Raw genomic sequence first — 72089 nt, forward strand, 5'->3', positions numbered from 1 at the left:
AGTAAATAATAGTGACATCTCATGAGTACAGCTATCACATTTACTATCACTAGCTGAGCTGCTGTGATTAAGGGCCATAGTTTCTTCCAGTAAATACACATATCCCTCTCTAAGGGGTGAAGAATGAATAAGAACTAAAAACCTAACAGAGAAAAAGAAAGGGTTATCATGTGAGCTTCATTCTTAGCTCAGAATTTCATGTTTCTGTATATATATAAAAGATAGAGGCTACAGAGCCCTTACCCACACCTCAGAGGGACTTCTCTGGAGACCAGAAGCCAGCTTGCTCCTGTGTTACCCATCAGCCGTAGATCAACCTGCGCCTTCTCCTTTAGGTTGAAAAGCAGCTTAGTTCTGTAATGTTAATAGCATGTTCCGAAGTTGGCACAAGAGATAGTCAGTGCATTATGTCCTAGAGATTTTTAGCAGTTTGAGCAATCCTTCTGCTCTTTTCAAAGCTGCTTTAAAACACCTGTAAAATAAGCTGAGTTACTTAAACCTACCCTGATGCTTGAACTCACAGCTGAATTTTCCAAAATAGATTTTATGGCCCTTCAGAGTCAGGCACTTAACACAGTTGGTTTATGTTTATTCAGCTTCCCCCATTTTTATTCTGGTTCATCAGCAATTTCTGGTCAAGTTTCCACACCAAGTCTGTAAATGTTTACTTTTTTAGTGAACAGGACTAGAAACAATCAAGTTATCACCACTCGCTTAGATAAGATTTCATAAACTCTAGACATGACAAGATGCAAGTAGGTGAAATAGGTCAGTTTTCATCTCATACATTTATTCTTTTTCAAGTTTTGGAAACATAAAATGTTTTTCCAATTTCCTCTGAGGATTTTCTGCACTGGCTTTCCTCTGGTTCTTCCTGAAAAATGTGGTGACAAAACAGAAAGATAAAAAATATTCCCATTCTCTTCTGGCATCTTCTTCTTGGACCCCAGTGCGCTATTTCCAGCAGGATGCATCCAACCTGCTGTGCCCATGTGGAGGCTTGGCAGGGGCTTTCCTCTCCTGCATTTCACTTTTGGGCCTGTTCCCCCTAGCTCAGGGTGAGAAAAGACATCAGCATTTCCTACGAATTAAAATGATATTGCCTGGCCATTGTCTTGGATCTAATTACCTTTGAACCTTGAGAAAACTTTGCTGTTTTCTTATCTTTTCTTCTCAGTATCTGTTTGCACTGCAACATAAAATACACCCTACTTTGAGCCATTTTCACTCTGACCCCATTCAGAGGTGTTCTCTTTTACCAATTTTAAATGTTTCATTGCCATATTCCAGCGTTTCCCATGCAGCTGCCCTCACTCTCATTCAAAGTCTCTCTCCTTGCTAGTGAGCTGGCCCCCTCTTTTCCCATCGATTACTTCCATAGATCTTCTACAGAGGCCAGTAAAACCTCCCAGCAAGTTGTATTGATTTCATTTGGAAAACACACAGTGGTTTTGAAATCTGCATAACAACTAGAACCAGAAGCAGAATCCTTATCTTGAGGTCCACCAAATTCCCTGAGGTCTGGGAAGGTTGAAACTTCAGTGGAAGCTTTCCGCATGCCTGGGGCACCGACAAAGTCCACCTGGGTTCTCCAGCATGGAATGACAATTGGCTCTGCACCATCTTTTCCTCATGTTAGACAGGAGGAGGGCATTCACTGTCCATGTATTGCTGTGAATCTTATAGGAACCATATCTTTGAGTCCCTATCCCTCTATCAAATATTGTTGAAATTGGCTGATGCTGTCAGAAGCTATTAGGAGGGATGAGGAGGGATGAACAGACACACACAGATACTAGGCAGGTAGAGTCCAAATCTGTACTTTGGACCTGAATTCTTGAAAGTCCACTCTGTTTGGGGTACAGAAAGAGGTCTCGTGGGGTTTCACCTCTTTTTCTTTAGGAATCAGCAAGCCTGAGCTGCTTTGTAAAAGTTGTTGTTTACTGTTTGGTCCTCCAAATAAAGTTTTACTTCCTTGCTAAACCATGGTAATCTACTTCTGGCAAATAAAGTGGTTCCTGATGATCTCACTGCAGGGCTACTTCTCGTTGTTGTAACAATCAGTGCAGGAGCAGCAGGAGGGGTGTTCAGACAGCTTGTTCTCAGCACACACAGCTCAGAGGAGGAGACTGAGAATAGAGGCGGAGGGGGCAACAGGGAGAGGCAATAGAGAAAAAAAGAAGAGAAGAAAAAATACGAACAGACTTCTTGTTTCTCCTAGATGTACAGAGTTTCCCAGAAAGGATCGAAGCACGTTATGCCAGCTTCCCTCTGACATATACAACACAGTACAGATGCAGGGATGCTGGGCTCCTCTCCCACTAGAGACAGCAGTGCTAGAGGCCGCAGTTTCTTGAGGGCCCACAAGAAATCACAGGGCTGTTCCTCCTAGTAGCTGCAAAGGAGTCTCAGCGATCAGAAAGGAGACATTTCAAGTCCCATCTCACTTTGATTTTCCATCAATCTCTGAAGCATCCAACATCAGTACACAAAAACTCTTTCCTCGTAGCCAGAGCAGAACAAAAAGCAAACAGACCTTTCAGAGAGGAAGGAGAAAGTTGAGAGGAAGGCAGGCTTGGGAGAAAGTGAAATGGCTGCTTTTCTTGCTGGAGTTTTCTATCCTGTAATTTTACCTACACCAGAACTGTGCAAATTTGCAGTAATGGCTGGGAGACCCATTGTGAGCTACTGAACCTTGTGAATTACAAAGTAATTGGAAAAACACAATGAAAACAAAGATTTGCACCATAAAGCATTCCTACTTCATTTACTGGGATGGCTATAGGTCTGGTTATTTAAAAGAACACTTTGCAATATGCTGCCATACTTATGAGGTATGCTTAGTGAAGAAAACAAACAAATGATGAAGTCCTAATAAAGAGGTTTCATTGTAAGCAAGGGCAAAATTATTACAGCAGTAAAGAAGAACAGCAGTCTAAAAAGAAATATCCAGAGCCAAATGAGTTGTACTGGATCTTATAAGGGGTCAAATTAATGAAATTACGTTTGATGTTAAACAAATCCTCACTTCATCCTCTCTGTCTCAGGGAAGCCACCTCCTCCACGCACAGGTGGCACAAAGCAGAGCTCAAGCCCCTGCCGCAGTTACCTGCACAAGCAAGGAGCCTCCTCTGCAGCTGCTCTTATCCTCCTGCGATCCATTAGCATCCTTTTTCCCTTCCAGTCCTGACAGCCTTTGATCTCTTGTTGTATGGACCTGGACATCTGAGAGGAATCTGGGTCCAGATGATGTATTCTGTCACGGTTCACCCCTCGGCCGCTCTGTTCTCTGCCCCATGCTGGTGGGGGATATGCAGGGTAATGAACATAAAGAGATGCTGGTATTGACTCTGCTTCTGAGATAGATGCTGTTGAGGATGCATGGTACAAAATAATTCAGAGAAGACAAAATCCTCTGCCGTAACACTGGCAGACCTCAAGATGAGTAGAGATCTTGTGAATGCACAGCAACAGGTGGAGTTCAACCCACCGGCTCCCTGGTGGAGCACCATGGGGCTGCGTGGAGTAGGCTGCACCGCCAGACACATCCCAGTTCCCTGGCAAGCCTCAGATCCATTTCAAAAAAGGAAAAGGTTGCCCTTTGCTTTGTCATTTCTCTCTACTTCCCACTGTGATACTGATACTCGCCTTTCACACGCTCAGTAATAAATGAGGAAGAAGTACAAGATGATAAAAATGTTTATCTTCCCTCTCCCTTTTTTTTTTTTTTTCTTTCTGTGGATTTGCTACAGATGTGCTGGTTAGCGATGGATGAATTTAATCCCTGCCCTTTTTCTAGGGTCAGTTGATTATTTACTGGCGTTCTTCTAGTTTGCTGATCTATATCTAGAAAGGGAATTTTGTAATATGTAATGTCTGCATTAATGGGATTTCAGGCCTGTATAAATCATCCGATCCTGCTACTCATTGTTGAATATGTATTTCTGAGGCATGTAAGTGCCCACAGTCAATTTGAAAATCTGACATGGTGCTTTTTAACCCTCTTATTCTTTTAAACCCTCTGTGAGGATCCTCCCTCCTTCTCTCCTCCCCCTAAAAAAAACTGAATGCTTTGGCATTTGAAGAAACCAAACCCTAATAGTCTTGCTGTTGATTTGCTTTGGGCTGTGGTTCAGCTGCCTGAATTTTAATTCTTTAGGTTATTTGTATTTGTGCTACACTGGTCAGAAAAAACAGACTGGCTTTACCCTTACAGATGTCTGACTCCACGAGAGTGGGTTTTTGCTTTGAAATTGTTAAAAACTCACTATATACAGTCTATAACATTGAAGATATGCCATTTTTCCTGCTAAATTTTCCTTTTATTATAGGACTATAAATATAATAGGAGGTTCAATATTTGCAGAAATAGAATACTTTCCCTAGCCTTATTTAATCAGCACTATTAATATTTGGACACATAAATCATCTGAGGCAGACAGTCACTCTCAACCCTGTTGTGCAAATATGGCAGGCTGACCTTTAAAGTAATACTGCAGAAATCACATTTTACATTTATAGATCTCTACCTATCCTGAGGGATCTCACACCACCACAAGATATACCAACTGCCCACTGGGAAGCAAGGATCTCCAGTGTGCAAGCTGATGGGCATGCAGTGCCCTGCATAGCCCAAGGGAGAAGCAAGATCTCAGGCATAGAAACCAGCATGACCCAAAAGATGTCTCTGAACCTTTGATTTAGTCTGAGCAGAAATTAATTTCTCAAGATTTCATTGGGTAAATTCCATTGAACTCAGTTCTGTGAAGCACAAAGGGGACAAAGATAAAAGAGGTGAAAGCCAGAGTTGGGCACACTAGAGGAAAACTGTATTGCTTGAGGTGGAGGCAGGGAAGGAACTGGGGAGATAAGTCTTTGAACATCAGCATAGCCACTAACCTTGTTCACCGAGTTCAGCCCTCCTGAAAACATGCTCAGGCCCTCAGTCACCCTCACAACACAAGGACATCACTGAATGGCTGCAAGGGCAAAAAGGAAATCAGCTTGGCAGGTAGACACAGCTATCCTACAAGTTACATTGTCCCCTGAGAAACACTGTGCACCCAGAAGTTTGCCTATTCTTTCTAAATGTGACAATAAAAGATATTACCTCTTCCCACATATCTTACTCCAAATAGAAATTAACTGAAATTGAGTGATAGGAGATTTGATTTTCTTACATCAGGTTTGCTACCTGACTCGTGAAGTGGCAAAACATCTTGAATAAAAAGTTAGGGGAGGACCAGTTTCTGTCAGGTGAAGAAAATTCTGGCTCAGGAGTCAGAGATGCTTCTGTGGAAACTTTTTTATCATTTAACAAATAATTCACATTCAAAAGTTTGAGTGGCGATGACCTTAGAAATAACAAGAGAAGATCTCTTCTAATTTTCAGTTGTTACCTTCTCAGAAAGTCCACTGAACATTCAGAGACTCCTCATTTACATAGAGAAGACATTCCACTTCACACAGAGGCATAATGGATGCTGTAAGGGTAAGAAAACATCTTTCCCAGTCACCCACAGTGAAAGTTTACTCAAGACACCCACAGAATAGAAAGCAAATGAAGGGTTTCCATGTTTATATTGGTAGTGCATCTGAGGGAAAGCATAATGAAAAGCTATGATACAGGCAGGCTCGGCTGGCTGTCTGAAGTGGCAGAGTGCCATTACAATAAACACTTCCTTAGGAAGCCCCATGCATCATGGGTTTTGTACAAAAGCACAAATTGAATTAACCTTAAAATGTGAATATCAAACCATACAAACAAGTGATGAATGGCACTCTCTCCTTCAGAACTGACGTTTTGATCCATGAGACTGTAAAGCACAGTCTCATCCAACACACTTCACCTGAATGTGCATGTTCCTGATGCTCCAAATGTTCCTGGAGCTCCTGATATTCCAGAGTTCCTTATCTCTCCTGGTGAGCTAGTGCTGATCCAGCCCATCAAAGCCATGCAAAATGCAGTTGACAGCACCATTGCACAAATCGGGCCTTAGCAAGCTCCAAACAGCTTAGAAGTTATCCAAGATGTAGAAAATAAATAAGTAATGCTGCCTGCTGCGTGTGATTTGGGTGGAATATACATCAACATCAAGCATATAGCCATTTGATTTTGTCTGACTGGAAAATGTAGTCTTCAGAATGGAAGATTATAAGAAAAAAGAACCATAGCAAAGCAGGATATGTCATGAAACATCTCCCTAGTGTTAAAAACTGTTTGAGGGTTGTTATTTTCATAGATCTAGACTCTAACACAAAACACAGTGTTTTTCTAGACAGAGAGCAGTGTGGCTGTAAGAGACAGGAATGTCCTTTTCAATTGAACATCAGAAGCAGGAATGTATTGATTTTCACTAAAATAACATTAATAGCACGTATCTTCTCTATCCGATGAATATAAGGAGAAAATAAACATGATTCGGACTTTTCAAGCCACAATGGAAATGTTATTGGTCTTGAAAATCTTTTGAATGTTTATACTTACAGTTTTGTTCATATGAACAGGCAGGAGAACTTCTGGAGTCAGTATCTGTATACACACACACGCACAGGGAAAGCTTTGCAAGATCTGGGTCTATTCTTCCCAGCTCTTATAAATTCATATAGATTAGAAGGAACAGGGTGTTGCTGACCCAACTGCAAGATAAAGTTTCTTAACTTTGACCGAATCAGCATATACGTTTTTGGTGAGAAACAAGCTTCACTGATAACAGAATCACTTCTAAGTTTTTCAGTTCCGATGTTCATCCATGAGACTTGAACTAAAACTTCATCTTTTATGATAACCTACCACAGAAGACACAGAAATGACAATAATTCTTGTTTGTTAAGGTCACACGCACTTTCAAGATGTACAACTGAATAAAAGCTGCCTTCATTTACCACCCAAGATACTTCTGCATTTCAAAGAGGTGATAGCCAAATTCGTATAGATAAGAAAGAAGTGTTCAAGGAAAGATTCTCAGCAATGACTAATATTCAATACTAGCAGCCATGAAATGAAAGCAGTGTTAAGTTTTATTAAATAATTTTCCACTGCCTCCACACTGAAGCATTAGCATGTGCAGCAGAGAGCTTAACTAAATTATCAGTTGAGAAAGTAGTGTCAGGAGCTATCACAAAATGTATCATCAGTAATGAAATTCAAAGACCATGATTTATTTTAGAGAAGTTGTTTTATAGATGGGGGGGGGGGGGGGGGGAGGAGAGAAAGGCAATCCTAGTTAGTAGCCAATGACAACTGTAACTGTCAACCTCCTCCACTTCATCCACCTTTGCAGAGTCGCCTGACCACATACTTACTCCACAAACTGGAGGCTGAAAGCCCAAGAAGATCTAGGCTATGCCTCCCTGTGACCAAACTAGAATCCTTTCAATCCTCCTTGCACTTCAAGACTTCCAGCACAGAAACATAAGGGCTCATTGCTTATTCAGCAGGTAGTGCCTCAGCAGGGGAAGATCTTGCCAGTTGAAAAGTGCTACCCTAACACACCTTAAAGAAGAAAAAATTGTAGCCTAAGTGCATGTATTTCACAGCCAAATTGCTTATTGTAGAAGAGTGAAGGAACCACTGGTGGAACCCACAATACAGGGATGTTGGCACAGCTGGCACATGTCACAGCCCTTCATTCTCAGCTCAGATCACAGAGAACCCAGAGACTCCAGTTCCCCTTTCCAATCAAGAAGGGAACTGTTCCTGAAGCACTCGCTCTAAGTAAAACACCTTGTGGTTTGGCTTCTCCAGATGCCATCAACCACTTTAAAATATTTGGCTATCACGTCCCTGCTAGGTATGGCCCTGTTGTGTTCTTATGACTCATTTGATTTTCAGAACAGTAGTCTAGAAACTGTAGCTTTATTTTCATGACATACTGCTTTGCTGGCAAATTTTCTTAAGGCCTTTTCATCCTTTCTCTTCCTACTTGGATGCTGGCTGCAGGCATCTGAGAAAGCAAAATGCATGAAGATGAGAAGCAATAGTCAATCAGGCCAACACACATTTAAAGATACATGGCATAAATGAGAGGAATGCAGATAAAGAAAATGTTCATAATCATGCACAGAAAAAAGATTCTCCTAAAGTTTAAATTAAAATTTTTAAATTAAAAATATCCTCAACCAAAAATCCATCAGTTGCATTAGGTGATTGGGCTGGAATCCATTTTGTTCTAACAGCTCTCTCCCCCTTTCTGTTGAATTGTGAAGGATTATTAGTTATTGCTGCTGACATGGTATTCATATAATCACAGAATCATAGAATGGTTTGGGTTGGAATGGACCTTAAAGATCATCTAGTCCCAACCCCCTGCCATGGGCAGGGACATCTTCCACTGACCAGGTTGCTCAAAGCCCCGTCCAACCTGGCCTTGAACCCTTCCAGGGAGGGGGCAGCCACAGCTTCTCTGGGCAACCTGTGCCAGTGTCTCACCACCCTCACAGTTCCTCACACCCTCACCACCCATACAGTTCCTGTATAGTGCTGTGCTAAATAAACATGACACACAAAACGTGAACAATACAACATGTTTTATACTCCCACCTGCCTAGATTTCTTCACCTCTTATACATGTCCCTCAGAGTTCCTTGTACAACACCAGTGCTCACTGCAGCAGGATAGGAATATCCATGCACACCTGGTGCACCAGCTGAGTTATGAGAACTGAAGTAAGGTAAGCAGCTGAGAGTCCTCCCAAATCTTTTTTTTTAATAAAAAAGTATATGTTGCAAAAAAAGTTGCCCCCTCATTTTTGTTCCTTCTTGTTGAGGCCAGTACTAATACCTTCTGACATGCTGTAACTCCCACTGTTTAGTCATCTCAGAACTAATAAAACATCTACTCCTTAGTTTCTTTGATCCATTATTTTTATGAGAAACTGAAAGAGTTCAGTCTAGCAAGATATTCAAAGTGAAGACACCTTGTTCATGAGCTATAATTATCAGTCTAGAGAAGAGATATCTGAGACTAGAAAATCTGAGCAAAAAAAGAAAATTAAAAGCAGATGCCATGTCTGAAAAGTGGTCAGCCACATTTCACACTGAAAATAAAATCTAACCTTCATGCAACTAAGCAGGTAGATCATTCATGGGTATCATGGATTTATCAGCAATTGAGTCTCTAAATAAGAAAGCATGGTGTTAAATCAGATGCAATTAGACTTCATGTAGGAAACACCTGCTGGAATGTGTGGTCTATTATTCAGAAGGTCAGACAAGACAGGACTCTGATTTCTGGTTTTAAAATCCTGACAGCATTTGCTGCCCAATGCTCCCATCCTTACTGGAGCCTCAGCAATTAGCCCAATAAAACAATTGCATGAGAATAAATGAATTTACAACCCAAAAAGGTAAATTACAAAGGCTGATAGGTCAGAGACACAAATATAAACAACTTCATATTTTAGCAAAGTATGACTGTATTTGAAATGCCAATTACTTTTTTTAGCTACTCAGCTTAATCGTTAACACCTGCTCTGGAATCACTTTATACTGTAGCAAGTAAAGGAAAGCTGAGAAGTGGACTCCAGACACTGCAGTTGTAGGAAATTAGTCTTTGCATCACTTGGCTTTCTGGCCCTTCCTACTTTCTACCTCCATGGGTCAGAACTCTCAAGTCTCATTCTGATTAAAGTCCACATGCAAATTCCATCAGAAACATCGGTTTACTCATATTTTCTTGGTGAAAGGATGGAAAAAACCCAAACCCATGTGTGTATATGTATAAAAATATTAACATATTTCAGAAATCATAAATCCTCTGAGGCTTATGACTGTGGCAGACCAGATGAGATAGAGGAGCTTACAGATTTGCATTGAACATATCTGCCCAGCTCTTGTGGCTGCAGCCACAGCCCTAGGTGACTCCTGACCTCCACACACAGAAAGAACAGATCATTCTGCAACCTCACTCCTCTCTTGTATGCTTGCCTTATCTGAGCTGTCATGTAAGTCATGACTCTGCTTCGTATAGTTATGGGGCAGATTGTCTCTCCAGTGCTACCCACAGTGACTACAGAGTAATTGGCACACAGCAATGATGAAGTGAAAGCATTAACCAACCTCGTTACCAATAAAGCAAGCAGCAGCTGTGTGTGTTTCTCCACAACAGACCTGGGAATGTCTTCAAGGTGTTAGGAACATTTGTAACCCTTCTTCATAACTAATAATTACTTGGAAGTACAAAAACCTAATCAGCTTACAGAACAGATCTGTCTTGGCCTATTTACGACTTGTTGTTTTGCTGCCAGTTACTGTGCCTGAGCTGTCAAAGCAAATTTTCTTCCCCACTCAAGTATGGATATGCAGTGACGGGCATGTTTGTGCTGGAGAATTACTCATGCAGGCCAGAAGGTCTCTGTGTCCCCTCCACTTCTTTAAGGGCTTCTTCATTTCAGCTATAATTTGTCTGTGCTATAAATACCCAAACCTGGACTCACTTTCCAACCAAGGCACACTGATTGTCGGGGTATGATTAAAACACACAAAGTTATATAATGCACGCAGACTAGAACAGACCTACCAACTTGCAGAATGGCTGCACATCGCTTGAAAAAATGTTTAGTATTATTAGAACTCCAACTCTCATTCCCTTCAACTCCAAAGCATCAGGACTTTGTTTCCAGCATCATGTAGCTGGTACCGTCGTGTTCCCAAACACCATCACCTCTTGACCTGAACTCTTCGCAGATAAAGTGTGCAGTCCTGCTGGGCATTAGCACTGGACTAGCATTGTTCCTTCTGATACTGACTACCTCCTCGTAGCTCCATGTCTCAAAATACAATTTTGGTGGAGGACAAACGCAAGATTTAGAAGACCTCCACAAAAGTCATGGGACTTTGGCTTTTTCTTTGCTCTGGCAGCTCTTAAGTCTACATTTTTCTTGCCTTCTGGTTGTATTGCTATTTTGGTTAATTATTGGGGGGGGCTACAAAGGTCTTTAAAGTACATTAGGCTTATTCAAGCACCTAATTTAGCCAAAGCTTCGCCAAAATTAGGTACTCTGAATTGCCATTGCTGTCCTTTCCCAAGCTACTTCTCTTTTTTGAGCACACAGAGAACTTGCAGTGCCTAAATTAAGTATTTAAAACAGTGGCATGAAATACTTCCTACCACTCCATGTCCAGCAGTTGTGTAGGCTCAGTATGAATCAGGACCTCTCAGCACAACCATCATACAAATAACAACTTCATCCTTATTTCCACAGAACCTGTTTTTCCTTTCACAGGAAAGATGCATGCACATAAATTTGTAACAACACGGACACAGTTATGAGAATCAAGGAAGAGGTGTTTCCTCCTCTCACTTTGTTATACTTACTCTTTCCAAGGGATTAATCTCCATTTGGCTTTACGGTATGGTGCCTTGCATGGCTAGCTCATTCACACATTCATTTCAACAGCCACCAGATTGCCTCCCAGCATTAGTTTCAGATTCTCAGTCTCTTCACTTTATGACTCTCACTCTGGACTTGGCTGCTTTGTGCCATATGAAAACAATATCTAATTCCCTCAAATCTATGTCCCAATTCTATCTAAATTAATCAGCAGTTTTATTCTGTTTGTTTTTCCCTCTTGGAGAACAGCCTCATCATACCCTTTATTTATGAAACAGGTATCATCTCCAGTCCCAGAATGTCTTTACTTACAGCAATATATTTTACCTCCTGAAAAACTCAAATCACCATTCTCGCTGAGGTCTTAGACCAGGGCTGCATCATAACCCCTGACTCTCATTGCACTCTTCCAGCTGCACTGCATTATTATACCATTACCCTCCTCTACATCGTGCTGAGTACACACTGATCCAGTCATTCATGTGAACGCTATTTGATGGCACATCTGTAAACTCATCTCCAGAGAGCTATTAGAGGCAGAAGACACCACCACTGAGCAAGGGGGGAGATGAAAGGCTGGCAATGGTTAAACCCGTTTCAAAAGTGATCCAGAGAATCTGTGCGTTATGTGAGTGTACTGACCATGCAGCTACCAGTTTCACCTACACAACCTGGACTCAAACTTCTGAGAGCCAGTAATAGCAGATGTCTGATTTTCATAGGATGTTTGAAAACACTACCTAAACCCAATCTAAAGCTTTGTGAACTGAAGTATTGATGGCATATTTTGAAGTATTTGGAGAAAACCTGCCATCTTCTAACTCTTCTATCTTTTGGCTAGAAGAGGGCAGCTGATACCATGTATCTTGTCTCAATATGCAAATGTTTGCAGCATCTTTTTGTTGGATTCCACAAGAAGAGAGCAGCCACAATAGTCTGAGCCTATTTACATGCTTTAGCTGCTCTTACAAACTGCTCACAATGTTCTAGGTCTTCCCACACCCCAGCTACGAGAAAAGTTCCCCCAAAAATAAACAGCACATCTGAGAGATCAAAAGACCCTCACTTCTAAATGTTACTGGAGGTTGGTACATCCTGTGGTTGGGAGTTGTTACATGAATTAAAGTATCTGAACTCTACTCCTGGGTTTACAGCAGACCTTCATGACCTTGGGTAAGTCATTTTGTTTTTCCTGGTTTTGCTCTGTTTTGTTTTTCCGGTGAAAGATCCCTGGGGAATGGATCTGTCTTGCACAGTGTGTCAAGATACCACTGCCCTAAGGTATAGGATCACAGGCTTGACTGGGCAGTGCACCTTATTAACAAAGAAAAACAGTGCAAGTAAATGTTTCCTATCAGGACTTACTTAACAATTAAAATTTTATGACACATGGTTTTTGCATGAGAATTATCTTTTTCACTTGAAATGGAGCAAAAGAAAAAACATCCTAAAGCTCAAGAGATCTGGATTGATTTGTCATTAACATCCACAGGGACATATTGCAAGGCCTGGTTCATATGTTACCTGTCATCTTCCTGACGGCTGCACATTTACAGCAGATGGGCTGGACTCTCTTGAGACTCACAGCTATGTTGCATGCCCTGATATAGCTATGACAATTGTTCTTAATCCTCTAGGATACCTTTGCCTCTTGTTTTCTAATATCTTCTGAGAGAACATCAACATCTGCATATCTGTTTTCTGCAGTGATCTGACAATGCAGAGTCACAGTCCGTGTCCTACCTTCTGTTTTCAGAGATTTTGCTCTGAGGCCGACATTGTCTATTAATTTGTTTCCATCAATGCTCTTTTGTTTACTGCTGAGGAAAAGTGTCTGTGGTAAAGCCATGCTATTTCATTAAAATCTGGGGAGTGCTAGTCAGAAAAGGGCACAGTCATTAAGCAAAAATCAGTGGAAATATGTGCATCTCTCCCAAATGCACAGTAATTTTTTCTTACTGTGACTTATTCATCATGAACATTGCAACAGTTGCTCATGGAACAGGTTCTCACATATATTACGGCATACCTTATCCCAGCTCACTACAGGTAACTCCTAAGGGAGAAGGGAAGTAGATTTCAAGCACATTTTGGGAAGATATCCTGAATAACCTAACAGTCTTTTCCTCCTGTGGATTACCATCCTGACACCAGAAACTGCAGGTTCCTGGCTTAATGCTCTCTATGAAGACAGGTAAATTGCAGACTGAACAGAAGCAAGAAAAACTTCATAATTAAATAGAGGAATCAATGGAAAGGAACAATCAATATATAGGAATGAAACTATGGTTGAAACAAGATCCTTAATTTTGTGGGTAAAGTGTTTGTGCTGTAAAGGACTTTCTACTGTATATCACTTCCAAGAGCCCTGGCAGTGAGCAGCTTCCAATACTTGTTCCCAGGATGTAACCTTCACCAGTGACTTTGGAGATGTTCTGCTCTTTCTTCTTGAAGATCCCAATGACCTTGAGAATTTTAACATAAAAATTACATCTTTGTTCATGCTGTAGTCTATAAAAGTCGTTTTTGTATTGACAAGGAACTTTTAAACAAAGCTAAAATAATTGACACATTGATGGGACTTAAAAAAAACATCAGTTAAACACACATAAGCTCTACAGCTCATCTGCAGCAGCAGATGGTGGTAGCTCATTGAGTTGGTCCCTTATAGACATGCACAAATATCACCTAAAGCATGTACTATCTTGAAACAAAGGAAGAGCAAAAAACATTTTTGGTTATTTGTTTTGGTTATTTTTATTATTGCACCTTCTCCGAAGAGCATGGAGTGTAAGCAAGTACGTTGAGTAGTTACCTTTATGTGGGCCAGTAGAGCAGCAGCCTTGATGAAACTCTGAACACATGATCTGAAATCACACCTCTGTGAAAGACTCTTTGATCGTATGCAAGCAAAAGAATAACCATTTAATGTCTTTTCTGAAGGTGATAAATGAGGAAAACCCTTGCTTGCATCCTCAGGGACTTTATTAACTAAAAATAGAAAGGCTGCAACAGCAGCAGCAAAATCACTACGTGGTGTGTGTAATCTCTGTACAGGGATTGTCTCCAGTTCCAAAAAATTGCTCTTGACATAACTTACTGATATTTTAGAGATTGGTGCCAATGTTCTTGAAAAGATTATAAACTACTGCTGCCTACAGCTTGGCATTTACCCCAGCCACATGGGGAATCTCTTTAACGGCCTGAAGGTGATTAGAAAAAATCAAGAGCAACTCAACTGACACATTCAAAGCTCATGGAAACTAGAGTCAGGTAAATCCAGGACAGCAAGGTGAGCTCACAGTACAGTTATAACACACTGCTGTGCTTACAGGGCACTTACCCTAAAGTAGCTCCCTTCCAGTATGATTCAACAGCATGAAAGTTAGTGCAGGCTCTCTACCCTCCCCTGCACCTTTCTTAGACATGGCAAAGTGTCTACTGAGTCCAGCAGACTTATGTCTCATGCTACCAGTATGCCTCACTTACCTGGGGTCCCTCTGCCTGAGCTGCAGCCACAGCCATGACCTTTACATCAGTTCAGCAAGTCGGTGAATATCCAGGACTGGTTTACCACACCACTTGTTAGGAGACAAAAACATACACAAGTGACTCAGAGATACTTCACCTTTGAGTCTGGAGTCCCTATTCTCTTACCGAATCCCCTCTGAAGACATCTTCTGTCATCCAGCATCAAAAGCAGCAGTACAGCAAAGTTTTGTGTACTGCTCACTGCAGTTGAAGGTATCCAGCATGGGGTTTTCCCTTTGTCTTCTCTAACTTAAACTGAAAGGCTGGATTTCCCCAGCACCTTGGGACAAGTCAGAAACTATTACCTTGATACCAGTGCAATTACATCTGCATGAAATGAGAGCTTAAGAGCTGAGAATGAAGTCTTTCTATTCCAGGGAACAGCCTTCGGTAGCTCTTCTGTGCAGGGATGTTCTGCACAGAAAATTGCCCAGTGGTCCTATGGCCACAGAGTTTGGCTGTAGAAAAATCACATTTTTTGCCTTGCTGGATAGACAAGACCAGGTTCATAAGCCTGAACTATAAAAATAAGCAAAACTCTAAATTCTTTAATTCACATGAAGCAATCAAGGTGAGAGTCCTCTGTGAGAATACGCTCAAAACAGCTTAAGTTCATAGCAAGCATACAAAAGAATGAAGATATATAACTTGTTTAGGGAAAAAACAAGCACATTATTTTTCCAGAGTACATGAAAAGAATTTTTCCTCAGGTGCCAGAGCTAAATACAATACATAGAATTGTTTGGTTCAGTCTTTTTTAACAATTCTGGGTATTATGAGACATAGTACTTATATTTTGGGGAAAAACAGGTTTTGCCCACAGTTCAGATCTCCTGGAATCATGCTTTTTAAAATACCACCTGAATTTCAGACATTTGCAAAGTTGATTAAAATTACACAGGTGCACTTTTAGGCTATTATCCACATAAAAGCTCAGTTATTAACAGAAACGCTGCATCAAAATTTACTTAATGTCTTTTCTCATAAAGCTATTTTTAATGTAATAAACAGCGATATCTTATGTGTCAGTGTTGAGGACCGGAGATGAACTGTGCTGAGAAGGGTTAACCTGAGATGATACAAAATTCCCAGACTTCTACAAAAAGTAATGAATATCATCATTTACTCTACAGAAATACACAAGAATTCCAAGTATGAAAGCATTTAATATCTGTGATCTGCTTCCATATTCTTTACCAGTTTTTAAGGTGGAATGATAAGACAGTATCTTACTTGCAACATTCTCAAAATGTGGATTTGCATTTCTCCAAAGAAGGTGAATGGGGAATGGAAAGTAGACAGGGAGATGCAGAAGGAAAATATTACATTATTCATGAGTCTCCCCACTGTTCGTTGTTCTTTGGTGCTTTCAGCTGATCTTGTCTGAAACATTAACAGCAGGTTTTTCTGGTGCAGCTGGCCAAATATTCACCTGACTTCAGGTACAGCCACAGTAATCCATTCCAGCGTGGGAAACCCTGAGTTTTAAAAGTACCCAAACACAATCCCCCCTCTGATGCCATAATCAGCAATAATACAACAGTCACAGTGTACTACTGCATTAAATAGCCAGATGCCTCCAAAAAGGAGGTGCAGATGATATTCACCTGTATGTTCAGACTTCACAAAAGGGATATAAATTTGCATTTAGCCCTAAAGAGACAGCATTTTGTTTGAAATACCAAATGCTCCAGTGGCTTCGCTTGAAATACTGAGCATTCAGCAACATTCCTCTTCCCAGGGTCATGCAAAGTTTATCTTTCCAAATCACTCAGTGCATCTATAATCAAACTGCTTTAGTCCTAGGTTTATATTTTGCTGTCTGGCACTTTGCTCACAGGTTTATAGGAGGTCAAAGCCCCTTGTCCTTCACATCTTCTCTGCTGAAAACACATCTAGTTAAAGCCAAAAGATGACTGATAGAGCTTCTCATACATGACTAGAAGATTTAAGATAAATTCACGAAATCAGTGGCTTCTGTGGTTTCTGTTCAGCTGCCAAGCGGTTACTCATGCAGATTAGCTGTCTAATAAGTAAAAGTGTTTCAAGTGATGTACTCAATAGGCTTCCAGATCATTATATTAAAAGTTGTAATGATGTCTCTGGTCAAATTCAGTTCTTGCTGTGAAAGCTATTAGGTTGATCAAAATAGAAGGGAGCCCACCATTTACTTTTAATTAATAAATTACAAGTTACTGTGTAATCAGCAAGAGTCCATCAAGGTTAAAATTAAGCACTCATCCCAAGACCCATGATCACAATTTTCAACCAAGGATCATGCAGCAATGGCAGCAAATGAAGTCTGTATTTCCAAGCATAAATGTGACTGTTTCTGCAACACTGTTATAAGGTGGCCTTGAGCTCACATGAAGGCTTTAAAACAGTAAGATCTCACTGTTTCAGAAAGTATTTAAAAGTGTGTTTAAAATTAAGCACATATTTCAGTCCCATTAAAATGAATGTTTTCTAAAACATATCCTTAAAGCTAAATATGCACACCAGTAGTTTCCCGATTAAACTGGATTTAAATAAACATTTATTTTTCTGAACAGGGGTCTGAGCACCTAAGGAAAGCAGTAGCACGGGCAATGGCATCCGGAGCTCACTACTGAGCAGACCTGCTTGTACAGATCATTTTACATATATTCAGCTCCAGCCCAAATCTTTGCATAATCCTGCAAATGCCTCTTCAGGAATCTGTTTTGTTTATATCAGTCACTTCGTTAACCTGAAGACAGTTTCTACCTTCTGTAAAGTGAATGACATACCTGTAGGCTGGAGACTAATACTTATATTACCTTTGGTGACTCACAGGAGAAAATTAAACAATCTCTCTTACAATGGCTTAATTTCTTTGACTCACAATTTCAAGACAGGGCTCTGCATCAACCATTTGTTGCAGGTACTCCTCAGGTTCAAGAATGACTCTGTAGAAGTCTCTGAAGAAACTGTTTTTAAAAATAATTCTTACAGTTAAGTTAAATCTTACAATTAGTCACAGTGAAAGGGTGGGAACATGAACTTCACACAAAGCAGCAGAACACAAGGCAGAATTGTCCATGGGACCACCGGTTTTGCTGAAGAACTGGACATTGTTGTGACTCCATTTTAGATAATCAAAATATTTGTTCAATATGAGGACCAAAACCCTGATGTCCATAATGTGACAGAACTCCTGTACAGTGCATCTTTGCATCACTAGCTAGTTGGGCTATATAACCCCCTGAACCCAGCATGTGAAGTTCTCTATCACAGAAGAATGTGTTATTGTAAGAATCAGCCTTAAAACAGGGAACTTGCACATTTCTAATTCAAGCATAGCCTTGGCTTTGACTGAAACCTGTAGAGCCAGCTTAATTTCACTGGAGCATTCCCACAGGCTCGCCATAGCCCTCTGACACGTACTCCAGAGAGATTATGTACAACAGACTTCAGTGATCAGATTTTGGGACAGCTGAGCAGGCTGACAAGTGGCACTTGAATAATCCAGTCAACTGGTTTGGCCAAGCCAAACTCTGCTCTTCTCTGCCTCCCTGTTTTCTGCTTACATAGCTTCACAGCATGGCTGAGTGTCATGGGAAGAGGATTTGTTTGGCTTTAGTTTTTGTGAAAATAATCTTTATGAGCTGTTGAATACCCACTTTGTTGCCGTGCTGAAACCCATGGACAAGAACACCCAGAGTAGGTCAGTCACGGGGACCTCAGCAGCCTGAGCATGAGATGCCTGTGCTCTGTGAAGGGAAGGGTGGGAAGCTGCAAGTCCTGTGTCCAGTCCTGCAGTGCTGTGGGCAGCTGACACTTCTATCCTTGGAAAGGTCAAATGCCTCATCACAGGAGCATTAGAAACTCAGCACCACGCTCTGCAGAGCTCAGCCCCAGCCCCATAATTCACATTGTAAACGCTGAGGTATGAATGCAAATCTGCTGTCCTAAGGGAGCCACGGGCACTGAAAAAAAGTCAAGACATTTTATTCCTTTTCCTGTCATTGCAAGGACAAAATCCTACACCAACAAAATTAATTTATTCCTTTGATGAAGGCAATAACCAGAGAAAAAAATGGTAGGAAAAACAAATCTGACCTTACGACATTTGTGACACACTGACAAGAATACAAAATGGCAAGAAGTCCTATTTTTAAAAGCCATCATCCTGCTGCTGTCGGACTGCACTTATGTCAGCAGTAACCCATAGCAGCTTTCTGGCTCAGCTAGCTCTTCCATAGCAGAAAACGGCCTCCACAGTGCTCACTTGGAGCAAGAACCTGGGCTACCACCTAAAATCATCACAACTATCTATGTCTCCCTTTTAAGGTGTCTCTTAAGGAAACTGAAGTTTCCAGATTAAAAAAAAAAAAAAATCCAGTTTTCATTTTGTATCTGTGTGCTTAAAATTAGCCATGACTGATTCTGCTAAGGACTCCAGATCTGTAAAGGATAGAAACGGAGGAAGGCAGAACCAAAATGCAAATAAACAGCCAAGGCATAAATAGGACTAACACATTCACAGAAACATGGAAAGCTTCAAAGAAGTCTTTGTAAGATTAGCTTCGTGATCTTACATTGCAAATGAACAGCTACAAGGAAAACTAGCATTTTCTTGGGGTGTTCAGGTTAAGAATATATTTTTTAAAGTTCAGATTAATGAGATCTAGTGCACTCACTTAAAGCAGGAAAAACTCTTTATTACTCAAAAGAAAAACCCAATAATTAATATCCACTAGGAATAATAAATCAGCCAGTGTAATCTCATTTCCATTACCCTTATTAGCTAAAGAGATTGGTAGATCAAACCCAATTTCATTCTTCCAGAAATAAATATACTATTATTTTAGCCTCATTTCCCAAGACACTGAAGTCAATGTACTTCGGCTGCCTGCCGGTTTGTCCACACTAATAAGTTTTGAGCCTGCTGGCCCATTTTAACTTAAATTAATGAAGACATAGTGGTTTCAGAGATGTTAAAGTCATACCTGTTTTGTGAACAATCTCTGGCCAGGAAGGACTCAAACAAATGCCCTCACTTTGCGAGGCAGTAGTAATGCAGTGTGAGATCCAGTCACAGAAATGCTTGGTGGATATAAAGTTGTGTGGCTGGGCATGGGGAGAGAGAGGGAATATAGACAGATACATGAAGATATACAGAGGTCTTGGAGGTATTGCATGGAGGGGTCAAAGAAACATCAATACATAAATAAGGAATACTGCAAGGATGTAGGGATAAATAAATAAATCCAGACACAACAGAGTTCACTAATTCCACCACTCCTGGAACAGTTTATTACTAATTCTTCACTCATCCTGATGCTTTTTTGCTACACCAGTGGCCATGCAGTCATCCTCAAGCATCCCAAACTTCAACATGGGAAACTGTTATGGGAGCTGAGGGGAGTCCTCAGGCTGGTGTTTTGGCTAAAACCCTTTGGAAATTTTTGTTGTGTATCTGGCATCAGTATATGTTAAAGAAAAGCAAAGGTTACAACCAGACTGTTCTCACTCCTAACCTGGAGGGCCGCTGACACCCAGCAGCAGCGCAGTAACAGCAAGCCAGGAACAGAGCTCAAGAGCAAGAATAGTTTGACTGGAATGATGAATACCGGCAGAGAAAGGAGTTGACTACTTTGGAAAAGCACCCTTCCTTGAAGAGATAACCTCAAAGTCTGCCAGAGCAAGCAGCCATTGCTTTGCTCAAAGAACAAGGAGCTGACCTGGAGAGGTCCCCTCCTCTCTGCTTGCAGGTGTATTGCACACGCTCATCCCTTATCCCTTCTCTTAAATTATATTTTCCTTGTGACTCATGCTGGTTTAGCAGTTTACTGCATGCTTGTTACATGCAACCCGCAGAAGACAAATTGCCTAGCATACAGGCTTAATCATATCCGCCTTACACAGCTTGAGTATATTATGTAATAAAAGAAATACTATCAGATAATCTTTAGAGATTCAAGGACAGTATAACTAATATGACAATACCATCAGTAAAAGATTTGCTAGTATGATGAGCCATTGTAGAAGCTTAGACTGAACTTCACTTTAGTTACGTTAATAGATAAAATGGATGGAAAACAGTGGTGGAAAGAAGATTCAGGAGAAAGAAATTATCTGGGGCTTTCTTTGGACAGAGGACAGAAAGCCCACTTAGTCACCAAACAGCCAGTAGATGTATCTGTGATTTTATGTAGGATAACTTGTCAGCATAGTATATTTATTTATCCTCAATAGATCAGATTAACATTGATAATATCCAATTACCTAGATGTCAAAAATACTTTATTTGGAAATTTCCTCAAATTATCCCTACATTCCCACAAACTGGGGGGACAGTCAGTAGCAAGCTGACAAGCAGGTCATGTTCTCTGAAGGAAATTCCTAACCAGTTGATTACAACATATTTTTTGTTATTACTAAAATATTTACTGAATGGATATGGTGCAACATATCCTTCTGCTTGCAAAACTCTAAGACCAAAAATAGGTTATGACTTAAAAATAATATGCAACACATTGGAAGTCAATGTAACATATCCTGAACAAGACCCAGTTAATAAGTCATGAGGTGTCACACTTCTATTTTTAGCAAAAAATGATGTTTTTTTCCTGGGCATTTACAATAACTACTTTCTTTATGCATAAATTATATAATATGACCATCCATTTACTCAGTAAGGTGTTTTAGATACAATGTTTATAGCAAATAATGCAAAAATGATGTCCAGCATTACCCAGAGGTTGTGCTGGAATGGTGAGGCACGCTTTACATAAACACCAGACTTCTCCTGGGTGCTTTTTTGGCTGAAGTAAGCCAGCAAAAGGGGGATGACAAAGTGGATTGCAGTCACACCACAGCAGCCAGCTATTCCTACAGTCACTTTTATGTTCTCCATGGTCAGAGCACTTGTGGTTGATAGTACTGGACTCATACCAGAAATGAAAAGTCTTTGATCAGTCCATCAGGGAAGGAATGAGCAGAGCCCAGAGAGTGTCTCTTAAACCACCTGCATTCAGGGCAAATAAGACATTCACCTTGAGTGTTGAATATAGTCCAGAGAAATAAATGAGGAATAGCCCAGGAGCAAGAGAGCACTCCAAAAAAAAAAAAATGTAACAGCACAATTGCTTGAATCTTACCATTTTAGCAGTTGAACAAAACTGGCAATGAAAAGGTATAAAAGGCCCCAACCATCAGGAAAACAGTAACAATCCCAGCATCAAGATGATTCCCAGTCTGCCTGGGAGGAATGATCTGGGGAGGGACTGCATGGGACACAGCAGCTAGCTGGATTTCCTGTGCCTTGGCTCATCACCAGGGGATGGAAAACCACCATGAACATGGAGTGAGAAACTGCAAGAAGAAAGAAGAAAGTCAGCATTTACAAACGAGAAGGGAAATTCTTCATAAGGACCTATCACATTTCTAGACGAAGACTGCTGCAACGTCCTTTAGTGTTTGGGTTTGGATTTGGATTTTATTAATCCTGATGTTGACCATTATGACATCCTGCTTTCTGTAGTAATTACAGCAGATGAGAAAGATGAGCCTGAAACATCAATGGATGCAAGTAGCACTTGACTTTGAGAAACTCCAAATCAATTCTTTTTAGCATGGACTTATCTTGAGCAAAACAAAATAAATTTGTTAGAAAACAAATGCAATGGAAAGTGAAATGCAGCTTGTCAAGTAATGTGGATGGTAGTCCTTTGAGGAGAACATGACACAGTACAGAGTGCAGATGATACCCAATCTCTTGCTAAATGAGCTAGACCTGTTATAAACTCAGAGTATGGTGTTCAGCCCAGACAACAAAAGATAAATCCCACAACAGCTTAAATATATTCTAAATGGATTACCTGGCCATTTCACATGGTGCCAGCTCATCTTCAGTTGGCTTCTAACATGTGACAAAATGTGGATAATAAATTCCAGGATGCTGGCATAACATCCTGCATGACACCCACAGCACTCGGCAGCTCTAACTGCTGTCAATGTCATGCACTATGATAAATTCAGACTCATTTCTTTTGGCTTTAAGAAGCATTCAACAACCAAACAGCAACCTGCTGAGATGCTCTAAACCATCCTAGCCAGGACCAAGGTGAGGATGTGACCAAGGAGCCCAGCTTACTCTAAATTTTGGGATTTCTCAGAGACCTTCATCAGCTTTGTTATCAGAGGTGTGCACATACGTGACAAAGCTGGAGACCTGCTGCACAGCAGTGTGGTACTGTGTTGCTGAAAGCATTCACGGCTCTTGTTTCTACCCCTTCAGCAGCTGAACCTACAACTTGCAGTTCAAGGCTTCAGATATTCAAATCTAATAATTTCACAGGTGTCTCAACAATAGAGCATTTTCTGCACTCTTTTGTCTAGCAGGATATATTCTTTTCAAGAAGTAAAAGCTTGTGTTTCCTTGACACAAGGGAGTTATACAATCAATTTTAACTAACTAGATCATCCCTAAAATGATGGCTTCTTTTACAATTGCTCTGCTGGTTACTCTAGACTTACATACAATGGCTTTACTACCTGATTGCCAGTAAGATCTTGTCTAAATGGAGAGGAAGATGTGTAAACATCTGCCAGAAAAAATGTTATGCAGTTTCCCATAAAACGCTCATTTTTCAATATTTTAGTCCACATTTAGCCTGCAACCCCTTATTCCACACAATCTTCTTTAACTTTTAGTACTAAAATTATTGTTCACCAAAGTCTAAAGCAAAAGATGAACATGGGCATGTAAAACACTTGTATGTTTTTATACCTTCTGTGGTGCAGCATGCATAAAAGTAATACAATTTCTATTTCTCCACTTCCCTGGGGCACTTAGTGCTCTAAAGAACCCCACCATCTGTTGAAAATACCTTATTCCTTATCTTTTTTATTCGCCTGCAACTCTGAGAAAACCAACAGACCTTTGCAAGACAGCCAAACTTCAATAACACCAGCACAGGAGGCAAACTCCTGTGCAGTGCTTACGCTCCCAGTGGGAGAGATTTCTATTGCATCCTTGCCAGCAAAACCTTAGAACAATTTCACTGTAGCAGAGTTGTTATAAATTCATGAGAGCACAGCAGAGATCAGTCTGTGGCCTTGTCTCGTATGGCACAGTTTCATATGCCATCCATGTAAGGCTTTGTAAGAGACCATCTCTTCAAGAATTAGAAAAGCACACTGTCATTGCCTCCTTGGAAGGAGCATGTCCTGTTCTGCCTGCTGCCGTTCTCCAGTAACGCAGAAATACCGTGTAACAGAGAGAATAGCTCCATGTGGCAAAGTAGGCAGGTAACAGGGAAGGTGCAAATTAAACTCAACAGCACTGGAAGCCATGCAACACTCCAGTGTCTGCTTGCAGCAAATCCTACAAGGATACTTGCAAATGGTTTTGGTTTATTTGAGTGAGAATGATATAATAGCCAAATTGGTTTTGCACAGATCATTGTTATAATGGGGTAGCAAGAAAAGGAAGAGGGATTATACTCCCTCCTGAGCCTCCTGTAATTAAGTTAATTTTACAAGGATAACCATTACCTGGGTGTACTCAACCCTGTGAAGACCTTTCTTTTCATGAAGTAGGGAATTATGTTTTAATTCCTCATTATCACTGATGGAAATAATACGCGATAGCCCATACACACATAGATAATGTGGGACTTTGCACCCATCTTTGCCAGCTGCCTCCTCTATGGAGTTACTGTGCTCTGTGCTGTACTCAAGTGCCTGAACAGCCTGCTGACAAGCTGAGCTCACTCTCCACATTTAAATTAACAATTTTGTGTATTATCTGGACTTAATGTATTCTTGATTTTTGGCTTCTTAATATAGAAGAAGGAAATAATAAAGTACCAGCCAGAGGACTGGTTTTGACAATAGATTATTCAGTATTGTTTTCTATTCCAAATTTGAAGCCCTTAAAAGTGCTCCTACTCCACTGCATATTGAATTCTGTGGATGTTTCTTACCTCATCTAGTTCTCCTTGTCTCATTCTGTTACAGACCCTCCCTGTCAGACAAAGTCATCAGGTCTTTGGATAAAGAGAAGCAATTTCTTTCACTTGATTAACCACATGACTTAATGCTATCAGTTGCATTTGGGGACAGAAGCATGAGACAGGCTATCAGGGAATCAAAGACAGCCACAGCCACACAAATCTGCAGCAGCACCATGAGGTTTGAATAATCAATTGCACATTCCCAGGCAGTTTGCCTGCAACAATAAAAATATTTCTTGTAGCTTTCAAAGGAAATAGGTAGATTGACAGTAGAGGAAAAAAATCCTACAGCATCGCTTTTTATATTATTTGCAAAGCTTGAGATGGGTAAGGTGCACATTTTTGTCAATCCAGATGTGAGAATCTGTTATTAAGAAGATGTGTAAGTAACTGCAAGTATTAAAATGAAAGTTAGCATTGGCTCTATCCAGGTGTAACTGGGCAGAAGAGCATCCATCAGAGTGCAAACTGTCAGCTGCCTGAAGCCTGAGAGTCCTGCCAAGGTTTTCACTAATAACTCAGTAAGTCCTTAAGTAAGCATGAGGTCTAAGCAAATGTTAATCTGCTAAATGGTTGAGTGAAAGAGAGCTGCCCACCACACCAGGAAGGTGTTTTGAAGTCCTAGAGAACAGCACCATTGTGCCAGCGGAGGTACATCAGCACATGTTGAACATGGCACAGAAAAAGCTGAGCTTTCCCAGAACCCGAATGAGAGACATTGCAGCAACAATGCACTCAGCCCTTCCTTCACCAGTCGTCTGCCTTACCGATGCATTCATATATCTTCAGCTCATGAACTGCTCAGCTGGAGTGAGGTTTAGAAGTTTTGCTGGGAAGAAGATAAAGTGAAGCATGCTGGCCAAGTCAGATAAGGCATTTGCTTTTAAATCAAGCAGTTTAGTTCAAATCACTAATAAATGCAAGCTATTTTTGTCCAATGGCATTCATCAGTTGACTCTAGTGCATCAGTACCCACACCAAAACTGTCATATGTAGTAGATGCCTCAGAAAAAGAACCTGGACTGATAAAATCAGATAAAGCTAACCAGGGCTTCACAGAAACTATTGAAATTTAGAGTCCAGGAGAAACACCCAACTTGGTAGCCTCCTGCCTGAAATTAAAACCCTTGTACCACCTCAGGCCGGAAAGCCTCCCAGAATAAACATGACCATGGCTAACAAGAACATGGAGTGAACTGCAAAATAATTAAACTCATGTGTAAAGGGAAACCTGACTAATTGCTGTAACTCTGATTAGTTGCTCCCCCTTCTCTGGACAGCATTAGCATAAGAGAAGACAGCCTTGATATTTCAGTAAATATTGAAGCTATCTGTTCAGTAGCACAGGTGAGGTTATTAGCCCAGAAGAGGCTTGTTTGAGATAATTATCACAACCTCTTCCCCTCCTACTGCTGATACATCTGTAAGGGTGGAGGCATGGTTTCCCCAGACAAGAAACCTGTCCAGACTTGGGCACTTCTGAGCAACTGCTATTCTTCCTGCCTGTTGAGGACACTTCTTTCACCCAGACAGATGGTACAGTAACTTAGTCCACTCTCTGCAGCAACTGCTTTCCAGAGATTATGACTTTCAGCCCTTTTTTTTTAATTAACTAAAAGAATTTACATCTTTAAGTCAATTCCAGCCCTGCTGCAGGTCAGCCATTTGACAGGAGCACACCAAATCTAATGTTTGGGATATTCATATATATATACAAAGTTCCCAGGTAAGAGATATTTGTTATCTAAAGCCCATCCTTCAGGCCTTTTTCTGAGATGCTCAGCCTCAGCCATCTCGCATGCTGCAGGAGGAAGTAATAGGTCTCACTACCAAAGTTGACTAACTCTCCAGAGCTTTTCTAATTAGAGACACCAGCTACATGCCAAGGAAATGTGCTTGCTGAAGCTTATTTTAGCTCTGCAGTTCTGACAAACCAGTCACTTTTCTTCTTATGATGTTGTGTAATTGGAAGACAAACTTTCTGAATTATGAATGCTCAGAGATACCACTGCTCATGAAGCAATGTATTTTCATGATAAAAATAGATCTATAAAATGGTAGTTTAACAGAGAATTTGCTCCTGTAAATCACAGAAGCAGAGAACGGTTGAAGTTGACAGGAGGTCTCCACTCCAACCCCTGCTCACAGTGGGGCCAACTTCAATGCTAGATCAGGTTGCTCAGAGCTGAGGCCAGTTAAGCTTTGAGTGTCTCCAAGGACAGAGGTTGCACCACCTCCCTGGGCCCCTTTGACAATGTCTGACCACCCTCACAGTGAGGACATTTTCCCTATCTAACAAGAATTCCACTTGCTGCAAACTGCTCACAGCCCCTTGCCCTTCACTGTGCAGCTCTGAAGAGTTCAGCTTTATTCTCCCTCATTTCTCATTAGATGACATCGTATTTATTTATTGTTTGACTTGCTATTTGATGCTCTCCACATTTTAAGCTTATAAAAGCCAGGCCTTATTTTGTTGTGAAAGTTACTGGGTGGAATTGGGAAGAGATGCTTTTTCTACACAAATCATTCCTGTGCATGAGGATCCTGGTGAATTAAGACCCTCAGCTGAAAACACCCCTAACAAAAACTCATGTTAGTCAAAAGAATGAACATCTTCTAGCTTACCTTTCCTTTCTACTTTACTTTGAGGGTGGTTTAGTAGTGCTGTTGCTCCTGTGAAGCGAAGCTCATGTCAGCACAACGCACTGTGCCTGAGTCTCAGCAGCAATACAGTGCATCAGCCAAAGAGTGATGAGGATTAACATGGTTTCCTAACTCCCTTCAAGCTTTTTTCCTTGTACTGGGCCAGAATTCACAGAAGTTTCTAGTTTTTGCAACTTGTCTCAACACACAAAATGTTGTGCCTGAGGACCTTCTCCATCCATTACTTACCATGTGAAAGCAAGAAGGTGTTCTTTGCCATTTAAAAAGGGGAATAAACGTTTTCTTCCTTATATTTCATTTCTGACAACATCACACTGCCACTGCCCATCCTGCCACTGCCCATCTAGCCAGGAGCAGTGGGATCCTATGCTCACCCCCCAGGCTGCAGAGGGTTTCAGAAGTTATCAGGCTTTTCTTTCCTCCTCCACCATTACTTTGTGAGCAGACGCAGTATATGTGCACCCTAACCCCACCAAAACTTAAAATTTTAGCTAGCAAAGCTCAGGTAAATCCTCCCCAGGCATTATTTCTAGCTGAGAGACTTATGCTCAGCTACAGGCCATAGGGTTTGTTGGTCTCAGTCCTCCTCCTGGTGAGGAGAGATGTAATGGCTCAGCACTGGGGGAAGGAAGGAGAGGAAGAACTGGGAATGGGATGTGCCTGGTGAGCGAGCCGCCCCTACCTCCCTTCAAGGAAAGTCTCTCCAGATGAACAGCCAAAACACAGTCGTGGAGCTAAAGAGGAGCACCTACCTCCTGCTGTAGTGGCATGTGAGCAGCACAGAAATGCACCACTTCCCTGCCCAAAGTCTGCTCCATCACAAAAGGGGGTGAGAAAAATCAGGCCAAAGAGCTGTTTCTCTTCCTCCACCACCAGCTTTGTCCAGCTCTGAGCTCCCTGATGTGCACCATGGAGCTAACAGCAAGTAAACAGAGGCATGAGCAAACAGCATCTTGCAATGGGGGCTGAAGAGCCCGAAGTTGGAGGTTACAGGTGTACGGGCTCCTCAAAGGAGCAAACCAACAGCAGGACAAAGCCAACACTTCGATGTTGTGGAGGAGCCCAGCACAGAGAAAAGATTTCCACTTGCCCTGATGGTTTCTCTCCATGCATTACTTGTGTGCCTCAAACATCTGAACTGAAATCCAGAGCTGAGACTTGCACTGCCCACTCTTCCCCACAGCCCCACAGGCTGATGTGACACCGTGCAGCACACAGAACGTCACTGAAATGAGGAAAAAGATGGGAGTGAATAAATAAAAGGTCAACGCAATACAGAAGAATTCCCTTGAACGACATAGAGGGCTCAGCCCTTTGTCTCAACATACCAATGCAACTTTTGGTAGGCTTTCAGTAGAAAAAATACCACAGGGATATTTTATTCTATCTCTTTCCTTTTCTGCCTTTTCTACTTCCCCACACTGTCTTGGGAAAAAAAGTAGCTTGAGGAATTTCAGCTATTGCCAACCGCTGTATAAAAAAATATAATTTTGGGTAGCCCGGAAGTACTATTTGTAGCCAAAACAAGCACAGTTTATAACTAAGCTTTTCACATCAGCAGATCACAGGCAGGGGGTTGAAAAATTGATTACATACCTAAGCACATATGCATCCCACCACATATCAAACATTAATTTGAAGTGTAAGATTCCCACAGCCCACACACTGCATCCTTCAAACTACAGAGGGAGGAACATCTAAGGTGGGCTGAATAACAACCCGGATGTGTACCTCCCTCTCTGCTTCCTGCAGAATGAGCCCAGGGGGACGTGTGTCCCCTCTCATGGAAGAAATGCCAAACCTCAAGTGAAATAAACCCAAAGCCCTGTCCCAACATCCACTACTGCCACCCACAGCTCTGCAAGAGTCAATAATCAAGCCTCTTCATCAATTCTGTATTATTTAGAAGTTCAGCTGCTGATTCTAGCTAGCAGTCTGTCACATCACAGCATATTGCTCTTCCCTTTCTAAAACAGATGGTTCATCTCTGTTTGAGCTTTAGCTCCACAGAAGACGACCTTCTCCCCAGACCTTTACACACTGTTTTTACATGCAACACACAGGCTAAGACACTAACCCTGGAAAAGCTCCCTGTAGCACAAATTCAGCAGAAGTACAAAACACACAGTGGCTCTTATAATTCTCTATCTACTGATACAACATTATACATCAATCAATAGGTCAGAAGATTTCACTGCTCACTGGTTTTGTGAAACCAATTAACTGGATCATAAAGAAGATTAATTTATGGGATCTGCTAGGACACTAATTGTTTGCAGGAGGAAAGAAATTGTTTACTTCGATTTAACAGAGGAATGATTCCCATTTATATATGTGCACATATATATATATAGTGAGATGTAGGAATATGTGGAGCTCAGTTCCAAATAGCTGCAGCATGAGGTGCAGAGTGGCTTTGCCTTCCAGCATGAAGCTGGTGCTGCCAGGTGCAGCAAGCTCTGCAGCTGAGCCCCTCTGCTCTGCAGCACACCATAAACCCTGCAGCAGCTCAAACAGCCCCAAGCTGCATCCATCGAGTGTGCCTGTTGGTCCACGCTATACATACCGGCGCTGGTAATCTGTTCTGTGTTCAGTCTGAAAACTTCTGCTTGCAGATGGCTGCAATGTGTTTCAGTCTGCTGAGTAAGAAGCAGAGATTTAGGTTAGGCTGGAGAAGACTGGAGAAAAGCAGCACCACTCTTCTTTGAATGAAGAGATTTAGGAGCCTTTAAGGTAAAAGGTAATGAAAAAAAAGGGTAAAGTACTACAGTGGCAACCAATGAGCCTTTGCAAGCTGTGTTGCTGTTAATCCCACGGACTCAGCAGGGAGCTGGGAGGGGAGCAGACACAGCACATGGCCATGTGTAGGTGGGTGACAGCTCACAGGCCAGCGAAGCTTCACACATTAAGCAGCTCCGGCATTACCAAGCTGCAGCAATCCTGCCCAGCAGCTGCACAACTGGTTTTACCATCTCAAACCATTCGAGGTGGCTGTGCAGTGTGCTGTGACGTAGACGTGCCCCGACAGCACCTGCGTCACTCCTGTCTGTGTTGCCAACCTCCAGGACTCATCTCTGCATCAGCATGACTACTGTCTGGGTTCTGCCAAGCCATGATGGGTTTCCCCCTTAACTCATCTGCTTAAAAAATGAACAGTTTTCCTTTGGGATATAGCTGCAGCCTCACGCAAGCCCTGAAGCGCAGGCAGCACTAGTGCCACACATCATCGCTGTGAATTTGACACCATCAGTGCAAGGAGGGAGATCCCCAGCAGAGCAAAGTTTACTGACCCATGAAGGCAGCAGCTGAGGAACCACAATGGGTGCTGACCCCTCTGTGGCCGTGTGCCCCTTAATGCCAGGGTGCGGCAGATTGTGTACGGGGCTTGTAGCACTGCCGAGATGAAGCGAAAGCCACAGCAGTGTGAAAAGATTGGCATCCACCCAACAGGGCTGCCGCTTAATGGACTGATTTTAGATACATATATTTGGACAAGGAGCAATCAATATTGTACAGAACAGCACAGCACATTGTCTGCAGCCAATTATGCCACACTCTCCACTATACAATATTCATTTTAATGTTACCCTGAAAGGAGGGAGCATGGCAGGTCAGCCAAATAAAGTGACAGCCGTTGCTATACAACCCAGTCCTCATTTCTTTGAAAACCCATGTCGTTACAGTGCAAATCCTGACAACCAGCCCTTACAAAGCATGGGGTTCTAGGAAATCCATTAAACCTTTACTCGGTGGCTGTTGCTGTTTCTCATGCCAGTGCCACATGTGCCGTTTGGGCTCTGTTGCCAGCTCCACTCCATGCCCAGCACAGCATCACCCCTTCCCACCAGGCACTCCCTGGGGAGGAGCAGGATGGAGTCCCAGGGACTCAGCTCATCCTCCCCTTCCTGACCAAGCACAGGGAGTTCAAGGCAACATAAATGCCCAAACTGAGCCTGAATATCTGGGGGCCTTAACCTGCTCCTGGGTATCTGACTACAGATTCACCCAGCACAGGGCAGCACCATACAGAAAGCCATATTATGGTGCCAAGGATGCTGCTCTGAGCCAAAGTCAGTGTTTGCCCTCGACACAGCACTGCAATCTGCTGGGTCAACAGCATCCTTCACCAATTTGACCATCAAGTTATAATCTGTGAAATACCATAACCATCCTTTTCTGCTAATCTTCATCCAAGGCTGCATCTCCCCTCATAGCATCTTCAGGTCTCCTAAATTAGTCTCATACTATCTAGCATTTGTTTTAAAACCAATTAATGACAAAGGAAAAAAACAAACAACTAAAAAGGCAATTATTTTAATGACTCATTCTCGGTGCAAAAAGACCCTCAACTGTTTGAAGCCCATGACTCAAAGGTATGGCTTTTACAGGCAGCTGGCCAGCACAACACACTGCTACAATGCTCTGTGCAGTACCTGGAGATGCTTCTTTATCCCAAACAATAGGAAATTAACAGTTGCAAAAGGCTTTCAAGTGTTCCCAGGCAGGAAGCATTACAGGAGGCAGCAGAATCATTATTATTTATATAGATCTCATTATTACAAACTAGAACTCCAAACCATCACTGTAATAAAGCGTTACCCAGGAGACCAGTGAAAAACCTGAACGAAATCCTGTAATACGCTGGGATGAAATAAGAACACAAAAGGAAACAGCCTTTCAGATCATTTCCCGTTATCCCTTTAAATGGAGCTGCCTTGACATATGCTGTGCATCGCAGGGGATTGGCACATCAGCAGAGTGCTCTACAACAGCTGCAGGACTCTAAAAACCACCTTTTCCTTCTCACCTGTATTTCTTAGTTTAGCTCTTTCCATTTTGTTTTTCTACTGATGTGAATACGCCTCTTCCGTCGGGGGAGAAATGTAAGAAATGCCAGGGGATTAGCCCTGGCAGATACTGCCCAATTTGAAGGCAATACTGAACAATCTTCATGCGGAAGATGCCCAGCAGGCAGAGACTGAGCCAAATTCCTCCTGAAAGACCAGGACACTGCTCTGCAGCCCCATAAGCTATGTTGTGCCCTCTCTTTTTAAGCAGTTGGCTACAGAAATAGCAACAGCAGCATGTGCTGCAGAAATACAGCCGAGTATTGCCTGTGTTTGGACCGTGCTCAAAGAGCGAGCAGTTATCTACCTGCGGTTCATCATGGTGGCTACAGTGCCATCGAGCAGCCAGCGTTTACACCGCAGCGCTGCCTAGGCATGGTACGTACGTACCGGCACTGCTGACCCGGCCAGCGGCTTTGCCTCGGCCCAGGCATGGCAACAGGCTTGGCTGGAGGGCAACAGTGGTTTTGCACCTATAGCCAAGGTGGCTCTCTATTTTTAGGCGCAGGCTGCTTGAAAGCAGCACCCCAGGAGCTGGCGAGCCACTCACTCAGTTCCCACTGAGACTCACTCCACCTCCGCAACCAAGAGATGCACACCCCAGGTGAGAGGGAAAGCCAATATTATCTGTGCTCTGACTGAGGGAGCTGCAGAGAAAAGCTCGTTAATATTGATATAGAAACCCAAAATCAGGCCACTTCAGTCCCTCCTATTTGTAGAAGCAATAATTCTCCATAGGTGCTTAAATGAATACAGAACAGACCACGTGCAAAATAACCTCATTTCAGATCTGGATCCATTTCAGAACAATTGCGGGCATTTGGTGATTTGCAGCAGAATTTTCAGTTAGCATCTCAGTCATGCCCGTTAGAGACCCTAAGGAGCAGCTGGGCTGTTTCACTATTAAAGGAGCCAGGGAGAGGTTAAGCTGGGAGCCTGCAGGCACAGACATAGCCCAAGCCCATAACTGCCATACCCCTGGAAAGAAGGCTGAGCAGGGTCAGCCTGCACGCTGCCTGCACGCTGCTCTCCCTGTTAGACATGCTGGGGGGGAGCAAGCCAGGACAGGCACAAGCCACACGCCAGCCAAATTAAACCTGTTCAGAAGCACTCCCAGAGTCAGGGCCAGTTAAAGCTGCTAGCTGTCACCAGCAGGATTGTTATATTTTAACTCAGTGTATTTCACAGTACTGCTGGGACCCACATCTCTGGCCAGAACCTCTTCTTTTACGAAAAACTCTCATTAAACAAACTCCTAAACAAGCAGGTTTGTATTACTTCTTTGCAAACACATGAAGACAAGCTGTCCAAGGAGAGCCCTGAGTAGTTCATGCCCACTGCTAATACATTCAAAAAATATAGCAAGATCCATCTGGGGATTGTGGACAAAGCTCAGCATAAGTCAATACTCAAATGGGGTATCTGGGAACCAAAGGTCAGCAAATCTGCATATCATCATCAACCATGGAAAATAAAATGTCAAATAAACCAGGTATTTTGGTTGCATCAGTACGTTGTTTGACAGAGACCTAAGCATGAAGCAGACTTGCACAGGCAGTAGATTTTCAATATAAAAGTGTTTTATACAAAATAAAGGTACCCAAAATATTTTAAAACTAGTTAGCTGATAGGTACTACATGATAAACAGACAAATAGCCAAATTGTTTCTGTCCCTGATCCAACCCTATTCAGTACATTACTCAATTATCTGGGAAATACACAAAACCATTACTGATAGTTTGTGCATAGCAGTACTTGGTGCCAGGAACAGCATTAATGACAACAGCAGATCTGGAAAGCTGGGTAATATCAGTTTGAGCAAAGTGCTCTGAATAGCTGCATATGGCATGTTGCCTGTCTAAGGATCAAGTACACAGGTCATGCTAATAACATGGACAACAGTATTTTGGCATCAGCAATTAAAAAAGGAAATGGGGAAGTTTGTACAGACCCAGCCTCACATGAACTCCTCACGTGATGCTGTTACTAAGGGGGGAGAAGCAATCCAGGGCTACATAAATAGAAGATTAACAAGCAAGTGCAAGGAAATGGTGTTATTCTGGCATCCAGTATCCAAGATACCATGGTTAAATGCTGTGAGCAGCTCTGGTGACCATATTTCAAGGATAGTCTTAAAAATATGTGAAGGATTCAAACAAGACTCTGAAGTTATATTGGCTCTTGAAAGTTGCCTGATCGTAAGAGGCTTTCGTAGCTCAGGCTATGCAGTTTTCCCAGGAGGTGGTAGGGATAGTTCAGCCACAGTCTACATTTACCTCTGAGAGGAAGAAACTCTGATAGCATACGGCTCCTAGCCCAGCCTAAACAGATACATTGCAGAAGCAGTAAAAGTAGTAAATATTTTAAAGCAGAAAGCAAGCCATCGCTGGAAGCATAGGCCTGGGGTTTGATCGATTCCATTCCCCTCAGTGAGAAGCATGAGTGGCATGCAGAGAGAATGCCAGGGCTCAGCTGAAGTTACATGCCCAAAGCAGAAGGTGCAGGCCGTGTTTGGATGTGCAGAGCAGCACCTTCTGGCTTGGACACCTGAGCAAGGCAGGCACCGGTGGTCCTGTAGGTGAGAAAACCCTCCCAGCCACACTTAAATGCTCTCCCCAGCTGCCCCACCTCTGACCTGTGTGCAACAGTGTCCCTCAACAATACCAAAAATGAGGTTAATGGCACTGGGAAAACTTCCAAGTGAATAAAAGAAAAGGATGTTTCATGGAGAGTACACGGGGAGCCGACCGCTCAGACTGCCTGCTGTTTGCAACCCAGAGGACGACTGAGGTCTTTCAGGGTTTATTCCTCTAAGGGCACCCATGAACAATGTGAGGAAGTTTCTGGGCTGTGTGGCTGTACCTTGCAGGATGCAATGGATTAAAAAAAAAAAAGTGACAGATCATACACAGAACACTGCCTCCAACTGAAAACCATCATACAAAGTGACTGAGCTCTGCAGCTGGAAGAGGGACCAAAAAAGTGACAGAATCCTTCTGCAGTAGTAGAAAACCCTATTGGGTCACTGTAGATTGCCTTAGATTGCACCAAGATCACGAGGTAAAAGTGAGCCTGACAAAGCCCGTGCCCCCTGCATAGGGAGCTCAGCTATGGAGCTGGCGTGCTGCAGGCTTCACGCGACCTGCGCCATCAGCACTGACAGTAACGCAGCCCCAGACAATATTCATCAACCAGTCATGCACATGAGCACATGCCCGCTTAACCTCAGCTCCAGCTCCTAGAAAATGCAGCTATGTTCAGTATTGCTCATCGTGGGGGGGAGTTTCAGTGCCACCCAGCTCCGAGCTGCCCAGCAGCTTCACAGCCTCTCCCCAGGACCATACGGTATGCCCAGCACTCAACCCCACGACACCTCAGGACAAACCCCCTCCCTGCTGCTCGGGTGTCCAACCCTGGACTCCCCCACCTCACTATACAGCTGCAAAATGGGCAGATCCTAACGCTGACCTGGCCTGAAGGCAGAAATACTCATTTCTGCTCATTAGCAAGTCCAGTGAGGTGAAGTCACTGTGCACGAGTGGAGCATGGGAGGACTTCGTCAAGCTTTTATGTCTAATTATAAATGAACCACTCTCTCCAGTCACATGTCTGTTGTGCTTTCCAAACTACTGCGAGCACTTACATCAAAACCTGAGCATGCATTATCTGGGAAGATTCTACACATGGTCTAATTAAAAAGGGGAAGAAAGTAAAAAAAGTGATGAGGCAGTATTTCACATGTCAGAACAGCAGTTTTAATTCAAGTTTGGAATTTGATAGAAAGCTTTGACTAAAAAGAAATAAAGGCTGGCACTGTGAAAGAATATACTGTTAGTAATGGAGGTCTGCAGCATGAGAACTTTTCCAGGCAAAACCTACTTGTTACAATAAATTATCTAAAAAATTCAGTATTCATATAAGAATCTGTGTGCATCTATAAAATAAGAGAGTTGCAAATAGATTAGGTTTAAAACAGTCTCAGGAAAAAAAAATAACTCATTGTCAGTTAAGTTTCCCCATATCCTGCTCTCTCAAATCACTGTGAAGAGCATCCGTAGAGTCTCAGAAATCCCATTATCTCCCTGTTCTTGTCATAAATTCAGCAGTTTCTTTGATAAATCACATTTCTTTCTATTGTATTATTTTACTAAAAATTACAATCCTGTTCTTAATTAAAGCCCAGACCAGTAAATCAGATTTTTATATCTAATTGGAATACATACATGTATATAGTATAAATATAGTATATGCACGTATAAATGAGATCATGATGTGCTATTACCAAAACAGAGCTATCATTTCTATAGCTCTTAGAGAGTTTATTGTGATCTGTGATTCATGTGTTTTCAGGAGCTGTGCTTGTCACCCAGAGCTCTATACCTCCTTCATTTTTCTGGTTAAAATAGATTTTTTTTTTGCATTTGTCTATGCAATATGTTATTCTGGAACAGTTATTCTTGCGTGGATGTCCGCAGTCTGGAATGAAATGCTTTATCCATATGCTCAAAACATTTCCATTATTCCAGATGATGAAACGAAAGAACAAACCAACCAGCAAGCCTGACTCCAGCCCACAGGATGGATTATTCCAAACATCCTAACACTGGTGCCAGGCCCAGCCTAAGGACCATGTCCTTCGTTTACATAAAGGCTCATAAAATCAGGACCTATACTGTGTTCATGCTGCCTACAAAATTAATTTTTGATTATTTGGGTATCTTACACTAGGCAAATTTCCCAGCCCCTCCACGTAAAAATAAACCCATGCACAGAGCACATGGACTTAGAAACAATTTTCCCAAATTTCTGCCATCTTCCCAGCTGGAGAGTCATGAATTCAGGAACCAGACTTTTGCTGCATTGAACACATTAACAGCAATTTTACTGGGACAATTTTAAATATATGAGACTCTGGTGTCATTTTGGTCTCCTGAACAGCAACCCACCAACCCAGCCTTATTCAAGGTTTAGCATTCTCTCTCACATGCAGCCCACACCTCTGTATGTTGTTTTCCCCAACAAGTCTTCCTTTTTCAAAGTTACTAAGAATGCTGAAGTGTATAAAAGGCCAAAAAATATTACACTCAAAAAATAAACAAGAAAAAGATGTTTCTAAAACAGCAGCAAATTTCAAGGAGCACTGTGCATCCTCAGCACATCCTTAGTGATGCAGTGGATGTGTGGGCCGATGCAATCAGCCACGTGCCTCTGTTGAAACATTAAAGAAGAAAAATGTGGTGCTTTATTTATGTGTGTTATCAGCCTGAAAAGGGAAAAAACTCTCTCCCCACCTGTCAGCCCCACAAACTCAGCTTAGCATCACAGATGTAGCTTCACGATAGCTCTTCCCATCCACCTTTGCTTCCATTGCTCAGCGCCACTCCTGAACTGAACTGCCATCTAAGAAATCTTTGGGGTTTTTTTGCAAATTTTTAAGCTGAATCAGATCACATCATGGCCAAGAGTGCTGATGCAGCAAGAGTGCATGATGCTGCTGCTGGGAGCAAAGCAGGTGTCAAACAGGAGGAACGGGCAAACCTTGACTTTCCCGATACTTGGAACCGTGGCCCAGGAGTCTTGCAGCAGCCAGGATTACATTCCCTGCCTGCAACTCAAACAGCACAAACTTGGCATCACCAAAAAAGCTCCTTCATAACAAAGCACACTTATACCTTCACTGTACATGAGTACCTTTCCAGGGGGTGACTGGTCCAACCAAGGGGAGACAAGTGTAAGGGGAGAGAGAAGACTGTGCAAACGTCATCACAAAATACATGCTTATCATCGTTGTGCTTGTGTTCTTCATCACATCTGTAAGTGAAATGCTGCACTTTCACCCATTTTAGACAAGCAACTGAAGCATGTGTGGGAACACAGATAATTCCTGTATCTGAGGGATCTGGACACTCAAATCATACAGACTTCCATATAAAGCCCACAGTGATTTCAGCAGCTTGCCTGGGAGCAGGAAAGAAGCCTGTGGCAGTACAGGGAATTAACCCTGAGCAAGTCCAACTTTGGAACTGGCCACTGCTATTCTCCCACTTAACACAGAAAGGCGCTTCTTCAGGAAAAGCTTCACTACAAGACTTAAATTTTATCAACTAATTAATCAGCTTGTGCTATACAAGCATGTAGAAAACAAGCAATTAAGGAAAAGCATAGAAAGACTAGACATTCATTTTCATGTGGTTAGATTTTTGCAATAACCTGGGTGATTTTGCAATAACCTGCCAGGCTGCAGCTCCTGGGACTGAGTACTCCATCGGGCAGGCACCAAGGTGAGGGCTGGCACACGGGCGCCCCAGCACACACTGCCTGCTGTGATGCCCTCCTGCATCCCCCCATCCCCATACCAGAGGCCAGGGCAAAGACTTTTGCACCAAACCCAAGGCTGCCACAGCGACCCTGGCCCTGCAAGCAAGGCACAGGTTCATCTTTCCTTTATTAACAACACTTTTGGCAAGACTCAGTGCCCAGGTTGGGACAGCAGCAGCGCAGGAAGCAAAGGAAACCCAAGCAGCCTCAGTATACGCTGGTAAAAGCAACTTGCATGCAGCATCATGCAGTATAGATACAGCTCAGAAGGCTGCAGAAGTGCATCCAATATCCTCACCTGGCCCAGGGAGGCAGCAGATGAGTCACGGCCGTAGGTAGGTCAGGCTGCAAGGTGTTGCCGGCAGGAACACGCTGAGCAGCCCCAAAAGCACCCCTGCAGGAGACACGGAGCCAGTTCACCTCTCTTACCATCCAGCAAAAATGAAAACCCAGCCAGGGGCTTTATAGCCTCTTTATTTAAAAGATAAAATGGAAATAAACTTTAGAATGACGTTAACTAAAACTTTCTAAAATAAAACTTCCATTAAAAGGGGAGGCTGAAAGCAGATATTTCTGAAGCTGCTGCATCCTCCACAGTACTTGCACTTATTGCATCCCGAACATCCACCCAGAGGAGCCGCTGCCTCCCCCTGCTCCAGCCTTGCGCTCCTTGCTCTAGTTAAAATAAAAGGGAAGGATCGTTGTCTGCAAAGACAGGCTTACCAGGAGACTAAGCTCTTAATAATCAAGTCATGCTGTCAGATTAATTAATACATAAGTTAAGAAATGTTTTGCATACAGTTGTACGAGGCACAACCTCCTTGACACAGCACAGAAGAAAGGTTACAGGGATGAAAATGAATAAAGCACCAGGGAGCAAGGGCATGACTTTTTGCCATATCTATGGCCCATGGTGCAGACAATCTCAATAACCAAAGCAAATTTAAAAGTTTACCCTGTTTCTATCCTAGCATCTATTTCTTCCTTAATTTTTATGTTTTCTACTGGTCACCTAAACTGTGTTTCAACCACACTATTTCTGGGGCCAGGCCATAGCTGGGAACCACCATGCAGCTCCACTATCAGGTCAACCCCTTGACCCCAACAGCAAGTGCCACCACATCAGGAGAAACTACTACATCTGCAACCACTCTCCATCCCACATTGCTCACCTCACACCAAGGCAGGATCTTTGGATGATGGCAACATTATTGAAATGCTCATTTTTTTAATTATTTCTATTTATGAAGAGCCATGAGTTAAAACACATCACTCAAAAGAAATCTAGAATGCAAGGGGTCAGAAGGTGTCTGTGTTCAAAGTAATAAGCAATTCCACTCTGTTGCCTGAAATTTTCTTGAGGTTCCTTCTTAACTGAGGATGGTACATTTGTAGAAAAGACTTGAATAAACTTATTTCTCTGAATGGAGAAAAATGAAAAATATCTTATCAGTAATACTGAGCTAACCTGCTAGAAGAAAAAGGGGGGTGGGGAGACAAAAAAACATTACTAATGATGCCTTAATCTTTTAATGTAATGATTTCTGCATTCAAGGGACTTCTGGTGAATACCACAAAAAGTCTCACCAGGAAAATCTCCTAAGCATTAATCTTGCTGCCTGGCCCCGCCAGGTTTTCAGTGCAGCAGATCGCAGTCAGATGCTCCCTTGGCACAGCAAGGGTATTGCTGGGACAGCAGACAGATGGGAAAACCTATTTCTGCTGTAAAAGCAGTACAGGTTCAAAGTCTGCTCCAGCTCGTAACATGGGGAACCCCATCTGGAGCTCTGCCATCCCCTTACACACTGCCAGAATCCTGAAATTCCTTTTCTCCCCACATCAGCAGCTCCTCTACAGAGCCTGAGGCTATTTCTGGTGCTCCACCAGGGCATGCCCAGGCCACCTCTTACTCACTGCTCCCTCTTTGCTCCATGTCAGGACAGGGCAGGACAGCTCCTTCAGGTTACTCACATCCTGCATGAGCAACCCTGTGGTCCACCCAGTCACACCTCCCGGCCAGCGTGAGGAGTGACAACCCCCTGGGACCATACCCATCACTCTTCTGTCTTCATCCTTGCAGGGCAAGCAGCCCAGGAGGAGATGGAGTGTAGCAGCCAAAGACAACACATTTTAAAACTGTCCAAATCAGGGTCAAGCAGCTCTGAAGAAAGAGTGGGTTCACATCAACCCACCATGAACTGTGTTTTTCAGAGTATCTATTAATTTTAGGAGCTAAGGGTTTGAGCTGCAAGTCAAAGTGTTACCTGAAAGGCAATGCTTTGTGGAAGGGACCAACAGAAATGAAATGGAAGGGACAGGGATGGAGAGAGAGGATGGGTATATGCATGTAGATAGGTAGGTTTTCTTTTGACACATCTTTGGTCAATGGACACCAGAAGTAGGAAAAAATTTTTAAACCATTACGCAATTTTATTTAAATCTTCAATTTGCAATACTTCATCTTCTGCCTTGCCTTAGCAGACCCTGAGGGCAGGGACTTGAAGGACAGGGCAGCAGCTTTACAAAATCATTTCCCAGAGCTCTTCTTAGTCCTGAACAGACAACAACTGTCAGGTGAAACAAAAATCAAGGCACACTGGTTTTGCAAGCTGAACCAGTGCAAATTGGCAAGAAATAGCTGTACATGTGGCATCACCTATGCTAGAGGTGGAGAAATTAAAAAGGGAAGGAGAACTTCAGGAAATGCACCCAGACACACAGGTAATCACACCAGAGATGAATAAGAGGAAAAGGAGGAAACCAGTGGGAGCTGGAGGAGGAACAGGTGAGCCCTGCTCACACCACCGCCCTGGGCAGCACATCCAGGCATCCAGGGCAGAATCAAACACTTGTTGGACACTGGATTGACAAACCCACTGCTGCTCTGATAATTGCCACCCAGCAAAAAGCTGCTCACTGGAAACATCTAAGCAATGTGTACTGGGATGAAGCCATGGTCAAGTGACTCAGCATGGGGAAAGATAGGTCCCCACAGCAGCTCGGGCTACTCTAAGTGTCACGTGAAGCTAAATGAGTCACCAACAGTCAGAGAGGGCTCAGAGCAAGCTCACAAGACACACAGAGAAATATCTCCAGTAAATCTCCCCAGACACTGTTCCCAACACTGATGCCTTCAATTGAAAGGAGTCTCACTCCAAGCAAAGGCCACTGACAGAGTTGCTCCAGATTTAGCAAATGCTGATTTCAGTACTCAGCCACAGTTCCCCTTGCAGGCAAGGGCCACATGGATAAACAAAAATCTCCCTTCACCAACACATGCTAAGGAAAGGAGACCACCAGGATGTTACACAATGTATTTTAATCACCTTTCATCTCATTTAGGCCAATAAATTCCACAATTTTACAGTAAGCTACATAAGGAATCATATACACATGTTGTATATGCACCCTGGGCATCCCTGGACATCTGCTTGGCCAAAGATTATGATGCTTGATTTTCTCAGTCTGAAGTCTATGCCATGAATTCAGACCATCAGAAGGATGGCACCAGTGGTATTCTGCCTCTATTGGGGAAGCTGGCATTTTAACAGTTTAAAAATGCATGTTGCTGTTCCCAGATCCTCCTCTTTGTGTTTCCACCCCACTGCATTTTCCCCTGATCATTTTAGCACATCCCCATATATCCTTTTCTCATTCTCAAACTGCCTTTATCAGATCTTGCTTTGTATTTGATGCCCCCAAACATTTCTCTTCCTACCTAAGAATAACCAGAAAAATAAACTTGCAAAAGGCAGTAAATTCGCCTTTAAAACAAAGTACTACCCTGGGACAGCTCTATTTTCTACACTATGTCAGTATCTAAACAATAAGCATCTTTCCTTATTTTTCTAATCCCTCTGCTTACTTGCAAGGCTTTGAAGGCCTGGCTGTACGACATGTAGTGACCTGGGGGAAAAAAGAGCAAACGAGCTCAGATGGGCCAAATATCCTGTACCAAAATGGCTCAGAAATAGTATGAGGACAAGAAATAGGTGGGTTAGTGGTGGAACTGGTTAAGAAGATCAGGAGGTCCAACTATGCTACAACTTGCCAAAATACACTGCACATACTTATCAAGCAACATTAAAAGACCAGCACCTTCTCAGGGAGAAAAGACTATTTTTTCTAAGGTCCCAGAGCTCAAGCCCTAAAAAATTCCATCGATCCATTGTTTTTCCCCCTTCTCCTCCCTTTCCTTTCCTGCCCATTCATGTAACCAGAGTTTGACAAAATTACAACTAAAGATCCAGGCTCCTCGGTGTGATTGCTGAAACTTCACGCTCTGCATTAATTTGCAAAAGGCTTTTTCAAACTGCAGAGTGCCATCTAGATGAAGGAAGGAGGATTTGCTGTGAATCAGCCAGCTGGAGGTAATAAATCCTTCGGGGACACAGAATGCCTACAAGATGCTTTGCAGAACAGCTCTTTGCAGACTGCAGATGTTTTGTGGCAATTTTTTTTAAAGTAGTAAAATCCTCCTGTGGCTGAAAGAGCAATGCTCTCAAATGGCTTGTGGGATAAGACAAGAGGCCTTTTAGTTTAGCATTTCAATATTTATGCATTCCCATGGAGAAACATTTTAGGTCCTTATTTTTTCCAGGCTTTTTAAGGGTTCACCTGGTTCAGACTGACACTGAATCTGGACAATTTTGAGGCTGGGTTTCCAGACAGACCCTCATTAAAGGACACATGTGGATGGGCACAACTGGACCCAAATGAGATCCTGCACATAAATGAACATTTTTTACATATGTGCAAATATTTGCCTATGGGGAGGTATTAGAAGGCATAGGGTCTATGAGCTGTTTGAGACAGGCTAAAAATCTTGCCTATATCATGAGTGGAAAAAAATTTGTCCAAGATAACTATAGAAATGCAGTGGGCAGCAGTTGCTGCAATAAAAAGGGACTGCTCCAAGAGACAGTGCTCCCACAAACCTGCTGAGCAGCAATAAGGAACCAAACAGCACATACACCTATCTTCTGTTCTCCTGTGCTGAGGAAGCAACCACGGACTTACAGACTACGCATCTTCATTTGTCTGAAAAATAGTAAGAAAAGTGCAGGAAAGTGGCTCCTAACTTGTTATATTTCCCTCACACCAAGTTGTGCATGAGGGCAGATCACTGAAGATGTCAACCACCCTGCAGAACTACCAGTGGCTCCATAGCCCTTCAAGAACACCATTGGAAATGCAGCGACATCCTAAGCACGCTCGTGCAAGACCCAAATGTGCCTTCACTGCCTGGGATGTTCCTTCTGGTTTAGATGAGCCTGAGGACAAGGTGGTGCTGTGAAGGCCATTGAGAAAGGTGAAATTCCCACTGACCTGCTTGGGGCACTAAGGCAGCTCTGGCTGTCCCACCACCTTCGTTAAATCCAGAGTGGAAATCAGCCCACTGCACCTTGCCGGCTCCCCTTGGCCAAGCTCTGCCCCTTGCAAGATAACCTCTGGTTTAAGGAAAAATTCAGATGAAGGCAGAGCAGGGGAGACAGCAAGCAGTGTGAATGTGAATCGCCTTTCTCCTGGGCCTATGTCAAAACCCAACCTGACAAATTCATCGTTTAAACTAAGCAGCATTGAAATAAACCAAACATCTCATATCAAGAGTCCACATTTAAAAGACAGGCTGCAGCAGCACAAAGCTGCCCTCCAGAAGCATGATCATTTCTTTGGGAGTTATAAAACAATACACTAGTGCAGCAATGTAATAAATAATAGAACCTGGTGAATAATGCAAATAAAACATTTTCCCTTCCTATTTTTCGTGTTTCTAAATATATTTCCTTTCATTGCAGTCAGGCCCTTTCTGCTTCGCCCTTCACAAACCTTCATGTGAAGCAGAGACAAACTGCAAAGGGACTTGGGAGAGAAACGAAGAGGCTGCTGCCTCCCATGCTTCATTCCCCTCTTCCCTCTGCCACATTCTGACAGGACCAGGAAGCTGGGGGCTGGATTTAGAGTCAGCAGAGGCGCTCTCCCAGCCTATAATTATGCTGACAGCTTCACAGGAGCTTTACTTTGGGTCCAATTAAGACTTACTAGAGTTGAAAACAAACAGAACTTGGTTCTTTCCAACACAATAGACTCTTTACAAATGCAAAGCAAAAAGATGAAAACAAAAAGAGATGGAAATTAAGGGGAAAAAAAGAGATCTGTGCCCAGCATTTCGACTTGGGGCAGGGAGCCCTTCACCAGCATCACCACTGGAGGTGGTGGGTTGGTGGCTGGAGGGACAGAACCTGACCCAGCATTCCTCACTCACTGGTTAGGGGCTGCTGGCTAATTGCTAATTGCTCCCCAGCACACTGTTAATGCTGTGAAGCAGGAGAGAAATCCAGTATTTCATAGTTTCTGATGGCTGGGAGATGGGGGCAGGAGAGGCAGCACACACGGGCTCTCAGGGTGAAGGGCTGCACTTGTACAACTGCAGGAGAGACTCCAACAACCTGAGCTTCCCCTGGACAACACGAATGTCACCTTAGCATGTGTATTGAATACCTAATGTAGGTGCAAAAAGAGGACACTAAATCAGAGTTTTTCAAAAAAACTTTCACAAGAGCAGTACCAGACTCCAGCAGATGAATTTGCCTATTGTTAAATGGAAAGGGGCAGGTTCCCACCCGGTGCAAGTGTGTGCACAGCAATTTAGCCCCAACCCTTTGATTTCCTATCTCCAGACACACACAGACAATAAACACAGTTCATTCACTCTTTTCATAGGCTCTTATCTCATATTAAGAGCATAAGGTGATGAGGGTGTGTGCTGTAAATCATTCCTTCAGCACCGGTCAGGGTGCTGAGCCCGGCACAGCTGCTGGAGTGCCAGTGCCCTCTCCTGTTCAGCCCGCACTGGCTTCCCCACTCGTTCCACAGTGTGTCTGCATGCCTTCAGAGGCTGGGGGAAATATTCCCAGCCATAGCCTGACATCCTGCTACCGACTAATAAAAAATGGTATTTATAAGGTTAAAGGAAACGTGAAAACGTTGCAGCACTTACTTGGACACCGCATCCCCTTCACTGCCGTCCAGAAAAGTTATTGCTTGCATTGGACCATTTAGGAAGAAATAATCCTCAAACTATCTCATTCCATTAAGTACAGCAGGCTTGGATCTTCTTTCCAGAATACATCTTCAATGACATCCAGTTTTACTTTCTGTGGCTGTAACTCAACTCCAGCTGCTGCCAAAAGTATTCACAAAGTCACAGAGGACGAAACCAAAGCCAAAGGGGAATCATTAGCAGGTCTGATATTAGGAAGTTTATGCTCCTGTTATTCCTGGACTGTTTTCCAGACTTTTCACACCATCACTTAATTGCAAAGCACAGACTCATCCTCATTTTACCACAGTATCAAAAGCAGTGGTGATGCTACAAAGTGTTTTCAAACAACTATTCTTTCAACTACTCCAAGGATTTCTGAAGCGGAGCTCTAATGAAGTTGCTTTCTGGTCTAATTTTATCACCCATCCTAAAGCAGCTGAAGGAATCAAAAGAATGAGCAGCAAACCTTCTCCCTGTTGCTGGAAAAATTTTCCTAGAATATTCCCAATATTCAGATGTCTTAGGATGGGCAAAATATCAGACCAAAATTTCATCCACCAGGCTATTACAATGAAAGTTTCCATCTCTCACGTTTGGAGACAACTGCTTGAAACCATGATGCTTAGTGGCTCAAAACTAAGGCAAATAAAAGAACCCAAAGCTCCCTAAAATGAGCTCATCTGAGCAAGTGCTCCAGCAAGTACTTGGCAAATTGAGCAGTGAAGATACTCCTATCAAATCAGATTTTCTAGTTCCCAACATGTACTTGTATCCTCAGTGATTACCATTTCTCTTATATCACCTCAGTGCCACAGTGCTCATGTAATCTGTTTCTCCAGCGGCGGGGGCCATTCAATGTCTAATAAAGGAGGGGGGTGAAACAAAACTGCTGCCTGGTCATTGACTCTTCCACTAAAGGAAGAAACACGGAGACTGGCTCATCTCTACGGAGAACACACTTAGCCAGGCTAATGAAGACAACCCTAATAAACTGAAAATATGGACAAGCAAAAAACATGCAAGTTAAGCCATGTATGAACATATTTAGCACATTTCAGCTTTAGGAAGCTTGCAGACTTGAGCATGAAAGAGGAGCTCCTCGAGACACTGTTGAGCTGAGCAGGGCTTTGGTGACACTGCTGATACCAGCATCAAGGGAAGTCATCCCACAAGGACTCGGGGGTGGACAGCACTTCCTGGCTAAACCAGGCTGTGCTCCTGGGGATGCTGTGCCTTCTGAAACCTAAATTCCTCCAACTGGAGCAGTACCATTTTGACCAGTTGAAACCCAGGGCTCAGGTGAGCAGGCAGACACAGTTCACCCTGTAAAGTGGCTCTTGTGCCACTTGTGGTTATTCTCACCACCACCAGCAACAATCAACAACAGACAAGCACAGAACCTCTGTGATTACTGATGGGTGATCTGACATGTTATTCCTTATATTTCTCCTACGCTGTTCTCCAAGTAAAACTAACAGGGTCAGCCAAAATGTCATACTACGATATTACCTACTGTGTTGGTAGCAATATAGTCTCCCTCACTTTAAAAGTTTTGATAAACTGTATAGTAGCTTAAATTAATTCTGCTTTGTGTTTTGCCAGTTAGAAACAACAAATACAGCTGCTCTGTTATCAGATGCCAAGTTTCCTGCCATTACTTTCTATAAACCTATTTGCTGGCAGCTCCTTCTGGGAGCAGAGACCTGGTGTGGGTTTCACAGGAGTCACAGCAGATGGGGCATGGGGCCATACTATGGGGCATGGAGAAGCAAGGCCACACTGGAGCCATGGTCACAGGGGTAACACCCAGGAGCCCTGGTCCAGCCAAAGAGCAAAGCTCATAGCACAGAGCAAGGATGCAAAGGCCTTGGATGGTAACACCCAGGAGTTACCCACAGCTCTCACATGCAGATTTTGACATCTGTTTTTTTTTTTCCTGCAACTCAGATCCATGACAGAAAACTAATTTGTCCCAATTTGGATGTCACATAAAAAGCATCAATATACCAGGGTTTTTCCAACAACAAATTTCGGTTTTCACTGGTTCTTCACATAACATATGTTCACACAGTACTAATTAGGACCAGATCTGGAACTTGCTAAAAGTCAGTTGGGAAATAGGGAGGTTTATCTAAGAACAAGTTTTGGAGCTCTTAGGAAACAAGGGAGTTGTTGCACAAAAATAAACTCAAGTTTAGAAGATATTAAGGGTGTTTCTATACCATCAGCTGGGTTGGTTGAAGCCTAAAATGAGTCACATGCAATGACCTGTGGTTGTAACTCCAAATGCCCAGTAGCCCTACACCACCACTTTTTGGAAAAGCCCACCAATGGGCTTCCATACTCGCCATCTATGGGTGCCAGACCAATGTGCAAACACAAAACTATACTCCATATTCCTGAGAAAATCAGTGCCAAAGCAAAATAGTAAGGGAAAGCTATACAACCAGGAGCCTACCTGTACTGAAGTTTGGGGTCTTCTGGCCTGAAACAGCAGCAGCTGAACTGGGAGCTTCCTCCAGCTGGTTCATGTGCTGTATGTAAGTGTGGGCATTCCCTACAGGGTACCAGCCAGGGCAAGGATGAAGCCACCCATTCAGGAAGTGATGTGGACCATGAAAACAGACATTGAAGGTGGGACACATCCCCCACAGTTGTGGTCCCTGCTGCAGCTCCATATCAGCCAGTCCAAAGAAAATTCAGAGCACTGCTGCCAGGGTCTGTTGCAAATCCACCCCACAACTCTCCTCCTTTAAGCTCTGCATGGGTGCTAAGGGAGGCTGCTCAAAGTTTCCTTCTCTGTAGGACACAAACATTATTTAATCAATGACTTTAAAGCCGTGTATGGCACAAAAGGTGTCTCCTGAACTTTCTAGTTACAGCTGATGCTTATGCCTGACAAGCTGCTTTTCTCTATGAAATCGCTGCTGACACTCAGCATTTTCCTTCCACCTGCCCTGCCAGGAACACGATTTCAAGTCACTTTTGAGGTCCGTATGCTCAGGCCAACTTCAGGCAATAACTACCCAAGCCAAATGGCATCCATGCTTAGCTCAGGAGAGGTATTTGCTGTAGTACGGCATCACTGTCGTAGGGACACCATCCTTCACGTGCCCCAGAAAGCCTCCTCAGTGAAGCATTCAGGTTTTTTTCTCATTAATGGCCAAAAAGCATCACTTCAAGGTCTAAAATATAAAAATAGTATAAAGATACAATGTATAATACTTGTCATAACTAAAAATGCATTCATACCAGAATTACCACCCTCGCAGTCTCTGAAATCTCTACCTAAAAGTAGGAAACATTTAATTGCACTCTGAGTAACTGATGGATTTCAGTCCATCTGTAATACTTAACAGTTCTCAGATAGCTACATCCACATTAACAAATAAGAAAAAGGTCAAGTTCAAAGCACACCAAAATCAATACGGCTTTAAATGTACTCATCTGAGATGTATCTAAAAAACCCACACATTGAAAGTGCCAGCTAGACATTTTTCTAGAAACTGAATCACCCAACAGCACCACAGGACTCTAAAAAGTGCTTCAGGGAGGGGGAAGACATCCAGCAAGAAGCCTTAAAAATGGAAGAAGCCCTCAAGGCTGCAACAATGCATGAGTTCTCCATGTACTTCCAAAGGCAAGGGTAAAATATAGGCTACCCAAAAGAAAATTCAGGAAACTACCAACTGGAGGGCTGTTGGTGTGCAGACCCTTCTGCTTTCTTTCAGAGGGAAAAGTATTTTCTTTCAACTTCATATAATTCCAAAAACATGAAAGAAAACTTCAGTGTAGCAAGTCTGATCAGTAAATAGTTGTATTTACTAATAATTATTGATTGTAAGTAAAGAGTGAGACCCAAAGAGTTGGTGTAAAGCCACATAGCTCTAGATCTGACCCACTGCTTGCAGCATTACAAGCAACTGCCATGTTCACTCCAATGTTATTTTGCAGGTTTTAAATCATGCCTCCACCACTGAGCACACATTAATGTTTGATCAGCCCAACATTTATTTCAAAAGAGCAAAAGGTTGTAGCATCTGTATACAGGATTGATTTGTAGGAAATTGGTGAGAAGGGAAAGTTATCTGCATGGCTTACTAACTTGACAAGGCTTCCCACAGGAGCACGTAAAACCATTTCAAATGTGATATAGCTTTTAAAATCTGATCCATAGCTCATTCTACAGACAGAGCACATTAAAAATATGTCAGAAACTGTGCTCTAAATCACTGAAATTCCTCAGAATCAATGGGGAACCTGGAACCAAGTAAAACTCCCATCCAGATGAACACACCTAATTCCTAATAAGCCTTCGGCAGGCTTTGTCTCAACACTGCACATACTATGGACTACACAGATCGTTTCAACACAGACTTACTTAAAACAATGCAAAAATTAGAGGATGTGAGGAAAGGGAAGAATGACAGAAAACGTGAGGTATTGCTGAGTAAGGGCAGAGTATAAAGGTACTACCAGGAGGTACAAGGAGGAAGGGATTTGTAAGAATAGGATGCAGATCCACAGCAAACTGCACTGCCATAGTTTTAGTGCCATAAACAGTTAAAAGGCAGTTTAAAAAATATATTTTCCTCTTTATGGCTGTCATATCTTCTGTTCCAAAGTACACATGGTTTTGCAGAGGCCATTCCTTCAATCTGGAAGGTCACAGTAATACAGCTGTGGGGGAACTGCAACAGGTATTGATCTGGACTATTAACTGCCTAGTTCATCTATACCAGGGGATGGCGAAACAGCCCTGGCAGCCCCACTTCATCTCTCTCTGACCGAGACAGCCAGCCAGCAGGAATTTAAGACTGTATGTAAATTCATTTAACCAGGAATTTGAGCTCAGGGTAAAATACCAGCTGGATTTGCTGGGGTCTTCAACTCATACACCAAGGTAAGCTTAGGGCAAACTCATGCAGCTCCAGTACACTCAGCCAGGCTTAAATTTAATGCAGAAAAGCGAGAGGCCTGTTTGCTGGGCTTTAGAAATATGAAGACTGTGGAAAGCAGTCTGTAAAATGGAATTTCAATTACACCTGAACTGGAACTACAAAAAAAATTCCCTTTTCTTTCAAGTCCTTGATGTGGGGTCAGAGCTATTAATGCAGATTTCAAGCTCAGGATTGATTTCAGTCTGAACTGAACATCTGTTCCCTAACCATGCCCTGCAGCCCAGGCAGAAGCCGGCCCACCACCTAGCTTTGGCTCACCCTTTAAGTACATGTAAAAACTTCTTGGATCTACAGAAAAGAACTGTTTAACATAAAAGCAAAGCAAAGAATGCGGTAAGGCATGCAAGCCGGTCCCCAGAGCCACTTAGCAGCATTTTGCAGAGGCAGAGCACATGCCTGAGGAAGGGTTGCTCTGGAGAGCCCTTAGTCCGAAGCTGAAACGAGTCACCATCGGCAATCTCTGACCTCTTCCACAAAACCTGACAAGATGCACAGGTACTCGTAAACAACCAAACAAAAAATGTACGTGCCCAGCCACATGTAAAAGGCCAACCTGAGATCGGGACTAACCTCAGCAGGGACAACACACCCACAGCCTGCAGTGAACGAAGGCAGCAGTGGTGCTGCCTGCAGCTCACAGCAAAGCCAGAAACCAATTCCCCATCTGCCCAAGACCATGCTAATGCCCAAGCCACAATACAGTGATCTTCTGCAATTTTTTATGCAGCTTTTTTTCATTGGAATAATATACTGTATTAACATACTAGATACATGCCTAGCCTCCAAGTGCTGCTCTGCCCCAGCACCAGCGGTGGGCTCTGCCCTGGGTGTTCATACACCCTTCCCGAGCAGCACACGGGGAGTAAACACTGCAAAAGGCTGTGGAAAGTATTTCGAGGATGTGGATGGTGTGTCTGCAGCGAAACCTTTGCACACTCGCACTAGATGGCAGCACCATCCAAAGAATGGGCCTGGAAACCCACGCTGTGCCCACAGTGTGCCAGGAGCAATCTGCTTCTTACCTTCACATAAATCTTATTTGAAGGCGTCCATCTAAAAAAAAAATAATAACTTCTGGAAGCCTGAATAAAAGGTGCATGTTGTGAGTGCCAGTGGGTTTCTGGACACCTGGGAAACGAGGTGCCTGGCATCGGCGCAGGCCGCAGGGACCTGGCTCTCCTCATGCCTGCGGTGAGCACGGAGCCAGCTCTGCCAGGGCAGCCCGCAACAGGCACAGGCTGCACCTTCTGTTTGTTACCCACACGCTTTCCTGGCACAGTAACAGCGACAAACCTGCTGTAAAGGTACAGCCTTCACATAACTGGGAGGGCTGAACCACTGGGTAAAGATAACAGCCTCAATATGGGGGAAATCTTGGTCCATTTCCCTGCGCAATCATTTCTAAGTCATGCCCATACCTTAAAATAATTTTACTTGTTTCAGTACTAGTACACTTCTTGTCCCGCTCCCCTAATTTTTTTTCTCGATACCCAGACAACCAAGGAGTGCACACCCTGTGCGTGTGGGGATGTGGCTGCAGGGGGACAGTGCTGGCCAGCAGAAACCGCAGACGCATTCCCATTACATCTGCCTGATGGCAGTGTAAGCACACCCTGTGGGGATTTTTCCAGGACCCACATGGCAGCAGCTGATGCTGGGTGCTGTTTCCACACTGGCACCCAGGACAGGCACCACACAGGCACTCACTTTGCTGTGTGAGGTTTGTCAGAGCTTCAGACAGCCCAGGGAAGTCAACTCACATCAGAACCCTACATAAACCACAGTACAGGATGGAGGGACAAAGATAAAAGGGTTTCCATGTTATTTACATGCCAAGGTGACACTCCTGCCAGTCAGCAGCATCAGCAAACGCTGTGGGCAAGGCAAGGATCCCAAGACAAAACACAGGGCTGAACAGGCATACCCTGCCCACCTAAAGACAGACAGGCAGAGGTAAGGCTGGCAGGGATACCTCAGTGCCCCCATGGACATGCACAGCAAAAGCTGATGTAGCAATGAAACACTACACTGTGCTAATCTTCTCCATACCTCCCACACTAGGAGGCTTTTTCAACAGAGGACAAGGATCTCCCATCAAACCAGGCAGATCACAACTTGGGACATGGAGACCAGCTCTTCCTCCAAGCTCTGATCATCTCAATCCTTTCCTTTAACAGGGAAGAAGATGACTGCTAACTCACACCAGACATTTCTCCTCTCCCTGCCTGTGCTTGCACCACCCTCTGGTTTCCAGGTTCACCTGTGAACCCTGCATTACCCTGAGGGATCCCAGTCACAGCTGCAGTGAACTCCTGGGAGTGAATTCCCCCAGACCTGGGGCCACACAGAAGAAAAGCAAGCATTCTATTCCACCCCTCATTTTGAAGGAGCATCAATGAATATTGACTTTCTTTTTCCATCTTGCATTTCTTGATCACATCCTGTATGGAAACAAAATTCAGAGAAAAAGCAAATAATGTCATTTAATTTGCAATGCATTATTGGTTTCATTATATGAAATGCTAAGCCTGGATTTTATTGCATGGATTAAGTGCCACTCTTGCAGATAATGGAAACAATACATCTAAAAATGTAAAAACTGAATGAGATACAAGTTGCAGAAGTGGGAAAGCACACAGCATCACTCCATCTGCTGCCTCATGCATCACCCCACAGCAGCAAAGGCACCAACCTGAGCCTCATCCAGCTGGGCTGAGCAGTGCCACAGGTTGTACCAGATCACCCAAAAAGCATCTTGGCCATCTTGTCACCTGTTCCATTGCTGCCTGAGGAGAGTTAACTTTGGGCTACATATGTAAGAGTTACTCTTGTATAATAAAGTTTTGACTAGGGAAATTACACCAGCTCTACTAATAAATTTGAAAGTTTAAACATAGGAAACACACAGGATTAACAAAAAGTGACAGTTTCATAGAATCATAGAATCATTCAGGTTGGAAAAGACCCTTGGGATCATCGAGTCCAACCATCAGCCCTACTCTACAAAGTTCTCCCCTACACCATATCCCCCAACATCTCATCTAAACGACCCTTGCAGCAACCTTTGTTTCAGCACCAAGGGCCCACAAAGTTGCCTTCAGACACTGAGAAAGTAGGAAAGCAGGCTGTCAAGATGTATTTTGATCTTCACAAAGGACAGATGACAGCACACTGCTCTTCTAAAGATACAGATACAGTTAGTAAATTTATGATTTTCTGTTCATCTGATGATTTTAGAGTTCATCAGCTAAAAGAGAGCAACAATCCCTCACCAGTCACACTAGCAGGCAAAGGCATTGTTTGTAAGCAAACCCACTGGTGAAGGACACAGACCCCACCATCACACAGCACAGCCATTGGCACAACCTGCCGGATGCCACATACCAAAAGAAAACCTGGGCTAAAACACAAGCAGCAAAACTCCTCCAGAGTTCAGGAGAGCCAGGACTCCTTTCCCACACCTTGGGCTGCCCATGTCACCTTGTCTTCTCTCTGCCAGCTAATACAGGGACTCATGCTCCTTTTTTAAAACATTAATTAGGTAGTAGCTGGATCACTGCCACATTATGGGTACACATCAGGGTGAGGCTCCTGAAAAAACAGGGGCTTCACGGGGCACATCATCTCTGCATTGGGTTTCCTCCTTCTCCTCTCTAGTTGCATGCTGTAAACACCCACGAGCTGCAGTGCCTCCATCACTGGGAGGTTCACCCCTCCAGTTCCCTGCCACCAACCAGCTGTGAGGCTGCACCATGGGAAGGAGCTCTTCTGATTCACTCTCCCAAGCAGTGGAAATGGGCACAGCTCCATAAAGCAGCTGAAGACCTGGCTCCACTTGACAGTTTTACCTGAGATCACTATGAGCTTGACTAGGGGGTTCCAGCTGGATTGCTCTGGGGAACCATATTTATAGATAACACTTGATAGGACAACTTCAAGGTGATGGTCCCTGGTGGCCCTTTTCGTATTCCTTCAAGAGATCCTTATTCACACCTACCCAAGCACTTGCCAGGCAGGTTGGAGAGACAGCAGATAATGCAAAGCACCAGGAGCTGTCTTCTCTAGCCACCTGGCAGCAGCACTGCTGCCACTTTGCCCCCCACCACAGGCCACAGACAGCTGACACCTGATCTTCAACATGGCTACATATTTTTCAGGCCAAAACTCCATTTTCATGGTCAGAGCAGTATGCATTTTTCCCAAAACAATGAGATGCTCAGTGCAGTAACAGCAGATCAGTACTTTAGAGCCGTCATCTTCCTGCCTCCCAGCACAGCTTGTGTGACTTGTTACTTGACTCTGGACATTTTTACAAAGAACATTTCAAAATCATTGGCAAGAGTTACCCAAGGAATTATTTCTGCTTGCTGAATGACTGGTTTTCAAAGGGGTAAAGGGACTGGTCATAACAGTTAAATAATCCCAAGGGTTCTTTGCATTGCTTTAAAGCTTTGAGAAACAGAGATACTTCAAAGCATCAACATTATCCCCTTGAAATCCCCTGCAATAGAAACAGGTGTCTCCACTGAGCCTAAACCACATACTAAACTATGGCTTAAGAAAGTATTCTCCTCCACACTAGCGCATCATGCCTTTATATGGGAACTTAAGCCACTTATTTTATAGAATCACAGAATCATTAGTGTTGGAAAAGACCCTTGGGATCATCAAGTCCAACCATCAGCCCTACTCTACAAAGTTCTCCCAGAAATGTAGCTCTAAGTAATACAGCATGCAGGCAGTTGTAAAAACTTTAAGTCACCCAAGCCATCAGTTGGGCACTACAGCCAATGCTAGACCAGAGAGAGCAGGAATACAAAGCTACTGCAGCCTAAGCTTAGTTATTGTAGTTGAGGGCTATGACAGCTGATGGGCAAGTTCACTTCACCTTCCAATGCTCCTGTGCCACCTCTTGCCCATCACTTACTCCTTACATTCAAGACCATCTCCTGCTGACCATCTGTACATGGTCTAGGGGCCTCAGAGGAGCCTTCTAGCTCCATGTTAATCAAACTATCACAGGGACTTACGGGTTGACCTAGAGCACTGCACTGGGCAAGTTCACAGTTATGCAGGTCATGGGAATTTGCCTTTAGATAAATCACCTCTGTCCAGAACAGCTGTGGCAAAACAGCTGCACAAGGGGGACAAAAGAGTTGACAGTATTATCTCAAATCCACACACACAAGTGATGGGATGGAAAGTTTTATTTGAAAGCTACTTGGTCAACATAGAAAGACAACCTGGTGGGTTCCTCACCAGCAGTGCTGGGACCCTCATGCATCTTTACATCTGTATAAACATTTACAACTAATGAAATGTACCTGCAGAACTTAGCATGACCAAATCTACAGATACCTATTTACTCCATGCAGTATTGGATCAGCCTCTGATGCACTGACAGGTACAAAAGCTACCTGCCCTTCTCAAGTCTGCCCCCATTTTTGGCATGCTCCAGTGACATCTCTGATCTGTCCAGCCCACCCTCTGGATAGGCAAGAAACTCCTTGCTGTGTTATAAGTATTCATAATAATGTCATAATAATATCATAACCTGGGAGCCCAAGTACTGAAAAAGAAAAAAACACTGCAGCATGCACTTGCAAGAGCCTGTGGCCAACAGGTAGTATCTAGGTTCCTCCCAAGCCAGAATATTTAATATACATTGATTTTATTTTTTTTTTTTTTTTTACATTTGCTACTAGTTTCTGTTGTGAGTTTGACAGATCCTTGAAAGGAAGAATGCTTAGCTGGGACCTGCTGCCTTAGTCTCAGTGGAATACATAAAAGTGACTATTGCAGGAAATAAAAAAAGTAATATAGTTCCAGTTCATAGCAAGCAAACTCAGGCACTGGAACAACTTCAAAAATCTGCATTTCTGGAACAGAGTAACTCTAATTCACATTCTACTTTTCAGGCAATATCCCAGGTTTGTGAAAAACATTTTCAAGCCACCATTAGTCCACCTGGTGCTTTTCTGAATCTTTATCAGTGTCTAGTAAGTGGAAAGTTTTAGACCTTTCTAACTGATACGAATTTACCATTTGTCTCCAATAAGTCATACAAGAAATGGACATAACAATTAGAGCTTTAACTTACTATATGCCTAACCTGTGACAACGGTTTCACTTTTCTACCATCACCCCCATATCAGATCACATCAAAACATACACAAACAGAAGATAACATACAAAGCTTCACTCCAAATTTCACAGTAACACTTACCAGTCTGCCAGAACATTAACGAGGAGGGGCTGTGGCCTTAATATAGAAGCACTTAGCTACTCCTAATCGACTTTCACCTCTTACAAAATGGCTTTTTTGTAACTTATCAAAGCCAAGCTCTGGCAGATGCTTTCCTGTCCTTTGGAGGTGATGTTTCCAGCAGCTGAGCAGATGTAGTGCAAACATGCACTACAGCAGCAGCTTCACAGTTCAGCCCAAAACAACTCTGTTACTTGAAAGGCCATGAAACATGCAACAGAGGCAAGAAATTAGAAGTAGTTAAATTTGGGACCAGTTTCTGCATTCCAGGGCTGCGTATTCTGAGAAGGTTACAGACTAGCAATTTTGGTAGAACAACCTTCAAGTTCCCAGGAGTGGATGTGCCTCCTAGGAAAGGAAAATCATCTGTTCCTAAGTTACCATCAGTGGTCAGTTGTTATTTGAGCAGCAGGTATTACTTGGCAGCAAAGCCACCAGTGTCTTTTACCCTCCCTCACAGATAAAACTGCATCAAGGACAGTATATAGTCAATCCTAGACTAACACAGGTGGAAAGGGAGCCTGGGAGGTTACCTGGTCCAACTCCTGCTCAAAGCAGGTCTAAGAGTAAGATTCTCTGGACTGTATCCATCTGAATCCCAAGTACCTCCAGGGATGTAGACCCTACAACCTGTGGGCAACCCAAGATTATGTTAATTTAAGAGAAACATCACATGTATCACATACAAGCACTTACCAGAAATATCTCAATGTTCAGACACGCTGCATTCAGCACAGGCAGATGCTCCTTGTGTAAGAGGTCCAAATGGCCCATGGTCAAACAGGAGGAAAAAAGCCAGATGTAGATATGGCTTGTGGGTGTATGCTTTAGGAAAGATCAAATCAACCTGAAAACTACCTCTGAAGGAACTCAGGCCTTCCTGTGTTGAAACCATTATTAAAGATGCTACTTATTGGGATTTAAATACACTGAATTCATTTCCCTGGAAAATTTTTATGTGGGAGAGATGAATTGCCTGTATTTTGGGAAATACATCTAGACCCAAGGAAACCTGAATTTTGGCAAGACCATATCCAAAGCTGTTAAAGTAGAGGCAGACAAATAATTTTTAATAAATAATTTAAGATTCCAAATGAGTTGCACCACTGCACCATCATCCAGCAGCACACAAGCCTCTGGAGCTACAATATTCAGAGCATCTTCAGCAGTTTCCTACTCTGAAAACTACAATCATTTCAGTCAAAGACTTTAAAATTCATTTTAGCTAATAGAAAAGCACCTTCAGTGATTCACATTAATGACAACAGTATCTCCAGTGAGGAAAAAAGCCTGCCTGCCATGGAAGATCACAGATGCTCTTCCACAGGAAGTCACTTAAACATAGCCATGAAAGAGCAGACTTAACCGTGGGAGCTTTTCCAGCAGAAAGGCCTAGAGATGAAAGAAATAATATAAACTATGGTTCCCTCAGTAAGATGAAGAGTTGGATTACTGGTAGAATACTCAATGCAAGTCTCTAGAGGATGGTCCACCTTACCCAAGAAGTCTACTTGCCTCTAAGCACAATCCACACATTTCTTTTTGTTGGTGCTTTTAGAGAGAATAGAAAAACAGGTTTTAGAAGACCTGTTTGTTGAAGCCTTAGTTATCTTCAGCTGTGCTTTATGAAACAGACATAGGGCAGTATCACTGTTGCCAACTTGTGGCAAAATTCTCCCCAGAGCTTTAAAATTTTAATTTAAAAAGCACAGTAGGTATTTTTAAAAAACAGCTACATAGCTGGCCAATGCATTCTAAAGATGCAAAGATTTTTGTGGCTTGGAAGTGGTCTAAAGATCACTGATTTGCAGAAAGGCAATGCTGGAGTCAACCATATGAGATCAAGTAATTGCTCAGTTAAACAGTGGAACAAACTTGGTATTTTCTCCCCATCTTACTCTAGGTCTTGCATACCGCATTATAGGTAAGACCCAAGGAATTCAAAACGAGCAAGCTAGGTTCAAACAGTTAACAAAAAATACAAACAAAAATATGTGTTAATAAAGCAATAAATGCTAACCTTATGACTTTTCAGCATTGACCACGTTCTGTGAGCAGAGGTACACACCGCTGTACGGCAGTAGCCTTCCAAAACTCCAGTAGAAACTTCAGACAAGATTCTTAGTACACCTAGTTGAAATGCAAATATTTTGTATCCTCCGCTTTGATAATTTGTAAGAAGGACACTAGATGTACAAAATATCAGAATTCTCATGGCTTGAGTGTGAGAGCTGAAGAAGCATCATGAGTTTGTTTCCAACAAAGATGCAAGACAGCAGTACACCATGACAACACAAATGAAGACCTCAGTACTTCCTTTGATGTGTGGCTTGCTGTTATGTAGCATCCAGAACCAACTTTATCTTTACATTTAAAGGTGATATAAAAATGGTGAAATATTACACTGCATGATTAAGAGTGATCTTAGATGTTATCTTAAATTGATCAGTATTTTTTATACTGAAATTCAAGATGTTCTACAAACCAGTGTATGGTCAATGGGCTTGTAACAGATTCCAACAAGGTCATATTCTTGCACACTCCCCCACCACATTCCATCTTCACCAAAAAAATGACAGCCCCATATACAGCCCCAGTGTTCAGAACACCCTGAGAGCTGCTGTAACAGTCACAACAGCAGCAGCACCACTGCTCAAAACAGTCACATAGGAAATGCTGGAATTCCATTACCCACTGAGAAACATTTAGCTTCCACATCTCAACACAGTTAGGTGATGCTTCCTTACTACACAGAAGTGAATTTGGTTGGTTTATTCACTACTACCCTTGTGAGCTTGAGTGAAAGAAAGAATGACAGCAGAAAGCACCAGTGTTGACTACAGAGACATTTCATAATCTCTCAGAGAAAGTTTACCAGCCTCAAACTATCCACAGGAGTTACACGCACAGACAAGGAAAGCTTTAGAGACAGGCACAGTTACTGACAAGTGCCAGTGCCTTCCCTCATTACCTTAAATAACCAGGCATCTGCAATGAGCAAGCCACAGGGCCTTGTGGCTACCCCAGACAACCACAGCAGTCCCACCTGGTGCAGTGAACTCCATGGAACGAGTCAGGTGTGCATTCCTTATTTCTGCCAAAATATTACTAGCTCTAGGCTAACATTTGAAGGATGCTGGGTTTTTACAAAACATTTAAGAATACTTTCCAAAACCCCACTGGAATATTTCACTGGCTAGAAGTGAAAAAAATGTTAACATTGATTTAAGTTAAAAATGTCTTTTTTTAAGCTCACAATGAAATTCAAAGGCATGCTGATACAGCAAATAAGTGGAAAATAGTCTGCAGGTTTAGGGACACCCATATAAAGCAAGAAAAGCTGCTAATTAAAGCACCTCATTTCACTTAAGTCCAAGGAGTCTTTTGCAAGAGATTGGAAAGCTCTACTATTGCACTTAACTTTTCTAAAGAGGTTTTAAGTGATACAGTTTAAGATGCTTTTCCTACATTAGTGATGTTAAACTCTATAGAACATCTTATACAAACTTAACAGTATACCCCAATTCTTAGTATCTTCATTAGTCCATAAAAGGCAGAAAGGAAAGCCTCTTAAGTGTCACTAGACTGAACAGCTACCATCAAATTGCATTCCTAAAGAAAAAAATCCTGCTCTGCAGAACCAAATAAGCCTGTCAACTCATACTAACTGTATCTTGTTTTGGGTTTACTGATGGATTCAGAAACTTAAAGAACTACAAAGCAGCCTGATTAGTTGTATTTATTTTTTTTATTAGGTTTATTATGACTTAGAGTTTCTATTACTCCAGCTGGGTAAACCACATTTGAGAGTAAGTTTAACTGCAGGACTTCAGTTTCAGCCAAAATCATTTTTGCATTACTTTACTGTAATATAGATTTAAATTTAACATTTAAAACTTACTTCATTAATAAGCAAGCCAAGCTCAGTAGCTTCAGTGCAGGATGTACTTTATGTAACTTGCCGCACATTCATGTTAGATTTGATGTACATGGAGAAGAGACCGGTCAACTATACGATTCATCGGAGAAAGCAAAAGTAAGCACCATTTTTACCAAACTAAACAGTTCTCAAGTCAGTGTTTCTTACAGAAAATCAACTTGCTTCTGGCTCCAGGAGCTACAGTTTGAATAATAGCTAAGAGCTATTCCCAGAACGTCAATTTTCTACACTGGCACAAGAAATAGTCTTCAAAGCAACAGGTACTGGACTTTTTATTTTTTTTTTTTGAGACAACCTGTTCTCCTTGTGTTTACCAGGTGAATACATGCATTTTTGACCATTCTGGCAGAGGTTAACAAAGAGCAAACAACAGCTGGGGCTAAACAAAAATAATCAAAAAGTTGCCAAATATTTAAGGTACAAGCAAAAAAAACATTAATGCAACCAGTTTAATATCTAAGCCTGATTTCTTTCCAAAAAAATGGCACAAATTAAATCAGACAAATTTAGTTTTAGATGGTACTAGACTGAATTAATGCTTCAAAGCATTAACAGGATTTAATTCACTGCAAGGAAGAGAAGTAGTAATTTAAACAGGCTCTGTATATTTGGGCTGGACCAGAAGCACTGTTACAGTTCAGTCCATATATGCAGAACTGATACCAACATGATGTTACCTTTACCACATGTAATAGTAAAGTGTGTTAGAAGTTGCAGAGCGTAAGCATCTTCATTGTACAAAGCCAGTTCATGAATAAACAGAAGAGCTGAAGAATGGTTCTCACACATGTCCTTTCTGTTCAGGACTCCAGATTTTTCCTCTGGAATAGAAAAATCCCTCTGCCAACAGCCTAATAAATACTAACAGATATATTTAGAAACCATCCTCAAATATCTTTGTTGAAAATGCAGTCTCCAAATGAAAACTAGCTTTATGCAGTATTAATATTTTACATAAAATAAGTCTTATGAATCATAGTTAATAGCAGTAACTGAAATTAATGTATACTGAGTCTGAGTGATGTGCAAGTTCAGCTACGTAACACAGGTGGAGGTTTTGAACAGTTCTTACCATCTTGCTTTGGACAGTCCTTACACTTGTCCCATAAACAACAGAACCTCTAGCTACAGTATTGTGCAACTGTTGACATCTTCAAGAGCTCTTCAATGTAAAGAAATTTGATGGAAGCACCACAAAGCAAGGAAATCATGCTCTTAGTAGGGAGCCTTGAATTCTGAGAATTTAAACACATCATTGCTGTCTTGCCTTGACTACAGAACACCAATGAGAGGACATCAGGGTAGAAAGGAGCAAAACTACAGTGAAGCCTGCTTCAAACAGGGAAGATAATACAAAAGAGATCTGACTCTACAAGCACGTAAGCAAAAGTCTTGAAGAACTGTGTATTAACATGGAGCTCAAGGTGCCTTAACTTAGCTAGAACACCACAATTTTTGTAGTATTGTGGATCTAGCATAGCTGCATTTTGTCCACAAATCAGCCTATGCTTCCAGTTAAAGCATGCATACCACCTCACTAAATACCCCTTCCCAACTTGCATATTTGGAGCTCTTTTCTTATTCCTCCTTTATTACCCCTTTCCTAGGCAGAGATTTAGAGGCCCTGAAAGCCAGAGGTCTCCACCAAAGACTTGCTGCATCTACATGTAAAAATAGTTAGGACGCTCTTTGAGACTGACACATATCCTTCCCCATCCAGAAACAGATTGCAGCAGGTCGGTCTTGATCTCTAGTTCAGTTTCAGATTATGCTTAAGTTATGGCAGCCAGAGTTCAATCCTATGCTCAAAACAAAAAGAAAGCCATTTATCCTTTTTAATTCATCCTTACGGCATGTTTACCCAGAGCTTTATAATCAACTTCCAGTTTTAAATTATTTTCTTAGCACTTGACAGAATCTGCATGTCGCTCCCTCCTGAAGGAGATGGCATCACACAGAATCTTGTTTAAGTTAGTCCAAGTTTCCACATGTGACCAGAAGTCTTACTTGTTAGAACACACCCCTTTTCCAACTACTCCCCCTCATTCCCTCTCCTCCCACCCCTCCCCAGAAATGGGCAATTACTTCACAAGAAATGTAAAATGGGATATGGGTGTACACAAAACCTACCCTTCACTAATACTGAACAGAAAAGCCTATTTTCCAATTACAGGACATCTTTCTCTAAATTTAGGTCAGCACTGGTGCAGTCTGCACTGTGTATGATTACCACAAGGATAATACCAAAAAGTACATATATTTTCTCAAACTGAATTAAAAGCCTATGAAGTTAATTGGGGAAAGTTTAATATTGCTACTTCAGAGCACTAAAACACACAAAATGAATCCAATAAAGATCCTTGTATTGATTCAATATTAAGTATTAATTGCATGACCATCATAGCACCTCTTTACATTATCACACAGTCACCAGAATTATCAACTGCTTTTAAAACTAAAAAGGGTACAGTCCAATATTTATAACTTGCACACTGTTACTATATAGAAACTAGGTGCATGGTACAGTGCTGCAAAAATGGAAGCCTGCAGTTTTGACAAAGATGCCAAGTCATGTTGTAGACGATTTCAGTCAAACTGGCAATACTGTTTAAGCAAATACTCAACACAGCAGGAAATAAAGGACAAAAAAAGCATTCTATAACCAAATAAACATCTGAAATTTCCTTTCCCTTTAAGAATACAAGTAAGGTCACTTTTAGCCTTGGAACGGATACATGTTCGCCTATGATGATCTTGCTAACTACTACACAATATCTGATGTCCTCTGCTAAGAATATAGTTTAAGAAAGCCGCAGTTACAAGAGGCATCTAATGTAATATCTAAAATTTCCTTTATGGCAATTATTGAATTTATTTGTCTTAAACAGTGAATATGGAAAGATGGCCTCATGTTTCCTTTTCAATAGTACTCTGAGGATCAAGTGGCTTTCAAGCAGCATGGTGGGTTTGAAATTTTTGCAGTTTAGATCATTCTGTTGCGTTTATGAGTTGGTGAGTCTGTAATGACATCGCCACACTGGGCTGAGGTACGCTTTCTAGTTCCACCATTGTCCAAGTGGAGTGCCATTTCTTCTGATATGAAAGTGTTCAAATCAACATCATGGAGTCCATTTCTCCTTCGACTAGCATTGGAGCCACTGCTCACGTGAGTGGGCGAGCCTGGGGTACTTGAGCGAACACTTATACTAGCCATTGCGCCACTAAGACCTAGGGGAAAAAAAGAAAAAGTATTTAGGTCAAACAGTAAAGAAAGTTAATTTCCCAAGTGTGACAGAAGGGATGACACTCATCTGACTTCTATTGAGATGTCAAAGACACTTCACCCCTGTTATTTGTACCACACTTGTTTGAAGTCCAGACCACACCTTCCCAGCTTTTAATCCATGTAAGAATCTAGCAATTACTAGAACTGCTTTTTATGAAATGAAAAGTGAACTTATACACCAGGTTGTAACAGCACACTACAGCAACTGCTAGCTCCATAAGCATGACATGCTATTCAAGATATGAGTACATGAACTCAGGAGCAGACTATTTCAATATAAAGGCTTCACACTAGACCAACAGTTACACAGAATGAAAATCCCCTAACCAAAGACTTTTCCAGCTTGACCTGACATGGTCTTGTTTCCGCCACCACTACTCTGCTCCCTTCTACTCCCTCAGTCACTGTAGTTCTAAAGAAAACTGCAGTATGACAGCAGATCTCACACAGGTATATACTAGAGCTAGTTTTTAAATAAAAGCTTTATTTCATGTCTCTTGCTTTTAGCCAACACATTAGTATTATCAGAATTCACAAAAGCACTTAAAGCAGCCAAGCAAGACCACAGGACAATCCCCCAAAGTTTTCTATTGACAGATCTGGTCCAAAACACTGCCACAGGTATCCTGTAATTACTTTGGTTTGTGTTCTGGTTATTAATAAAGTGTTTAATCAAAACACAAGTTTCTTGTAAAAACAAGGCCATAAACAAGAAAACCATGAACATCATAAATTTTGTCTTCAGTAACATTAGTATTACAACATTACAAAAGCAAGACCTTCCAAAACTTAAGTTTAGTAAGGGCTAGTACATGAAAGCCTAACAATTCTTCTCAATTTGTAATTCGGGCTATATTTGTAGATCTACAAATCTACAGAAGCTCAGAGATCAAACATCTTTACTACAACTGCTTCAAATCTGAGCATTATTAGGAAACAACAAAAGCATATACTGGCCCTAGATATAAACTACCAAAGCAAGAGTCATACAGGAAGACAAACAGCAGAACAAGATCTACATCTGTGTATATTTCTAGCAATAACAAGCAAATGTTACACTGTCCAAGAAGGTTTCTGTCTCAGTAACCTTCAAAATCTTGAGTTCTCAGAGGTTTTCTCCAGAATCTAATACTCTACACCTTCGTCCAGCCATCACACATCTTGTGTGTGTGCAAAGCCATTTAATACACATCTCCATACAGTGTCAAGCAGGCAGCCAGAAGTCACATGCTGACAGGTACAGCCTAACAAGACCCTATCTATTAGCTGCTGATAGGCCAAACAAGCAACTTCAGAGACTGTGAGAGAAGACTGCTACAGCTACTAGATCAGTTGCCAGAAACCTCAACTAGAAGATAAATCCTACAGCCATCTGCAGCAATAGCAGGTCAATACACAAATCAGGATAGAACAGGCCAAACAATTCCACTCTGTTGTACATTCCTGTTAAATGAACACTTGAAGCTTAGATCTTGTAACAGGACAGGATATACTTTTACATATGTATGTTGTACTATGCAACAGCCAGCAGAAAGAGTCACTGATGCTCTTAGAGCTTTTGCTTACAGCTTTAAGTGGTGTTTCAATACAACTCAGAAGCATGGTCTGAAGTCTGGTAGGGACCCTGCAGGTTTTATTAATATTAAAATCATCTTTCATTCACAATGGCAGAAAGTATTTAAACAGCAGAAGCTGTTTCAGGGAAAAGATAATTCAGAAACAAGGTCTGTTCCAGTATTCCCAGGATTAAGGTCAAGCTTAAATTCAAAGTCATTATGAAAAGAGGTTCCTATACATCTACCAAAGAAAGTAAAGCAGCTAATTGATTACACAGACATAAAAGCAAAAAGCCAATTCAGATATCATAACTTGGATAAACCACCAACATGCAAAGTTTGGGCAGGTAACAAATCACAGTTCAAAGACAACAGCAAGTTTAATTTCAACTGGCATAACATACATCAGAAAAAACATTAATTCATTCTGCACATTTAAATTGGAAGAAGTTGACAGTGCACAGGTGACATTTCAAATCCAAACTGATTGCAGAGATTCCCCCCACATCACTACTCCAAGCAAAACTGCTCTGAAAACACAAGTTCAGTGTTGTTACTTCCACTGAGAGTCAATTTACACCACTTATCATTTACTCTTATACAATACAAGCAAAAGGCCAATATACTAATTGAGTTTTATCATGACATCTTTTCATTATGTTTAGCACCCAAGGGGAGAAAAACTGTTCTAAATAAACCCCAATACTGACCCACAATGAGCGATGCCAAAAAATGTATTCTCACAAGAACTATTTTTTTTTAAGTAGAGCCTTTTCAAGTAACAAGCATTTTTTAAAACAGTAAATACAAAAGTCAGAATTAAAAGATGCATCTGTAATATGCTACAGCATATTCTAAAACAGACTGCCAAGGCTCGCAAGCAGTCTCTCAAGGAGGCACTGACTTCCCAATATTTAGGTAATACTGAATCACTGTACATTTAAATAAACAAACAACCCTCAAGAGGTAATTAAGAGGTTAAAATCTTCAATCAAACCTGGTGTCAAAGGCAGGAGAGTAATTCTGAATTATTTTCTACAACAATAGTACAAGGATATTATATCACAACATGGACTTCCACTTGCAGTTTAATCTTGCATTTCATACAGGTATTTAGTACTGAGCTAGTCACTGCTGAGTATGCTAACAGATTGACTACAAATTGGTATCAGTTACTGGCAGTTAACTGTATTACACATCAATCCAAGAGAACTGTCAAATGAAACATTCTGATCACTTTAGGATGGGGTAATCAAGCTAACACGAAAGAGTCAAATTCAAGGCATGCGCTGAAATATCAAGTTGCCATTTCATGGAAGCAACATCTTTGAAGACAATCAGTAATGCAATTGAAGAGTTCCTCTTTTGGTGACAGAAATCATCTTTCAGGAGCTGTGATCCACAGTTCAGTTTTTCTGGAAAAGTTGTTGTAATGCGAAGAGGAAATCTCATAAAACCCATTTCTGAGTTTAAGTTTCCAGGGGACTCTGAGACCTCTTCCCAAAGCATTTAACCATTTAAAGCAGTAAAGCACACAGTAATAGATAGTAGGAAGTAGTAAGATGACATGACTTAGCAACACCATTTCACAACCTCAAATTTCTATATTGTGATTAACATGACCTAATCACAGGCACATCAGTCTATAGAACAGGACAGCTACTAAAGTACCTTTACTTCTTTCACAATCTCATGACCACCTCTGAAGTCTCCCACTGCTTTCTACAGGAGATATTTCCTTTTTTACTAGATGCCTTTAAGAAACAACCCATGGCTCTTTCTCCCTTTTTAAACTTGAAAGGATTAAAGTGGAGGGCATATCTGAAATATTTTGCAGTACTTATTACATTCTCATTCCTGCTGTATCTTTCAGTCATCAACAATACGGCATTTCATAGCCAGTAATTTCACAAAAAGCTCTGCTTTTATCTGAAGCTACAGTCTAAAGCATTTATTATAGTACTATCAGAAGAAGCTGCTGTCCAGAAGAAATTGTGACCAATACTATCAAGTGACTAGAATACCTGGCTGAAAGTATATTTCATGGAATACAAAATACTTAATGTAAATAAAACTGTCAACTCAATATCATCAAGTTTTTCAACACTGGCCTAAAACTATAAATGCCAGTTCATCTGCACTGTAACCATGTCCATAATGTTATTCAGGTCACTACCACAGCATAATATACTGCATAACTACTGTTCAGTATAGTAAGAGTATTAACTGTTGTTTTTCAAGTATTTTAACCAGGAAGTACCAAAAAGAACATCCACGCTTAGATAAGTGTGACTGAAGTACAAATTAGTTAATAACCCCAGATAAATACAAAATGGCATGCAGACAGATCCTTGTCACTCCTGTCATACCCACCCTTTCACAGTACTGCTCAAAGAGCAAGTTTTAGCAGTACCTACCAATATACAACTGATAGCTACATAGACATACACAACCTTTAAACTTTTAAACTAATCTGAACTCTGCTCTCCCATCTCCTCTTCAACCAGCTGCTGCTTCACCACTCAACTGCTGATGTTTTATATTGCAGTTTAATATTTTAAGAGAATAAGGAGGTCTAATGAAAATTCAAGCTCTTTAAAGGGACCAAGCCACACACTTCTACATGCTAGAGCAAGGGTCCCCCTACCCCAAAGAGACTGAACCACATTAATGATACATATCAAAATTAAAGCTAAGAAGCAAAAGTACTAACACTCAATGTGCTGTTACCCATTCATGTCATTTGTTGTTAAGAATCTCAAATCTAATACATTCCAGCATTGCCTTCCCAAGCTTGCTTCTTCCCCTTCTTCAAATCATAGCATTTTCTCCCATAATGCTGGGAGAATGGTTTGTAAAGCATGGAGCACATACCACATTAAAAGACCAAAGCATCATTTCAAACATAGACTGTGCACAGCCATTGGCACTGCAAAACTTGGTATGATAGCTACAGCCAGGCAGAAGAGGACCTGGCACATCAGCTTCAGGCAGTCTATGACTGTTAGTTCAGTTTGATGTAGTTCTCTCATTTGAGACTCTTCTCAAAGAATCTGATATGGCAATACACTTCCAAAAATTAGGAAGATACATCCATACCTATACTAACTGCAGTGACATTGCAGGGGAACTACAAGCCAGCCAGTCTCACCTCTGTACCCATAAGATGATGGAGCAGATCTGCCTGGAAACTATGCTAGGGCACATGGAAGGAAAATAAGGAGGTGACTGGGGACAGCCAACATGGCTTCACTAAGGGCAAATCATGCCTGACAGATTTGGCAGCCTTCTACAACAGGGTTACAGCATTCACAGGTAAGGAGAGAGCTACTGACATCATCTGCCTGGACTCATGCAAAGCATCTGACACTGTCCTGCATGACATCCTCATCTCTAAATTGCAGAGACATGGATTTGATGGATGGACCACTCACTGGGTAAGAAACTGGCTGGATGGCCGCACTCAGAGTTGCGGTCAAAAGCTCAGTGTCCAAGTGGAGAGCAGTGACAAGTGCCATTCCTCAGGGGTGGGGGTTGGGACCGGCGCTGTTTAACATCTTTGTCGGTGCCATGGACAGTGGGATCGAGGCACCCTCAGCAAGTTCACCAACGACACCAAGCTGTGTGGTACAGCCAACACACTGGAGGGAAGGGATGTGCCATCCAGAGGGACCTGGACAGGCTGGAGAGGTGGCCTGTGCAAACCTCATGGAGTTCCACAAGGCCAAGTGCAAGGTCCTGCCCGTGGGTCAGGGCAATTCCAAGCACAAACACAGGCTGGGCGAGGAGTGGATTGAGAGCAGCCCCAAGAAGGAGGACTTAGGGGTGTTACTGGATGGAAAACTGACTGTGAGCCAGCAACGTGCGCTCGCAGCCCAGAAAGCCAACTGTGTCCTGAGCTGCATCAAGAGCAGTGTGGCCAGCAGGGTGAGGGAGGGGATTCTCCCCCTCTACTCTGCTCTCCTGAGACCCCCCCCCTGCAGTGCTGTGTCCAGCTCTGGGGGCACCAACATAAGGACACAGACCTGCTCGAGCGGGGCCAGAGGAGGCCATGAAGATGCTTGGGGGGCTGGAGCACCTCCCTGTGAGGACAGGCTGAGAGAGTTGGGGGGGGGGGTTCAGCTGGAGAAGACTCCAGGGAGACCTTATAGCAGCCTCCCAGTACTTAGAGGGGCTACAGGAAAGGTGGGGAGGGACTCTTGATCAGGGAGTGTAGGGGTAAGACGAAGGGTAATGGTTTTAAACTGAAAGAGGGTAGATTCAGATTATGTATAAGGAAGAAATTCTTCCCTGTGAGGGTGATGAGACACTGGCACAGGTTGCCCAGAGAAGCTGTGGCTGCCCCCTCCCTGGAAGGGTTCAAGGCCAGGTTGGATGGGGCTTTGAGCAACCTGGGCTAGTGGAAGGTGTCCCTGCCCATGGCAGGGGGGTGGAACTAGATGATCTTTAAGGTCCCTTCCAACCCAAACCATTCTATGATTCTACAACATGTTAGACATTGGAAGTTAAAAACCTAGCTCTATATTTACAATGTTGAATAGGTATTTATCTTCTACTATCACATCTTAAAATGCAAAGCATCATCATATGCACAGTTCCTGAAGTTTCAGAAAAATCCACTTGAACTTCAGAGTAAAATAGCATATATTACCTTGAGCTAACTTCTCAGCTTTTCTTGAAGGCTTTAGTTTCTTTTTCAGGTATTCACAGTTCAAGTTTCCAGCCATGTTTTACTTCAAAGGCTACTCATCAGCACACTAGTAATGGAAAGCTGATATTAAGGGCAAAGATTTTTTTTATTTACCAGTTTACTCTCTCAAAAGATTACTTAGTTCCAAGAACTCATTCTCAAGTACCCTGAAGTTAGACTAAATACTTCAGTAACAGCTGCACAGCATACATGCCATAGAGTTAACAGAAAAGGTAGATAACATCCATCTTAAACATTCCTGTGCCAGTACAGTTTGTCATGATCATTTTGCTTTTAGCTACTGTAACAAGTCTTGAAAGCAGAACAGTAGAGAAGAACAAGTTTCCTTATAGCAGAAAGACTACTAACTAAAATCACAGGATTAAATTTTAGGTTCAAAAATCCCTAGCTTTAGTCAAGAACACTATGAACTACTCTTGCAGACCTATAGTATTATAGTATATTAACATGGTTTGAGGTAGAAGAGGTAAGGTTAAAAATCCAATTTTAAGATATTTCTTTTTAGATGCAACATACAGTTTTAACATTGTACCAATACTTAAAGATTTTTCTCTAATATTTTAGCCTAGGATATACACCTAGGATTTTCACGAACATCAAACACAGTATCTAATTATTAGCTACTTTGTTACCCTAGCTTCTGTCAAAAGTTTTCAGACGTGATTATGAAGCATTTAGAGGTCACATGATAAAAATAGAGTTATTTCCTCCAAACAGCAAGATCAGCAAGTTATACCACCATGGTCTTTAGACACATATTAGCATCTATTTCTGAGACATCAATAAACCAAGTCTGCTTCCACAGAGCTTTATTTGGTGTCAGATTCATACCTATCCCTGCTTCACTAAGAGGTCTTGCTTAGAGCAGCAAAGTTCTAGCATTATCCCTCAAATCTAATTTGGCCCAACCTCATTACCAGTAGAAAAATGCTCCATTTCCACAGGAAGCCTACCAGCACAAAAACAAAGCCTCACTCCTTTACACACCAGTCAAAAAACTCCCCTTAAAGCCTTAGTACTGAACACTTGCTGAGACTGCTACTCACTATCATCAGGTTCTCATGTTTCCTCACAATACCTAGAAGCAGCAAATCCCTTTTAAAGAGCCTGCCAAAAATGAAGATAAGCACAGCCCTACAGAGGACATTAATTTACATATACCTGAAGATCCTACAGAGGTTTCAAAATCAAAACATTGTTCTGAGTAGCCCTGTGACAAATAGGAAAATAGTTTGGGAGATGGTTTAATCACAACTTCCTTAATGTTAAAGAAAAAAGGGGAGAGAAGCTGGAAGAATGCAGAGATTGTAGGCAATAACCTAAAAACAGTTACAAGGCCAAATACAAGCCTAGTCACTAAAGGATTAGCACAAAAGCATTTGTGTCAAAGACCAGATTGAAACTGATATCAGGAGAACCTAATCCAGAAGATGACTGACATGTAATCTTGTCAACCAGCTGATGAAGGGGAAAGAGCATTTCTAGCCCCTGCAGCGCCAGTACAGAGAACTTCCTACAGTCCTCATGACCCTAATTCAGTTATGAAATATGAAACAAAATTTTATACCTCATGGTTCAGATTCCCATGCTAAAGAAGTGACTTCCATAAACCACCTCTATACAAAGCAGACACTAAGAAACACCACAA

The 72089-nt window shown here is 42.2% G+C and overlaps 1 protein-coding gene and 2 long non-coding RNA genes across 3 annotated transcripts in view; all 3 read right to left on the reverse strand.

The window, feature by feature from the left end:
• Nucleotides 1-14819: 14819 nt before the first annotated feature.
• Nucleotides 14820-19897, reverse strand: LOC141930549 (uncharacterized). The gene is made up of 3 exons (XR_012625335.1): nucleotides 19835-19897; nucleotides 17728-17812; nucleotides 14820-14914 (listed from the first exon to the last, which is right to left on the reverse strand). It is a non-coding gene; the product is annotated as an uncharacterized LOC141930549 (long non-coding RNA).
• On the reverse strand, nucleotides 19896-30131 carry LOC141930550 (uncharacterized). Its single transcript, XR_012625336.1, has 3 exons — nucleotides 30078-30131; nucleotides 21989-22202; nucleotides 19896-19955 (listed from the first exon to the last, which is right to left on the reverse strand). It is a non-coding gene; the product is annotated as an uncharacterized LOC141930550 (long non-coding RNA).
• A 30546-nt stretch (nucleotides 30132-60677) lies between these two features.
• Nucleotides 60678-72089, reverse strand: part of HAPSTR1 (HUWE1 associated protein modifying stress responses) — an 18684-nt gene continuing 7272 nt past the window's right edge. Inside the window, exon 4 of the mRNA XM_074840590.1 lies at nucleotides 60678-64116. Within this exon, the coding sequence (XP_074696691.1) occupies nucleotides 63872-64116 (245 nt within the window). The 3' untranslated portion in view covers nucleotides 60678-63871. The remainder of the gene's footprint in view (nucleotides 64117-72089) is intronic.

The sequence above is a fragment of the Strix aluco genome, chromosome 15 (genome assembly GCF_031877795.1).
Source record: "Strix aluco isolate bStrAlu1 chromosome 15, bStrAlu1.hap1, whole genome shotgun sequence".
Taxonomy (NCBI): Eukaryota; Metazoa; Chordata; class Aves; order Strigiformes; family Strigidae; genus Strix; species Strix aluco.